Below are 72,089 nucleotides of genomic sequence, written 5' to 3' on the forward strand. Positions count from 1 at the left end.
AATTGGATGGCTCTAGGTACCGTTGTTTTATAACAATGTGGGAAACATGCACACATTTATGCAGATTGTTTATTATTTAACTTCAAATAATTATTTATGTTTATTATTTATGTTTATTATGTTTATTATTTAATTTCAAATAAATGCAGGATACTTGGTGGCAACAAAGGGATTCGCAGTTTATAGTGATTCGACGCAAAATCGCAAAAGGAAAACAATAGTCATTCAGGGACCAAGCCCCTTTTGGACTAGAAATGAAACAGACCTCCCGTTCTACTGGACCGAAGGACGAAGTTCAACTTACGTTTTACATGTCTGGAAAGCGCGACTTAGGATAAATATTAGATTTATATATAGAATCATTATAACGTAGGTATTTTGGCACAAAATAGGTGCTTTTCTGAAATGGCATGCCAATTGATTTCCATATTTCGATTCTATTACTCATGTTATGGCAAACTGCCAAATTTTGTAAAAATCGCACGAGTACGAGTAGTGTGGGACATTACTTCCATTGGATAAAGGTTTGGAGGACATTTAATGTTTAAAGTGTTATTGAGATTTAAATTTTGTGTAAATATTTTTGCCTGGTGTACTGCTAATTTTAGTATAGAGAATTTTAATCCTATTTGGGGGAGAAGATTCTTGGCATTATTAATCATAATTTCAATAGTAATTGGCAGTTGTTAATTAAACTGCGGAAATTTGCCGGAACAGTATTCAGAGAAAGTGATATAGAGAAATCCGAATTTGTATTTAAAAAAATGAATAATAGTAATATCTACTGGCATTTAAAAGGGCACTTTCATAAATCATTCTATTTAGCATTTTATTTTAAATTAATTCCTGAATAAATCGCGACTCGGTTTTATATCCAACTTACCTTATTTTTTTTTTGAAAAAAAAAAGTCTATATTAAGACTTTTGAATTTTATTACAATTTCAAATTCACTGAGTTGTCTTAACGGACATTACAAATTAAAGTTTTGAAACATACCGCGGCCACATTCTGCAGCCAACAACATTCTAAGCAAAACCAAACTACAGAGACAAACAACGATCTAACTTTTCTCAAAAACCACCGCTTTGGCTCTAAAAAGCAACGCAGTTTTATTTAGAAAGGGTTGGACTGTATATGCCCCGCAAATAAAATACTTGTTTTCAAACTTTTATACAATAAATCGGGATAAAAAACTAGTGGTCAACAATTTCTTAAAGCTGACCAATTATCCATTAGACCAAGTTATGTTTCTTTTTAAAATCTATTTTTCCTTCGCGGATCAAAGCTTGTGTTCAAAGTAAGCTTACTTGTCTTTTGTTAAATATTAGTAATTAAAATTCGTATGCTGCAAATTATGTATGTAAATATAAATATATATATAAATTTCTAAATTGGAGGAAAAGAAGAAAAAACAACAATGCAAGATAACGAACTGTTAAATTTTAGAACGAAGTGAAATGTAAATGAAATGTTAGAATACTTTGAAATTTTTTATAATATATTTTAAACTGAAATGAGAAATAATTACTTGTATTTTAATGCTAATAACTATTTATATTCAAAATCGTAAAAACAACCTTGTATTTAGCGTAAGAATATTGAAACACTCGATCGATTTCGAGGGCAGCTAAAGGTCCCTCCTCATCAGCAGAAAGAAATACCTAGAAAAAAGAAAATAAAGGGGAAGGAGTCTCAGAAACACGTGGTCCTTATCAGCACTGCACGTGGTTATAACTGGATTTTTAATCAGAGTTGCACTAGCTGCCTACTTTTACTGAGCCAGGCTATCTGATCAAGCATAAAGGACAAGAAAAATTAGCGAAGTTAAAATAGGGAGCGAGGGGCAAATTCACCTTCACGCTCAAAATCTGAACTTCAAATAATGGAAAGCAACCACTGAACGGAATTTTACACCCTCTGGTAGTACCAAAAGCAAGGAGGTAACGCCATCTATCGGCAAAAATAACTGAATTAAGATAGTAGAATTTTAAAGGCATTAGGAAGGACTGGATTGGACTTCAAATCATTAACTAAACTTGCTAAATCTTTGTGAATGTGAAAATCCAACTCACCTATGGAAGAAGCCTTTTGGATAATTTTTGCACACCCAAAGTCCAAATTATGGTTAAATGTCCAACTATGATACGCTATTGAAGACTTGTTAATTTCGCCTTTTCTGACATAAGATTCATGTTCCTTAATACGAAACTTTAGCCTCTAAACTAATAAATGAAGGCCCATACTGTTCGATCCCTAAAGATCCTTCAACTTCGGACCTCACGAAAGTTAAAAGTGCTATTAAATCTTCCCACATTCTGCCATCTCAGTTGAAGAAATCACTTATTCCACTATTACTAATTGCGCTAGGCTTTATGCTCTTCCAAAAGTCCACAAAACGGGTATTCCTTTTCGACCAATTGTTTCCAACATAGGTACTGCTTCATATCCTTTGGCCAAATATTTAGTTTTCAGATTACTTGCTAACAATATTCACACTAATTCAGAAGTCAAACAACAAAAATCAGCGTTATATTTACAAAATTTTCACAGGACTAGTTTCGATGGTTTTACCGAACCACCAACTTCAGCTGCAAAACCGCAAATTAACAAGATAGGAAATAATGATTAGATAAGATAAGAAAGCCTGGACAAGAATAAGCAAGTGGTGCCATCTGTTGGTGAAACCAGAACTAAAACATAATTTCTTTAAAGGCCGAAGGCAAATTTGGATTGGAATTAGGATCGTTAACTAGAACAGAAAGATTTTTATGAATGTGAAATGCCTCTAGAAAATCCACTTCTCCAATGCAAGATGTTTTTTGAATAATTTTGGCAGCAGAAAAACTGAAAGTGTGGTTTTCGGACCAACAATATTGAGCAACAGAAGACTTCTGTGTTTCCTTTTTTCTAACATATGCCTCATGTTCCTTGACGCGAAATTTTAAGGCTCTTTTAGTTTGGCCAATGTAAATTAGACCACATTGGCAAGGAATCCTATAAATACCCCAGGAATTCATATCCGGAATGGGGCCCTTGAGTATGGAACTCGGAACTTTTGGTTCGGAACTCGGAATTTTTGGAAAACTCGGAAGATGGTGGTTCGGTAAAACCATCGAAACTAGTCCTGTGAAAATTTTGTAACTATAACGCTGATTTTTGTTGTTTGACTTCTGAATTAGTATTTATTCGGCGTGTTATTGTGTCTTAATTATAGAAGCCCCAAACAGGCTTATTTTTTGCTTTCTTTTTTGCACGTGGTGTGGCCGCCATTTTGTGATTGCATGAGTTTCGGTAAGTACTTTTTTGCAATTTTCAAGTTATGTTTATATTTTGTATATTTGGATATTGTGCTTTGCTTGTCTGACTTCATGCATTTTGCTTACAAACGTTTTGTTTTCTATTAATTTCAGTGAGGAATTTTTCTGCTGTTTTGTGTGTGCTTTATTATTGTTTAGTTAATTTAGTTTGATTTTCTGTATTGTTTATCATGCCTTCATCCGTTAATCGTTTCACTAAATTACGCCTGAAACGGCAAAAATTCGTGAATCATCTTGGCTTTTTACTTAAATGTAAATGTAAAAAATTGATGCCCAATTTTATTCAAATCAAATCTAATCAAAAACCTTCGAGTCGCGTTTCAAGAATTCTGTTAAATTGCAAGCTTGCCTTACTTCGGTCCGTCATAAGGGATACACGTCAACAATTGTCCAAAATTGAACGTGAACTCTATAAGCTTCATCGCTAAATCATATCCAAAATTCACTGCCCTTGAACAAAAGTCTTGGTTTAGAACGGAGAATGCAGTTAACCGTCATAAAACACCCTTGCAGTTAAATTCGAAAAACTTGTTTTACAATCTTCCAGTTCAAGTAGTTCAAAAAATCTTCTCATTGTAAACATCAAGCCAATAGTTAATATTTCTAATGTTAGTCTTTCAGAAGAACAAGAGAGAATTCTAAAATATAATTTTAACTTCTCACAAACCTGTAAACCCTCGATTCCAAAGATTTTGGCTCCTATCGAAAAAGCTTTCAATTTCAGTAAAGTTTCAGATTCACAGAAAGAAATGATTAGGCATCTTATCGCTCATAATGTGAAATTCAATAATAAACCTTTGAAACCAAATCTAACTGCGAGAGAAAGAGCTACATTGCGTGAAATTCATTCTAACCCGGATATTATTATTTCAAAGGCCGACAAAGGTGGCCAGATAGTCGTCATGGATACGAACACTTACATCGATGGTGTCACTAAACTCTTAAACGAAGGACCATATAATCCGATCCCTAAAGATCCTTCACCTTCGGACTTGTCAAAAATAAAAACTGCGATCAAATCTTCGCAAATCATTTCAGGCAACTCAAAACATTCACTTATCCCATCTGTTGCGAATTGTGCCAGATTATATGATCTTCCCAAAATTCAGAAAAGTGGTATTCCTTTCCGCCCTATTGTATCAAATTTAGGTACTGCCTCGTATCCATTAGCTAAATATTTAGTTTCTAGATTTTCAACTCTATTAGACAATAACATTTACACCATAAAAAATTCAATAGAGTTTGTAAAAAAAAGTTAAAAACATTTCTCCTAGTAATTTACTCATGGTTTCTTTTGATGTAAAATCATTATTCACCATTGTCCCAGTGGAGGGTGCATTAAGATGTCTAGAAACCAGACTTTGCGAATTTCATTTCTCTTGCATCGAAATTGATGAGCTAATTTCTCTCACTTAACTCTGTTTGAAACAAACACATTTAGTTTTCCAAAATAAATATTACAAGCAAACTGAGGGATTAGCCAGTAAATATTTATAGTAAAAAATGTAATAGTAAAAAAAGTAAATATTTTTTTATTTTCACAATTATAACTTTTAACATTTTGCTGCTCTAATGCTTTTTCTTCCACTCTGCTCACACAACCTTTCTTTTGAAGGGGGGATATGTGAGATATAAGAAAATATGATAGCTGTTTCAAAAAAATAATTGGCGACCTCAAAATTAACATTCTAAATTTGGTAATCTGCCCCTAAATTCATCTCTTCTCACAGGTTCTAGAGTTTTCTATCTTACGTAACGTTTTAATGCAGATACCTCGTGTCCAATCAAATTAATTCTAAACCAAAACTCTGAACTGAAACTTTCCCACTCCCAGCCTTCTTCCTATGAAAGTACTATAAACTTTCCCTTTTTACCGCATAGCTTTCCTGCTGGCAAGACGTTTTTAAACCATGCTGCTGCTGCTTACTTACTTAACCTTTTGAAGACGGGATGGCCATTATAGTGGCCATAGAGTTCTCTCTTTGAAAAGACGGGATTGTCCAGTTTAGCGGCCATGTCTTTTTCCCCCATTTTCCAGGATGAATAGTGGAGTGAGATGCCAAATTTGACGTCCCTGGGGGTTTAAACCACTTATCTCTTTCAAAGGTCTTCCTTTTGCGACATAGATGCACCCTTCTGAGAATTCATTAAACTACACACAAGAATCTTTGTTGCAAATAGGAGGTGATTTCTTATAGGGGAGAAAGCATTCGGTTCAAGATTCCCCGTCCTTTGGTAGCTTTCACTGCTACCACAGCCCCGGCCTCAAAAGGCTATGATGACGTTATAATTCAACCATGCTGCTGCTGCTTACTTACTTAAAATGATGTTATAATTCAAACTGCAATTTATGTATTCAAATATAATTAGGAAACATCTCGTCTGAAAAAGGATGATTTGATATGCGTAGAAAAAAGTAAAGATTGTGATTTTTCAAGGTATGTTGTGCTAAATTGCATCATCATGCTTTCCACTCTGCCACCTTCAAGCCACTACGGTCTCCTCGGTCATCTACGCATTATCGTAGGCTGTTAAAGTTCCAGTGTTTTCATCTACGTATTTTGGAATCATTACATATATATATATATATATATATGTATATATCTTATATATATATATATGTATATGTGGGATGTGGTTGTACTTTAGAGCTATGGCAACAGTCTTATAGAAGCCAACGATAGTAATATTTAGTAGCTTAATTACGAAACCACACGAAAAAAAACAGACGTAACTAATAAAAAGATGATGTAAAAATAAAAAGAAATAAGAAAGGCAAGTTGGGCCATGCAATCATAAGAAACGGAAAATCTTCATAATAATCATTGTGTTCATTCCTTTTTTAAACTTCATCGTTGCTCATGTCTAGTGTCGCTCCAAGAAGTGGTCATGTGATCTTGCGTTTTCTCACTGTTGCACGCGTTACAATTCTTATAGATAAAACGATTTACCCTTCTTTTTACTTCTTTGTACGAAGTAAAAAGGAAGTATTGTGATCGCGGAAAGTTTCAGGCAGCATATTTCAACGAAAATATCAATTTCGACCGCTATGGAATGCAATTTAACAATGTTTTTGCGTGACATCTGTATGTACAATGTTACGTAATTACGAGTGTGTTTTTCTGCTTTTACGTTTAATTTTGTATATCTATGTGTTTCAGCTTATATGTGGGTTTTAGTGTTTTAATGCTATCCTTTATATTATTTTTAAGTTACTTTGTGTTATTAACAACTTCCTATGTAAAATCTACTTGACATCCGTATGACCATGTAAACTCCCGGTGCAGCCTCACGGGGCTCCAACGAGTTGCTTCTTCGAGATAGTGGAAGACGTGGGACATATGCCTGTTTACCTATGTTATACGCAAGGCGTCCCCGTCCTCCGTCACCTGTCACCTGTATGTAAGGACAGAAGAAAACACTCTTTTCCTACAAAAAAATATAAAACTGCTTTAAAATGAATTCTGAAGAGAATTTTTCGTGGTGTCTGTACGTACGTATCTCGCATAACTCAAAAACGAGTAGCCTCAGAACGTTACAATTTGTATACGGGACTGCTATAACATGTAGATGTGCACCTCGTATCTTGGTCGCAATCGACAGCACCAAATGTATATAAATATATTTATATATATATCCACTCTGTTACCGGGATCAGTGACATAAAATCCTTTACTCTTATATATTTGTAAATTGTGCATTTTTAACTCCTTGTACGAAGTAAAAAGGAAGTATTGTAATCGCGAAAAGTTTCAGGCAGCATATTTCAACGAAAATATCTCTTTTGACCGCTTTCGAATGCAATTTAAAGATGTATTTGCATGATATCTGTACGTAAGGACAGAATAAAAAACTCCTTTCCTCCAAAAAATTATAACATTGCTTTAAAATGAATTCTGAAGAGACTTTTTCGTGGCGTCTGTTCGAACGTATGTACGTACGTACGTATCTCGCATAACTCAAAGACGAGTAGCCTCAGAACGTTGAAATTTTGTATATGAGACTGCTATAACATGTAGATGTGCACCTCGTATTTTGGTTGCCATCGGCCGCACCAAACGTATATAAATATATATATATATATATATATATATCCACTCTGTTACTCGGCTCAGTGATCTCAGTTTCTTTATTCTTATATGTTTGTAAATTGTACATTTTTTGCTTTAAAAATGATTGAATTATGTTGTTCTTATATACCGGTTAAAGATTTTATGCCTTTCGTAAATCTGGAAGCAATATTTGTACAATTATCAGCAATTTAAAAGCTGTTTAATTGCCGCTAAGCCTTTTTTAATGGCGGCCGTTGATGTTTACATTTGAAACAGGAGACTAGTGGATTTGTTGCCAATCTAGAGAGACTAAAGTACGCAACAACAAAGATAACGCATTCACTTTTTACTGCGAATTAAATCATGCTTAATTCTTTCTGGAATATTTTCGATGAAATAAGTGTTTAAGATTTACTTCGTAATTTTTAATACGTATATTTTGTGTTTTTATATTTTTTGCCTTGTCGCGAAGTAAGAACTGAATTAATTGCATGAGAAATACTGAATCGTCTGTGAAAAACTGTTTCTTTTTTGTTTTGTTTGCTTAATTTCATTTATACATCGTTCTAGCTCTTTTATAGTATTTGAACAGAACATGTGGCAACAATTAGATAATTCTTCAAATGATATAAATTTTGTGCATTCTGAGATATAATATGAACGAAATATTAAAGGAACCTAGCACCAGAGTGTCTCTATGCTAAAAAAAATATAGTGAATTTCAAAGAGTGCACTTATTCTATTGTGGTTTATGCACTGTCGACGAAGTAGATTTAATTCAATCCAATATGTTTAAATGAAATTCAAGAAAAAATGCGAATAAATTAATATTTCGTACAAGAAAGTCATGTGGTGTGTGTACATATCAGATTTTTGTAATATTGTTAAATTTGCAGGACTAAGTTTCGAACGTTCATTTCTACTTCTGCAGATGAGGAGCTAGATTTCCTGTATTTAAGTATTTGCCATTTAGAGAAAAGACTGCAGGCGTAATTACCCGAAATAAATCTCAGGGGAAAATTTACTTTTGTGTGAGTGTGTGCCCTCTCAGACTTTTGTATTTCTAATCGTATTTCCACAGTGGCTCTTATCAAAGTAAACGAGATCGAAGGCTTAAAACTGTAACTCCTTAAATTGCCTTAAATAACGTTAAGTTATTTTTCTGTGCGTGTGTCCTCACAGAAGTTTCCATTTTGAATCGTACTTCCACAAATATTCTCAGCAAAAGAAACTTCTGCATGAAATACCAAAAATTGTAATTGGTTAATTACCGTACAGCTGAACGGCATTTAGGTAAGATGGCTGCAATGGTTGCGAGGTGACTTTCGAAAGAAGCAGAGGCGTTTGGAGGATAAAAATATTTTATTTTGTGCAGCAGCGGCAAAAGTTTTCTTCTAAACTGCCGAGTTTGTTGATTAAATTTAAAAAATTATACTTTCCTTTTATATTGCTGACAAAAACAAATACAAAATTGAACAAAATTCCATTAAATTTTCAAAAACCATAAATTAAATAAAAAGCGACAATAAACTTAGAACTCGGGCTTCTAGATGTACATGCTTGAGTGAAGGAGTAAGTTCCATATTTGGTGGCTCTAAAGGCCTTAATTTTTTGGAAGTTCGTGGAACATACATGCCGATTCTCTATTTTTTAACAACATAGACTAATGGTTTGTGCGGCTACCCGCCTAGAGTAGTTAATATAAAAAATAAAAAAAAAACAGTTAAATGTTCTTCGAAGGTTAACGAAATAAGCTGCAGAATACATGTCTCCTCCTTAAAGAAAAATTAATGTCTTGCTTTCCAAAGACCAAAATGTTACACTGTTTTTGCATTACAATACTTTAATGTTCTTCACATTTTTAACGGCGTCAGTTTTAAAGATATTAACCTCTGCTTTCAGGGAAATTCAAAATTGGTAAATGTTACAAGTAGCCCTGCGATAGATGTTCTGAAAATGTTTAAGTGAAGAAACATTTCTGAAGTCCAATTCTTAACGTAAATCATTACCAAAGAAACGATATGCAAGTTTCAAAGTTGGAGTGATGTCGATATTAGAGTTTAAAACAAGCAGACTGTATTTCAAAATGAATATCGCATAATAACTATTTCTAGAATTTGGTAACGAAGGTCAAATACGAACCTATTGTAAAGCCTTCTTTCCCATTTTCCATTATTAGTAATTGCAAGGGTGCTTCATCCCTAGTTTCATTCATTATAATATTGTGATGTAGTGGCCGAAATCGCTACACAAACCCAAGACTGAAATGAGCATCTAACTCAAGTTTACCAATACCTAAATTTTAATAAAATAAAAATTTTAGCAGTTGCTAATCTCGACAGTATGGGACATGGATATATTTAGTCCCGCAATTTCGGAATTCTGTTAACAGGAAAAATGCTCTATAGCCTTATATACTAGGAGAGATACTTCTAGCCCGACAACATGGCCATAGCTCCAGCAGGAAAGTTGTCTCTTTTCTCAGGCAGCCACCCTTTATATCTTTCATTGTGTTTACTTGCGAAATTTAAAATAGTATAATGCCCAAACACTACCAAAATTCATTTACAGCAGTTATTTGTTTTCAGCTCCATCTGCGTTGTATCAGCCAGTAGATAAGGAATATCAGCTTCTCCCTCAATATCTTCCATGACCTCTTCCATCATCAGATTCACAATCTCCGGGTGCTGATGATAAGGTTCAGTCAAACTGGCATGACGAATAGGATCACTATTACGCTTACTCTGAATTTTTACGGTAAAACTGGTTTCGGAAATCACACTAGTTACTTTGTCTGGCTCTATCCAGTTTACCGCCATTTTTTGTGGCTTAGACGTGGCTAAAACAAGCAAGAAATCTCCCTTCAACCTCCTCGCAACAGATCATACCAGATCAATTGTGATCATACCAGAGTTTCCTTCTACTCTGACACTCTTTCATCCTCTCTACAGCCAGCTCCTGACACTTCTTTAATCTTTTTACCAAGTCTAGAACATACTCGACCACAGTGGGGGTCTGAACTTTCTTTCTCTAGCCAGTTTTCATTCATGATCGTTTGAGGCGTTCTTAAATTTTTTCCGTGTACTAACTCGCACGGACTAAAACCTGCGCTCTCATGGCTAACAGTCCTGAGGGCAAACAAACCACATGGCAAACATTTTTCCCAGTTTTCCCGCTTTCCAAGCGCAAACTCTTCAGTACCCTTTTCAAAGTGGAATGCAATCTTTTAACAGAATTGCTTTGAGGATGATATACCGAAGAATGATACACCTTAGTTCCGAACTTCCTAAAAATCTCATATGTTAGTTCACTAGTAAACGATCTACATACACTCATGTCCATAAATTAAGGATAATTCTGTGTCACGCGGAAATCGAACTCTAAAATAAATATATCACCTGTAAAATCACTACACACATCTTCAAGAATCATATGCAAATTTCAGAAAGTCACCAGATGACACCGATGGTACAGGGGTTGGACAAAAATATGAAAACACCTTTAAAAAAACATGTTTCTTTGCTTAATATGGTGTAGGAAACCCGTTGGCATCCAAAACAGCTTGCAGTCTTCTCGGAATGGATAAATACAGTTCCTGTATGTTTGCCAAAGGAATATTATACCATTCTTCCTGCAAAACGGTTGCAAGTTCAGATAACGATGTTGGCGGTGGATAACGAGAACGCACTTTCCGTTCCAATGTAGACCACAAAGGTTCGATAATATTCAGGTCTGGTGACTGTGGTGGCCAGGGGAGATGGGACAACTCATCCTCGTGCTCAGAAAACCAGTCCTGGATAATGTGAGCTGTGTGAACAGGGGCTTTGTCGTCTTGGAAGACACCATCACCATCGGGGAACAAAGTTTGTACCATGGGATGAACTTGATCGGCCAAAATGTTCACATAAGTCTTGGCAGTCATGTGCCCTGACACAGTTATCATGGGGCTAGCAGAGAACCACGATATGGCTGCCCAAACCATAACAGAACCACCGCCATGTTTCACTCTTGGCAACAAGCAGTCTGTATTATAGGCTTGAGATGGCGTTCTCCAGACGTAAACTCGGCCAGAAGTGGGAAATAATGTGAAAGAAGACTCGTCAGACCATATTACTCGCTTCCACTGCCCTATAGTCCAGGCTTTATGACTTAAACACCACCTTTTCCTGTCACGGGCATTAGCATCACTGATGAGTGGCTTCTCAATTGCAGCACGGCCAGCAATTCACTGTTTATGAAGCTCCCTTCTAATTGTTTTGGTACTCACATGGTTCGGTAACACAACATTCATTTCAGCAGTAACTTTTGCAGCTGTGATCTTCTTATTTTTCGTCACAATGGCCCTTAATGATCGTCTGTCACAATCACTCAGGACACACTTTCGTCCGCGCTGTGATTTAGCAGATGATGTTTTTCCGCTTTTCAAATATGCGGAATAAATCTTCAATACAGTACCTTTTGAAACACTAAACACCTCGGCTACCTTGCTTACGGAAGCACCTACCATACGTGCTCCAACAATTTGCTCACGTTCGAAGTCTGTTAACTCTGACATAATGCAATGACAATCTCACATAACAGTACTCCGACAACAACTGAACTGTTTAGCACATTTACAAAGTTGTATAGGTGGCGTCAGTAGTCAAAAACGCCAGCGCCACCTACATATTTCATTAAAATCAATCTTTCTTTTCAAACATGCATTTCACAAGGTGTTTCCATATTTTTGTCCATCCACTGTACGTCACAACGACGAGAGTGTTAGAGAGTGATATATAAGGAATACATGCAAAGAAGTAAAATTGTTCGCAGGCGCTTTATAAGCATTTCAGTGCAATAACCGAATAGTTATGACACAAAGGCCTCATTTGGATGATTTTTTACGTGGTAGAATTATCAGCCGTCTGGAACGTGGGCGTACCCAACTGGAAGTATCAGACGAACTTGGAATTGCCCAGAGTATCATCTCCAGTCTTTGGCAACGATTCCAAGATGATGGTAATGTGACTAGATGTTACAGCACAGGTCGCCCTAGAGTTAAAACGCCGAATTAGGACCGGTATTTGGCAGTTACTGCCAAAAGAAACAGGCGGAGCACAGCCTCAGACCTGTCTCGTCAGCTCTCTTCAGCCACTGGTAAGACAATTTCAAGGCATACCGTGTACAGACGTTTAAGTCAGATTGGTCTATGTGCTCGTAGACCTGTCAGATGCGTTCCACTTACTGCGAATCACTTTCGCCTTCGGTTAGCCTGGAGTAAAGAGCATGCATTGTGGACACCGCAACAGTGGGCTTGTGGTGTAACAGATTTAAATAATATTAAAATCTTGTAGTTTAAATAATTTAAATAGATGAACATTAAGGTATTTGTGAATGGCAATATTTGAAACCAGACTCGAGTGCCTCGTGCGACTCTCGCACGAAGAATGTAATTTATTTTTAAATGATAGAATATGTTTTCTCTTCTTGTTTGTATGTCGCCATTTTTGAGTGTTAAATAAAAGTTATTGCTGTGTTCCATCATTGGAGTTGCTTCATTTCGCCAAAGAAGCATCACAGTCATAATTATTTGGGAGGCACCGACCTAGATCGAATAATCGTGCGTATTTTTATTTTATTAGTTCATCACTGAACATAATATTAGTGATACCAGATTATTACTTAATGTTTATATAGAATTGCTTTATGTTATTAGTTCATCACTGAACGCAATATTATTGATACCAGATTATTACTTCCTGTTAATAATAAATTGTCTTATTTTATTACCGTATTTGATATTATATTTAATATTCATTTTAGTTGTCCAGACGGTAGATATATATATATTGCTCTATGTTATTATTCTTATTTTAATCACAATTAATGTGGTACAGAGAATGAACTTCATATAAAATATTTCGTTTTTGAGGTATACGTACTTAAGAAAGTGCATTTAATTTCGTGATTCCTGACTGCATTAATTAATTAAAGTAATTAAATTGAGCTATTTTGAGGAAATATAAAGAACACAGTGTTCGTTAATTTTAAACATAAAAAATGTGCTACTTGGGAAGAGCTCGTAAGGAAGATTTGCAAAATCTCGCGGCTGAACTGAGAGTTCATGGGACTGCAGATCTGAAAATAGTCGATTTAAAACAGAAAATTGTTGAAAGTAGAGATTATGATGAAGTATTCGTCAAAGGAGTCTTAGATACAATAATAGAAGAACGGAAAGAGAGGGAGAAAAGACAAAAAGAGAGAGAGGAAAGAGAAGAACGGAAAGAGAAAGAGGAAAGGGAAAGAGAAGAACGGAAAGAGAGGGAGGAAAGGGAAAGAGAAGAACGTAAGAGACAGGAAGAAGCAGAAGAGCGGAGAAGGAACGTACAGTATGAATTAGAAAGATTAAGACTTGAAGCAGAGACAAAGTCTCAAAATACCGGACAGATCCGGCCGAAAACGGAGCTGCGTCACCTTATGCAGAAATTTGATGATAAGAAAGGAGATATCAGTATATTTGCTATTGTTTGAAAGGCAAGCAGTATGGGCTAAAATTGATAAAGAAGAATTTGTATCTCATTTACTAGGACTACTTCCTTACGAAGTAACCCAGTTAATAGCTAGAGAACCCTCCGATAAAGCTAAAGACTATGAGCACGTGAAGAATTTATTGTTAAGACGGTTTAAACTAAGCCCGGAAAAGTTTAGGCAGAAATTTCTGAAACATCAAAAGAGTACCGAATCTACATGGGTGGATTTCAATTATGAAATAGAAAATTATTGCAAAGAATGGGTGACTGGTCTAGGAGTTAAGACTTTTGATCAGTTGCTAGATTTGATGGTGCTTGACCAACTTAAACGTCGAGTTCCTCCTGAAATTCGAGATCATTTTATTGATGAATGGGTAGAGATGATTTCATCTAAAAAATTAGCTGAAAAACTTGATGCCTATGAAAACGTTTGCGGAAACTTTCAAAAAAGGCCTGTAGTGGATCGGCAGAAAGAAAGATACAATGCACTAACTCAAGGTAAATTGAGTTCAGATAATAAAAATAAAACTGAAAAAAAATTGTCATCAGGATTTAATTCGCAAAGCTGTTTTCATAGACCTAGAAGTCCACGTCCAGATTATAAATATGAAAAACGAAAAACGCCACAATGCTATCAGTGTGGGTCCTATCAACATTTAAGACCCCAATGTCCAAAACTTAAGAATAGTACTGAATCTTCTGCTAATCTTAACAGAATTAGTGCAAAACCAGAGGATAAATTTCTATTACCTTATACTAGTATGAGTTACGTAAATGGTCATAAAATTCCTATATTAGGGGATTCAGGTGCTAGTATTGATATAGTTTGTCGCAAATACATCACGCCGGAAATGCTGACAGGTGAAAATGTGTGGGTGCAACAACCATTAGATTTGAATCCAACCTGTTTACCATTGGCTGAGATCGAACTAAATTGCGATCTTGGGCGAGTAATAACTAAGGCTGCCATTATTAGAAATGAACTCGACAAAGGAAGGTATTTATTAGGCAATCGAACTTTTGCACTGTTGAATAAACAAAGAAAGGAACTTGATAGTCATCCTTATCAGGTTAATGCCGTCTCTACTAGATCTCAAAGGAAAAGAAAAATAGCTGAAGAGAAGATCTTGGAACCGATGAAGGAAGAAAATAAAGCATCCAGACATGTCTTTGAAGAAGTAAAATCACCGGAATTAAACATGGAAGATGTTCACGAAAAACTGGAAAACGATAAAGAAATTAATATTGAGAATTATTTTGCAATGCAGCGTTATCATCATCTTTCGGCTTTTGATTTAATATCAAAGCCGCTACTAATAGACGAAGAAAACAATTGTCGAAAGCAAATGACAAATGGATATTATCCGAAAGGCACAGATGAACTGAGGAAAGGCTTTGCTGTGAATTATAGCCGAGGAACTGGTCCACCATGGAAGAGATCTAGGCGCCGTCAAGAAAAAAAAAGAAGACTAATTTGAACGTTCTCCATTTTTTTTTCTTCCTATTTAAATGTGGTGTAAAAATATTTGTTTAAAACTTAAAAATTTTGGCCTGAAATTTGGAAACTTATCAGAGAAGTTACCTTTTCTCTTTAAGCAAATGAGCAAGCCGAGCTTATTAAACTGTCGAATTTTACAGAACTTTTCCCTTCGGAAAAAGTCTCTCCGTTGGGGAAGACGTTGTAACAGATTTAAATAATATTAAAATCTTGTAGTTTAAATAATTTAAATAGATGAACATTAAGGTATTTGTGAATGGCAATATTTGAAACCAGACTCGAGTGCCTCGTGCGACTCTCGCACGAAGAATGTAATTTATTTTTAAATGATAGAATATGTTTTCTCTTCTTGTTTGTATGTCGCCATTTTTGAGTGTTAAATAAAAGTTATTGCTGTGTTCCATCATTGGAGTTGCTTCATTTCGCCAAAGAAGCATCACAGTGGGATGTTTTCCGACGAGTCCAGGTTTAGCTTGCAGTCTGATTCTCGCCGGACTTTCATATAAAGAGCTCCAAGTACCCGTTACCACCAAGAAAACATCATTGAACGACACCTTTACGGTGGTGCAGGAGTGCTCGTTTGGGGTGGAATTATTCTGGGTTCCAGAACTGACCTGCATGTTCAAATTGGAACCATGACAAGCCAAATCTATCGGGACATCATTCTGGAACAACATGTACGTTTGTTTCGGGGCGCCATGGGCGCACAATTTGTGTTTATGGATGACAACGCCCATCCTCACCGTGCAAACATTGTAAGCGAATGCTTTCAATCGAAGGATAACACCCGTATGGACTGGCCAGCATTCTCACCGGACTTGAATCCAGTAGAGCACGTGTGGGATATGCGTGGCCGACGAGTTGCAGCCCGTCAACCTCCTCCTACAGGTCTACCGGAAATTCGGAGAGCATTGCTTTTTGAGTGGTGTAATATCCCCCAAGATCAGATCGATAATTTGATACTCAGCATGCCTAGGCGTTGTACGGACTGTATTGCATCGTAGGGGAGACATACAATGTATTAACAATCAAACCAACCATGTAATATTGGTTTTTGTAAATAGGTTTTTTTTGTAATTTGCTCCAGGGAGAAATGATCGCTAATTTTTTTAATGATTATCAAACATATAACATCTCTTTTAGCTTAAGACACAATAACACGCCGAATAAATACTAATTAAGAAGTCAAACAACAAAAACATCAAGATGATTTAAATAAAGTTCTTTCAACAATGAATTCTATTGATCCTGCTATTCAGTTCACTTTTGAACTTGAGACTTGCAATTCTCTTCCGTTTCTCGACATTCTGGTCACACGTAACACATGCAACTTCAGTACTACAGTTTACCGTAAACCTTCATCGGTTTGCCTTCCACCACACTTTAAATCATGTCATCCGACTAAACAAAAGTAAGCTTCATTTTATTCCTATGTTTTCCGTGCTCTTCAAGTTTGCTCCTCCAAACTAGCCCTTGATGAAGAACTAAATTATTTAAAAGCAATAGCTATTGACAGGGGCTTTTCACCCAACATTATTAATCAAGCAGTTAAAAAATTCTCATCTCAACACACTAAAAGCCACACTCTTATTTTAGGATATTATAAAAATTCTGTTGTCATTCCCTTCTTTCCATCAATTAGCTATAAAGTTGCACATATTTTGCAGAAATTTAACTTTCGGGTTTTTTATTCTCCCATCAATAAAATTCGGACTTCTATACTCAAGGACCCCATTCCGGATATGAATTCCTGGGGTATTTATAGGATTCCTTGCCAGTGTGGTTTAATTTACATTGGCCAAACTAAGAGAGCCTTAAAATTTCGCGTCAAAGAACATGAGGCATATGTTAGAAAAAAGGAAACACAGTAGTCTTCAGTTACTCAACATTGTTGGTCCGAAAATCACAATTTCAATTTTTCTGCTGCTAAAATTATTCAAAAACATCTTCCATTGGAGAACTGGATTTTCTAGAGGCATTTCACATTCATAAAAATATTTCTGTTCTAGTTAACGATTCTAATTCCAATCCAAATTTGCCTTCGGCTTTTAGAGAAATTATGTTTTAGTTCTGGTTTCGCCAACAGATGGTGCCACTTGCTTATTCTTGTCCAGGCTTTCTTATCTTATCTAATCATTATTTCCTATCTTGTTCATTTGCGGTTATGCAGCTGAAGATGGTGGTTCCGTAAAATCATCGAAACTAGTCCTGTGAAAATTTTGTAAATATAACGCTGATTTTTGTTGTTTGACTTCTAAATTAGAATCTCTTTTTGCTCTTTACCTTTTGTTTAATAAATAATCTTTACAAATAAGTAAAATTTGTTTTGCTTCTAACTCTTCCTTTGCCTGATTTTGCACTATTCTTAATTTATGGACATGAGTTTAAATCACACTGAATTTCCTTAGGGTAACTTCGTCTAGAAAAGATTCGTATTAAAACCTGAATCACACTTTTAGAACTTGAATTCTGCACAGGAAAGGCACCTTCATATTTGAAAGCAACACAAATTGATGTAATTAAGTATTTATTTTCACGTGAACTAGCTATCAGAGGTCCTACTGCGTCAATATTTAATCTGCTATACACTTCTGATATAACTGGCACAATATTCATTGGGACTTTCTTTTTATGCCTACCGTTACCTACACGCTGGCAAGTATCGCACCTCCTCACAAATTCTTCAATTTTCTGGTTACAATTAGGCCAGAAATAGTGTGTCAAAACTATCCTTGGTTTTTCACAGCTGAAGCTATCAGACATATTTCAAAATGATCGGATGCGTCGTTCTCAGGATGTCTGATTTTTAAATTCTTCAAAATTGTAAGATTATCGCTTAAACAATTTCAATAGTACTTTGTATTATCATTAAGATAACATTTTAACGCTTCTTTTGAAATAGTATAATAGATATTTATCATCCAAAATTGCAATATTATATATTGATTTTTATATAGCTGAATAGCTTGAATTTTTATCTTTCATTTTATATACGTTTTGTCATAAAATATTTTATATTATGTAAGATATCAAATTTTAATCAATATTTATTTATAAATTAATAGAAAAGTCATTGTTGTTCAAATTTCAAACTTCAGTCCGATTTCATATAGCACATGCAGAAATAATTTTTGAAGGATTTTATAATAGTTTTGTTAAAAATCTTTTTTTTTTAAATTTTTAATACTGATATTTATTTTAAAATAATAATATTGAAAAGGATTCAAACACCTCAACTTTTAACAGTTCATCTGTAATAATATATCATAATAATAAATAATCAGATGTTTTATTAACTCTAGTCTGAGTATTGTTAAGCACGAATTACTAAATTAAAAATATTAAAATAATATATTTAGCAACTGTACTTTATTATATGATTAATATAATGATTAATATTGAGTAATATAAGATATTGATATAAGAGAATATTCATTATAAGCGATAATGAGATAACATATATTGACATAGGATTGATATTGAGATTAATATAAGCGATACTGTTTTGCAAAACAACTGATCTGAGAAGTCAGTATTGTTAATATGGCTATGACAATACCTACAGATACGAACACATGCTCAATCAGAATTATTATGTTAGATCAGGATATCACAAAATATCCTGATTCTTTATTGCCGGAATCTTCAATTCCTCTGACCTTTGACTCAGTTTTGGACAAAATAAAATCATCTACCATCGATGATAGACATCCAGTTACTCAAATAAACTTGATATATGAAAACTTAATGAAACTCTTTATGTCTCAAAGATGTAAAACTAAAAGATGTAATAAAAGATGCAATACAAAACTTCTCCCGAAAGAAGTGCTCACGGTAGTTTCGGAACAAATGCAACTTCTCAAAGATATTGCAATTAATCAATGCAAAATTAGCCAAGATATTCTAAATGCATCTACATATAAAGTAAATGGTTGTAATGTAACATCACAAATGCATGGCAATTTAGGTCATAAGGCTTGCTGTCATAATGGAGTCTTCCTAGGTCACAACCAAACACATGGATTTCTGCAAAACGTTGACAACTTAAATACTCCTCCGCAATCCCATTCGCCAAGAAAACAAGACTCCCCAACAATCTTGATCTCTCCAAAAAATGAAAACTGCAATAACTTAACGGGACAACTAGACGAGATTTTTCCCTTACGCCGAATGACGCAGAAGAATCTACAATCCGTGATGTAAATCATTTCTAGAAATTTCTCTCCAAGGTTACAATATTTACCTGAATCGAAAAACATCGTTGTTATAAGAAATAAATATGTACACGGTTATTTTTAATTCATGACTTAAAAGAAAAATTTTAAAAATAAGAGAAGGAGACTTGTATGTCATTATTTAATCTCAAATTCCTTCGCACATGGAAACGTTTCTCAGAAATTGTTGAAAGTTTTCGTAGTTTGCTTGTATTTAGTTTAAATTAATTTATTTAATGACTAGTAAACAGTTTAGAATTATTTGAAAAATATCATTCTGAGGATTTAATATTTAGCCGTCGATATACTTAAATTGCAAAGTGCAATCAGCAATAATTCCTTTCAAGTACCAAACTATACATTTCTGATGCTAAATAAATATAGAGTCTGTATAATAAATATAAATGTCTGAGTTTTCTTTATTTAGAATATTTTCATTATTGTTTGGTTTTCTTTCATAAATACTGAGTCAGCTAAATTTAAAGCTTACTGGCCAAAAGGGGCGTTAGCCAACAAGGGCTATTAGTCTAGAAACGGCATTTTGCGTCGAATCACTATAAAGGGCTGTATGACTTTTCCAATTGTCATCACCAAATATTTCCCCCCTGTATTATATTTAAAGAAATTAAGTAATGAAGAATCTGCATGTACGTATGTATGTTTCTCGCTCTCGAATTGTGAAGAGGTAACGATAACAACAGCCATCTAATTTTGATTAACTTAATTCCTCCAACCGAACATAGACACTCGGAAGGCGGAACCTTGAATTTCTAATTTGATTTATTACTTATTTCATACTTTTTAAAAATTAACGAATTTTTGATTCAGAAACTCAACGATTTCAAAGCAAATAGAGCCAACACACTAATAATACGCAATAAAATATTTTTATCTTCAGCGTGCGAGTCGGTCTATCGGAAATTCTAAAAAATATGCTGTTTTTAAATATTTTTAGCCCAAAGAGGCGTCAGCTAAAATACTCTCGAAACATGCTTGTATGAGTACATGAAAAAACGTCTCTTTGGGCGTAATATAAAACCTGAAAGCTTACAGAATTTTTATTTATTATTTATTTATTTTTGTTTTTAATAAAACTTCCTATTATTCAAAAAAAAAAAAAAAAAAAAAAAAAACAAAGAAAGAGGTTTTTTTCATACTTTGCTTTTGGGAAATCTAAATCCAAGTCTCTTTCTATATGATATTTGTCCAAATAGATCTTCCCTAATAACAGGACATCTTTGCACGTTCGAATTATTTAAACGCATAAATGAAATTCCACCCCTCTAATATCTAAGCCAACTCCTTAATATCCATTTAGTAAAACAAATGTGTTGAAGTCTTTGTAAGAAACATATTTACAACTGTGTCATATAACACAGAATTTATTCTTTGTTCATTTATCAAGATTTATGCGAAATAAAATAAAATATCAAATTACTAATCTGCTGTTTATAAATTTCAAATTATGCTTTAAATACAAATTTTTGTAGAACATATATACGAAATTTAGCATTTTAAGGAAACGACTTCCGCATTTGATGCATAAGATAAATGATTACAGTTTCGTTTAATCAGATATTCTTGCAGGAAACAAAAAACTGCTTTTAAATGTCATATCAAAGTTTTGACATATCATTGCAAACAATTTTAAGATAATTATTGTTAGACAGAAATATTTTTATTCTTTTCAATCGCACCATATGTTTCAAACCAGTCTGTCTGATATGGTCTGGAACTGTTATAATTTATTTTTAATATTTTTAACCTCCGACATAGTACGGGGCTACAAAAATATATTTAAAATACAAAAATTTTAGAAAAAACTTAACGTAATAAATACATAAATATAAGCAGATAAGAAAATCTAATAATAAAAATGGTATTGTTTATCTCACATTGCATTTATTATTTTTAAACTTCACTTCTAGTACTAAAGTTATAAACTTTTTATCCAGGTGTAAAACGCAATCTACCAAAACAAATTTTAATAAAAAATTGATTTTATTCATGTAAATTTGAGTTATTTTAAATTAAATTTTTATTCAATGCAATTATGGAAAATTTGACGAAAATTGAGAGTACTTTAAAATATGAATATCATTCTTTACTTTGTATAAAAAAGCTGATCTGTATACCACATGACTTCCTTGTACGGAATATTAAATTATATGCATTTTATCTTGCATTTTATTTAAAATTTATTCGATTGAATTAAATCTAATTCATTGATTGCGCATAAATCACAATAGAATAAATGCACTCTTTAAAATTAACTATATCTGTTTACCATGGCGACACTCTGGCGCTAGATTCACGTAATAGCGTTACATTTCGTTCATAACATAACTCAGAATGCATATAAATTTATATTATTAGAAGAATTATCTAATCGTTGCCACATGTTCTATTATAGTACTATATAAATCTAAAACGATGTATAAAAGAAATTAAGGAAACAAAACAAAAAACAAGCACTTTTTCACAGACGATTAAGTATTTCTCATTCAATTAATTCAGTTTTCATTTCCCGAGAAGGCAAAAATACATAAAAACTCAAAATATCTATATTAAAAATTACAAAGTAAATCTTTTGCACTTATTCCCTCGAATAAATTTCAGAATGGATTAAGCAGGAATTAATTCGCAATAATAAAAGAAGGCGTTATCTTTGTTTATTGGGAAGCTTAGTTTCTCCAGATTTACAACAATCTGCTATTGTGCCAAGTTTGAAATGTAAACAAGCATGTCTACCATCGCAAAAATAATTAGGGTTAGCTGTACTTAAGCAACTTTTAAATTGTTGATAACTTTACAAGTATTGCATGCAGATTCACTAAAGGCATAAAAAAACTTAACCGTAAGATAAGAACTACCTAATTCAATCATTTTTAAACCGTTCATGACCAGCGTCGCGTATACGTGACGCAACGATTCCACTCCTACCAGCCCAGTGTCCCGTATACACGACGCAACGATTCTGCTATTACGAGCCTAGCGTCGCGTATACGCGACATTAAAACGGAACAATTTATTTGAATTTTTTAAAGCCAGTAAATGGAGCTAAGTGGTAATTGTTTTCACATAGGTTCATTCATACGCCATTTGACCTTCATGTACTGGCATTAGTTTCTGTTTTGTGCTTCTAGTTTTGAAAGATTTATTGAAATAAGCAAACTGAAAATCACGGCTCTTTATAAGTTCGCCTGTGAATTAAAGGGGCACAGGCATTTTTGTCTATTTCGTAGAATTTTTTTTTTCTTCTATTTAATTTGAAACTCAACATAAGCTTTTTGGTTAACTAAAAAGTAACATTACAACATTATTACAGAAGGAGAAAGATTATCAGCTTTCTCGACGCGTAATGAGTCTTGTTCACATTTCTCAGGAAATAGCCAGCGTTTTTGTTTTATTTCCTCAATTTAATAGGTCATTATATATAATGCCCTGAATGGTCATTTTATATAATGACACAGGCACACTATTTTGATATATAATGTATTTACATATAATATATAGATTGACGTGATCAGTAATGGATATCCTGCCAGCAGGGGTGTTTCCATGATCACTTTCCGGTCATCGTGGACGCTGTTTTCGATTTAGAAAAACAGGAAGTTTTCTAATAGAAACCTGATGTCACACAGGGTTTGGGGATGAAATATTTCTGAGTGTCTTTTGAAGAAGATTTGGGACATGCTGGGGTTATATTCAGTTTCATTCCGCTAGCCATGCCTAAGAGACCTTACTTAAGAACTTAAAAGTTTGTCCAAAATCACTGGACACTCCACCTTTACGTCTAACTGGAAGACAGATTTCGAAAATTTACGTTGAGGGAAAAGGTAATAAAGGCCCGGAGAAAGATGCGTTGTGTGCGGTAAAACTAAGGAAAAGGAAAGCAAACAACGTATTTTGAGTGTGAAGTGTGCAATGTAGGACTATGTGTCAATCCTTGTTTTGAATTATTTCACACACAGCAGAATTTTAAAATTGGAATTTAGTTACCTACAGGTAATTCTTGTTTATTTTTTTTTTAAATTTCTTATTTGTAATTTTTTTCATGTTTATAGTACTTATTTCTAAGTGTATAGTTATGATTTTAGAATTTTGCCTGTTTAATTTATTTCTATTAATGCGATATTCTTTATATTAATACACATTAAAAACAAGTACATTAAATACGCAAATGCAAAAATTCAAGTCCTAATAACAAAATTCCGATTTTATACGATTTGTGTTGTAAAATTAGGCTTAAATCCTGAAAATACGCGAGCCGGTGGTGGCGATCTACTTTAGCGGGTCCGGTCCCGTGACTGCGCTTCGTTCTCCCGACGCTGGTCCTTGAGTGGTTAAAGAAAAAACTGCACAACTTACAAACATATAAGAGTAAAGAAACTGAATTTACTGAGCCGGGTAACAAAATGGATATATATATATATATATATATATATACAATATATTTATATACGGTTTGTGCGGCCTATTGCAACCCAAATATGAGGTGCAGATCTCCATGTTATAGCAGTCCTATATACAAAATTTAAACGTTCTGATTATACTCGTTTTTGAGTCATGCGAGATACATACGTACGTACAGACGCCACGAAAAATTCTCTTCAGAATTCATTGTAAATCAGTTTTATAATTTTTTTGGGGAAAAGAGTCTTATTTTTTTTCCTTAGGTAGAGATGTCACGCAAAAACATCTTTAAATCGCATTGGATAGCTGTCAAAATGGATATTTTCGTTGAAATGTGATGCCGGAAACTATTCGCCATTACAATACTTCCTTTTTACTTCGTACAAGGAAGTAAAAAAAATAATATGAAACGTTCAAATGGCATTTTTATAAGTTAATACTTGTATATATTGTACTTCGGAAGAAATATAATAAATATTAATCCTTTTTTTTTTTGTAAATTTTGACGATCATTAGATGATATAAATGATTCATTAGTTCACAATTTCATATTTTTTATTTTTTAATTTCTTCATGCTATTTTACTAGATTTAAACTGAAGATTTAATATACGGAAAAGTGCTAAATATGCAATCGCTAAAGTCCCGACGAATCCGGATTGTACTGTATATAATTTCGTGTTTACTTTTTATGTTAGTACGTGTTCATCAAATCATTTTAATTTGGGGAGCTACGTATTTTGCAGCTGTCACTTATATTTCATTCTTTGCATACAAACTGTGTTGCCTGGCGACGAATCTGCTTCTCGAGGGGGAACTTTTATGATCAGTATGGATTTCATCTCACTATGAAATGAATAGAAACCAGAAAGTTTACTTGTAAAGTCTCATAATATATTATAAAAATAGCATCTGCTTGATCTGTGAAAACGCTTTCTGTTATCATTTCCTTAGCCTTGAAACGATACTTTTATTCTGTTTTGCGCTGTTAGAGACGTACGCATCAGTCATGCGATATGAGAATAATCCAGTTGAGATGATCTTCTCTGATATTTCAGTATCCCTTTCTGGAACGGCAGTTGAGTTTCGAAGAATGAAATTCAAGCACAAGGTTTTACTTCAGGTTATGTTTTCAGTGGGAAATTTTGGTCAGCTGTGTATTATACCAATAAACAAATATACACTTAATTGTATTTAGCTGCATAGTGTCTCTTTTAAGGTTTCTGTGGGTATACCATTTGGAGGTGAGCCAGGGAGTGTTGAAAGTTTCTCAAACACCGTTGTTTTGCAAAATCTGGATTTGTTCAATGCTTTCGGCAGCATGGCCGCAGACTAGACCAGAATAAAACTATGAACAAATTTTTGAAAGTTCTATATATTAGGAAATGCTCTGTTATTCCTTCTTCCAACTAATGGTCGCATTGCTGTAAGTTTTATGTTGAATTTTTGAACAGTTTCTCTTAGCTGTTTGCGAAATGTTACATTTTATCTAGGATAATTCCTAAACATTTAACTTCATCATTCCTGTTTGTATCATTATCAAATACTATTGCTCTTGATGGAATAAAGTTTGAGTGACCTTTTCTAAAAATAATTTCTTTGTATTTTTTAGTATTGACTGCGACCCTTCAGAGAGTAAACCAGTTTCCCAGAAGATTTAGGTAACGCTGTAGTTGAAGCAGTACTATTGTAATTGCAGACGCTTGGTCATAATTCACGTGCATGGACCTTATAAGGAATAGACTAACTCAGTGGGCGGTGCTCGCGTCACCGACATGTCCGCAAGAAAGAGTAGGGACGATCTGGTTTACTTTAACACTGAAACCTATGGCGTTTGTACCCCATAACTGTGTTTAATTATTAAATGTGATAAGTTGTATAGTGATGAGATTATGAAAGTCACAGTTTTTTCCAAATAGGATTTAATAAATCTCATTAAAGCATTTTTTACTCCATTTCGCGCAATTTTCACGCGTAATTCTTGTACAAACGTCTTGACTTTGTTAAAACGGTAAACACTCTAAACACAAAATTTATGAACTTAATTTTGCGTAAAAATAAAGTAAAATTAAATAATATTGATAGTATGTGATGCTTTCAAATAAATAAGGTAGAATTAAACAAAATCTGATATTTTTTTTAATTTAATGTATATTTTCAGGTAGTGATTTTCAAAACTATAATAACATTACAAAACGATTATTTATTTGAATATATCATCATTAAATTTATTTTATTTTAGGAATTTATAAAATTCGGAGCATAAAACTTTTCTGAGTGTAATGAAGGGGGAAAAAAAGATAAAATAAAATAGACGCACTCATATTTTATATTACGTCCAAAAGGAACCTTTTTCTAACGTTTAGTGTGGTATCAATATTTATTGAATATCATGTTCTTCGCCCGTAGACCACATACATTTGAAAACAGCATATCTTTAGAATTTCCGCACTGGAGATAAAAATGTTATTTTCCGTACAGTGTTACCATTGCTCGCTTTGAACTCGTTGAGTTTCTTAATAAAAAATTCATTAAAGTTTTACAGAATATGAAATAGATTAAAACAAATTCAACCGTCCAGATGCCCATGTTCGGGTGGAGGATTACATTATTCAAAATTTGATGGCTCTAGATACCGTCGTTTTTGTCACAGTGCGAGAAACATACATGCAATCATGCAGATTCTTCATTAAATTTCTTTAAATGTAATAGAGGGCAGTAATATTTGGTAACAACAATTTGCAAGGAGACACGGACATTTATAGTGAAACAGCGCAGAAATGTCGTTTCGAGCTAACAAAGTAAATTAAAAGTAAATAAAATAAAATGAACTAAAATAAACTAAAAAACATAATCATTATAAAATACAAGCAAAATTAATTATTACGGTTAAATATTAATATTAGAGTTAAGTGCATAAAAATTAAGGAGTCAAAAGTGTTTATCACTTTGATGTATCAGAGATATGATTGAAATAAAAGTCCTTTATAGAAATTGCGCTATAATACTCATCTATAATTTTTAAAAAAGCAGCACAATTTAGAATTTTAAACACAACTTGCAAAAATTCGTTTTTAAATATTTTAGTATTTTTATTTTCTATTTACACCAACAAAAAGCATAAAAATTGCAAGAGAAAATTGTTTGTTTGTAATTTTTTATTAGCTCAGATTTAAAATACTATTTTCTAAAAGAAGTAGTTACAAATTTCCTTCCAGCATAGGAAAAGCTAAAAAAATATCCAGCCCTGAAAGCATGCAGTAGCTTTATATTATTTGGAACGTAATTATGCTCGATAAATATGCAAAATGTTTTTAAATCAATTTCAGTTTCAAAAATAAAAATATGGAGAAATTCTAATTTGTGAAATGAGGGGCTACAACCAGCTTTTTTTTGATAATTATACACGCTTCAATAGGCAACCACTGTTAAATTTCTGCAAGTCGTCCCTACTCCTCCGGATGTGATCAATGTGACAGCCGGGAACGCGTAAGACGAGGGAGAAAATCCATTTGGGCTGGTCTATTTCTGATAAGGTCCATGTTCACGTGCCATCCGCGAAAAGAGCAATCGTCATCTGTGGATCATTTGATATATCATATGCATACATGTTATATAAATAAGGAGAAAGACCAGAGACCTGCGATACACTATCAGACATTTTTCTGGCAGTAGAAACCATATTCACGGATTCTACCGTTGTAACTCTACAGTGCGAACAAAACACTAATCCTGTCAGCCAGTCCAAGCAATCTTACGCGGCCAGCGAATCATTTTTCTTTCCGTTAACTTACATTATAGTTAAATTAATTTGTCTAGCAAGAATTTGAGGAAAGTTTAAGATTTTAATGGCTTTAAGCCCAATTTTACATATTTGTGATTGCCATTAAAAACAAACATGTGTAACGCGTTTGAATATTTGCAAACGGTGATATAATTATTATTTCAAAGATCTAAATGTAGACTTGGTTATTTACATGACTTGGCATTACCATCGTTACTAAAACATTTGTTTTCATAGTTGCATTTTACTTCTTTTGAAGCTTGTATAATGGTGACCGATATCTCAAGGAACTTTCGGCAATAATTCAATACATAAAGAATTAAATTTAAGAAAAAAGGTCTTGTAACAAAAAGCAAATGAATTTTTTCATAGTCTGAATCAATTTTCCGTACATACACGCAAATTATATCAGATTTTTAGATTTAATATAAAAACATTAAATCTGATAATGGGTCGAGCAGCAAATCTCATAAATACTTCCTTTCGTTTTTGAAAAAAATGCATGATATTCGCGACCTTTTAAGAAAATCTGTGGTAATCCTTCACAAACATTTGTACAAACGAATGCGCCTTATGCAGGATGGACAGTGAAGTCGTCCCGAAAATTCGTTCTTCAAATTTCAAAGATTTCTTCATGAAATACATCTGACGTGAAAAGATGTTTCAAATGTAATGGCGCCATGTATTTTCAAAATAATGATTACTGTTGGAAATTATGTTTATTATGAAAAATTAATAATAAACTTATTAATCAGTAGTTTTTTCGTATACGCTTTCTCTAATTTTTAATCTCTACGCTTTCTCTCTATGCAATTTATATTATGGTAAGGATGTTAAGGAATCTGCTATCCTGCTTCCACGAGAACTACGTTCGGCATTTCCTTACCTGCAGCGCTCCTAGAAGCACCAAAGTTCGATAGCCAGAACACAACCTGCGATTTCGCAGGTTAATCGCGGCAAATAAAGCAAGTTGGAGTTGGAGTTGGAGGATGTTAAGGAAATAAAGGATTGATTACTTGTTAAACAAAACTGCGTTGTCTGTATGAGACATTGCGGTGGTTATGTAATAAATTGTAGTTTTTATTTATCTATTTACTTACGAGCGTATTTTCGTTTCTTTCTTTCTTTTTTTTTTTTTTTTTTTTTTTTTTTGTGTGTGTGTGTTCATTGCAAAAGCTTTTAAAGAACGAACTTCTTCCTTTTGATTTACAGCGTGTGCGAGGCTGATTGAAGACTTAAGTAAAATTAGCAGAATTTTAAAGAAATTCTAAAATCTTTATATTTAGTTGCATTTTCAAGAAAATACATAAAATCACATTCTTACAGAGAAAATAATTAACAATTTGGAGATTTTTAAATTTTTGAAAACATTGACCGAGGCTTTAAAAAGTTTAATGTTTCATTCAGAAGCATATTTCTATAGCCTCACTTCCGTAAGTTTTAATAATTGGAGTATTTAAAATACTGTAAAGGCTTTTTGCTAAATTTTCAAATGTTAAAATGTATTTTAAATGTGTTACGTAGTAATCTAGTTTTGTCAGCAAATTTTCTTCTTTTTTTATCTCCACGAAAATCCATCCTACATCCTGTGTTGATTCGAGCTGGATCAAACCTCTAGCGATCAGCAATATCATCCCTCGGCTGCCAGTGAGAGCCCCACTGTAATCAAAAAAAGAATTTTTAATTGTCCATGTACTCCAATAAATCACGAAGCTGCATATCTATCCAATAAATAATAAAAAAATATCTCACCACGTGAATTCCTTGTAGGAAATATCCAATTTTACGTATTCTGTGCTGCATTTCATTTAAACGTTTTTCCTCGAATTTCACTATTACATTTTATTATACTCTCGCTTTCTGAATTATGTCTTGCGTTCACAGTCTAATTTTAAATTCAAATTTTCGATGTGTGGAAAGTTTTTCAGAAATTATAAACAACGAAAAATTTACATATTGTGTATAATTTGTTTGGTCCATATCCACAGAAATTTTCTTCTCTAGCAGGCCGTGGCGAGTAATCAAAATAAAGTATAAAAATAAATGCTAAATAATTCTGAATGAATTTTATTTAATAATAACTCTGTTTATAATTTAAATAGTAATACCTAATGACAAATATGCCACGAAAATTAATGAACATATAAACAATAAATGAGAAAAGAATTGATGGTTAAAAAGGTCTATTCTAAATTTGCATTTTTGATTGAAGGTGTCTTGAGGAATTCTTCTAAGAATTAATGAAACTATCATTTCAGATGAAAAACGAATTATTTTAAAAACCAATTACGCATTCTAAATTACATAAAGATTTTAGTTTTATTGTCGCATTTTTATAAAGGAATCTTTACTTATGTTGAAAAACATTCAAAATTCTTTTAATTAAGAAGTTTAGAATATCAATGTATTTTAGAAGCCTGGTCTGTTTAACATGAAATTAAGAGTATATTTATATCGAGTCTTTTATTTGGCGAGGCATTCGAGAAACGTTTGATTTAAGATTATGCATTATATTTATATATTCATACAAATGTGATACAGTGTTTGTGATATATTGTATATCGTTTAAAATTCACAGTTTTACTTCTTTAAAGGCTGTTAATCTCGTTTTTTATTTAAATGCTTTTGATTTAATTCGGTATTTATTTCATTTAAGAAAAGGTAATTTTAAAAGAACTCGACATATTTGTTAACTACTAAAGACAGGAAATTAGATTCTAATGAAACAGTTGAAAACTGTAACTGAATTTGATAGGCATTTACCTTGGTGTTTACGAGACACCTCTATAATCTTAATTTTTCTGCAAATCTTCGTCTCCTGAGGCATTTCTTGTTAAATTATAGAAAATATACTACTGTTTCACATATAGTTTAACTTAAATTATTTACATATATGCAAAATTCGCGAAAGTATATTTCCTCCCTCTGGCCATCATTAAGAAATGCATGCCCAGACAATGCATTCATGAATCAGATATTGTCTTTCCTATTTACAAAATGTTCGTTCACCGAGTATAAATAAGGAGATGAATCTTCAGTCATTTTGCTTAGAAGTACTAATCAACGTTTTACCAATACAATCATAAAGGGAACGGCATTGATTTCGTCCATGATCAGTCTAACGTAAAATATAATGGGATTATAATATAAGTTAATACATATTTTGATTACATAAAGTTGAGCATTTATTAAGTGTTTGTCACCCCGATATAAAAATTATTATTTCTGTGCCGTGAATTACTGAACATTTGAATTAAAATATTAAATTTTGTTGAATACCTCCACTGAAAGACGTATCTTAATCTTGAAAACGTCCGTACCATGAGTTTTTTTTTTAAAAAACAGATGTTATGTTCTAAAAGTACGTTTTAATTTGAAAGTATTTTCTTAAAAGTTCCAAGAAAGTTCTTAACGTATTGCTGTTCATAATATTTTGCAAGTCAAAAAAATTTAAATTGTCCGAAAACTCAGAAATTTGATTTTTCGTGATCCAAGAAATGCACATTACAGATCCAAGAAGGCAAATCAGCACTTAGATGAAATAAATTAGTGTTACTTGAGGGATTATTTCATTAGTACTGGGTTCGGGAAAATATAAAAGTTATCTTTCTGTTGCTTCTGCTTATTTTGCAGCTAAGTTTATGTTTAACTCATTACTAAAAATACAAATGAGTAATATAATTTGTCACAATTAAGTATACGGAACCATATTCGTTTAATTCATTTTATATACACATCCATTATTAATAGAGTTATGTAAATATTGTGTGTAAACTATTGATTTATTCCAAAACGTAAAGCTGTGTCTTTCTTCAGTAAATGAAATACTGCCAGAAAGGGAAATTATTATTTTTTTCCAAATACAATATTGCCTCCATTGGATTAAGGTTTGCAGAGTACTTGATATTGAAAGTGACTTTGAGAGATAATTTTTTGTAATTACTTATGTATGCTTCTAGCTATTAATGTAGCACTAGTCTCGAGAATTTAAATCCTACCGATGATTCCTAAAATTATCATTTATCATTTCAGAAATGATTAGCAGTTGTTAATTGATATACCGAAATTAGCCTTCAAATGAAACATAGAAAACTATATTAAAATCCCAATTTATATTCGAAAACATGAATAGTAATTCCTACTGTTATTTAACAGGGTTGGTTGATAAATCACTCTGTTTTTTAGCTTTAAAAAACTTCCTGAATGATACGTATCTCTATTTCATACCTAGCCTATTCTCGTTTTTCGTAAAAGCTTCCAGAACCCTGAAATTCGTAATTTTAAGTCAGTTCAAAAACCGTGCTCGTTTAAGCATATTATTTTTTTAAAGAAAAGTCAAGACGAAAATTTTTGAATTTGTTATGATTTTCGCCAATTTCAAATTAATTGAATTTTTGTCACTGAGGTTGGAAATCAGTGTTCCGAGAGTTATTGCGAACATATCTGACAGTGAGGAAAAATTCAGGAAAGGCTTCTCAAACTACAGAAGACAACAGATATTCATGAACAATGCGTCCCGGAGCACTGCGACATCACAGTAAATGAACAGGCGGGTAGTATCTCCAAGGATGGAATGTTCAATGCCTCAAGCCAACGCAACCTCTAATGCAGAGAACCATATGCAACAAAATGACATCGACAGTCAAGAAGACCATGGACGACTCAGGTTAGAAGATGGGAAACGATAATAAAAAGATCCATTCCCAACAATCTGCGGCACGATTCCCTTCTGACCCATCTCCATAAATCCAGTATTGTGAGCTCCCCCTCATGCCCTCTGTATAACTCAGGAGAAGGAACGTTGATCATCTCCGCACCAGCAGCTCTCTGGAGGTAAAAACCCGAGAAGATACAATAGAAGCTTTCGCACGAATGGTGTAGTGTAAAATAGCTGACCTGCAAAGACGAGTGTTGTCTGAAGAACACATTTGGCAGCTAAAAACATTCAAAAGACAACCCAGCTACAAAATAAAACAATGATCTAATACAGCGATGGTGAACCGTTTTGAGAAGTATGCCAAATTGTTTACAATTGCCTTTTGTATGGATATAAGAAAAGTGAATTGGATTATTTGCACTTTTAAATTGACTAAACTTCTCTTTAAAACCTTGCTTTACTTCCCCTATAATGATTCAACGTTTATTAATTGCATTTTCTGGAAAGTCAAGTATACTTTTAATATCTATTGTGCTTTGAAAATGGTTTACTTTCGTCCATGGCTAACGAATAAAATTTTAAATTGATGCATTTGCTATTTAAAGATTTTTTCAACTGAATTCCCCGTCTCTTAAATTTCTGTGGCTATAGTTTGGTGTGATAAACTGATTTTAGGAAATTCCAACTTTGTACTTACCTATTGCTATTACATATAAACCTGAAATTCTGGTCCCGCAAATGACAAAAACAGTTCCCTCCAAGAATGAAAGGAGCAATAATACTCCCTTGCGCCATCTAAGTGCAAAACGAGATCTGAAGTATGAATATTATAATATTCTTAGCCTACACGGAGAAAAAATGAGATCAGTATTAAAAATAAGAGAAATAAACTTAGGGATAATTATGTTTGCTAATCCTTCCAAACATTCTTTTATAAATTCGCCATCAATAAGGGGTTTTGATTTTTTCGCTATTAAATTTGCTATGACATAACTTCCTTTTGGTATATAATTGAGTAGCTGTCTTTCTAAACAAATTTTGTTCAGACGATAGCTCTTTCTTTAGCTCTGTTATTTTATCTTTACGGCAAATGCCAAGATATACATCATATTTTGCGGCACGCTTTTGCTTATAATGTCGCTTCAAATTGCAGTCTTAAAAAATTGGTACGAAGTTCCTACAAACCAAGCAAAGTGCTTTACTATGCTCCTCAATAATAAACTATTTCTCCATCCAGTTTTCATTAAAACTAGTTTTTCATCTATAGCTTTTCTGTTTTTATATTCGTCTTGTTTTTTTTAATTGCAAGGAGGCCATCACATATATATATATAAATTTTTAAACAAATATCCATAATAAATATGAATTAATAATACCTTTCAAGAATTTGATACAAGAATTAGGAACTTAAAATACAATTCAATATATTGCATACAAATATTGTAATTCGTCGAAAATGTTTATACATTTTTAAAATTTTCAAAAGTCTAACGACAGCAAAACGAAATTGACAATTAACGATGGACTACTTTTGGAAATATAAAATCGTGTGGATACTCACATAATTCAAAACGTAAATTCTTATTCATGTGTGGTAAAATATATCACATGGTACGGTTTTAGGATGTATTTAAATATTCTACAAGCTGTGAACTTTTGTGAATTGTAAAAGTATAAACTGAACTACATGCTAACTAATTTATATAGCTAATAATATTATTTGTACTTACCTATTGCTATTACATATTAACCTGAAATTCTGGTCCCGCAAATGACAAAAACAGTTCCCTCCAAGAATGAAAGGAACAATAATACTCCCTTGCGCCATCTAAGTGCAAAACGAAATCTGAAGTATGAATATTATAATTTTCTTAGCCTGCACGGAGAAAAAATGAGATCAGTATTAAAAATAAGAGAAATAAACTTACGCACGCTATTTTCACACGGCCCGTATTACGAGACGGATTTCACATACCGTGGAAATTACGGGAGCCGCACGCGGAGGGTTTTAATACATCATGATATACTAAGATGCTTTTATTTAAATTTTTATTTTAAAATAAATGTCAACGAATCGCTTATATATGAATCAAATTCTAACATTTATTTTTAAAATAAAAATACGTAAATTTAAATACTTTCATAATTTGCTTTTGGGCCGTATTTTAAAGACGTTTGGCCCGTAGGCCATACTTTAGACACCCATGGTTGAAGCTGTAATTTAACGCTGATTTTATCATGTAAACTTGAATTCAATATGCTTTTGCCTAAACGCAAAGTCTCTAAGATTATTATATATTTCACTTCGTTCTTTAATATGACAAATTAGGAGATGTCTGTGTGCCAAAGTAGATGTACATTTTTGTGAAAAATGATCTATAGGAACATATAGACGTTTGCTAGTGAGATACAGCACAAAGTCCGAGATCCAAAATCGTCGAGACTTCGGTAATTTTGGATTTGAGTAATTTCCTGATTTTGGCTCATGAATTTAAAACTCATAAGATAAGATGTAGAAATTATAAAATTAGAAACATGAAATAATGAAGCATTTATGACTTTAAAGAAATCAAAATTTACCAAAATCTTGATACTTATTCTTTTTTATTAAAAAAATTTTCATTTTCTTTCCTGTCTTATTAATCATTGTGTTAATAAAGTTTTTTCAAATATATAGACAAACATAATTTCTTCTTTAGTTCCAAAGTTACATTATTAATGTCCTGTCTTTGCCGTGTTAGAGAATTTCCACTAAACTTTCAACAGATTTTTATTTCTTTTTCAATAACCTCTGTCTCAGTTTCTTCCCTAACAGCAGCGATATTTGCTGGGTTTTAAGTTATACTGTCATCTGAATGGAAAACTTATGATGAATAAATTTGATTTATAATTACTGAATATTTCTTTATACTAATTCCATTAAATATGAAAATTTGCCTTCTATAGAGGTCAAAACCTATGCACAAAGACACTTATAGAAGGTAAGATCCAAATACACTATCGCTTCGCAGATGCTCCTACAGTTCCGGAATTTTGAAAATAATCTGGACATAAACCCAAATTCAAGCTTTAATTTTTGAGAATACAGCTGTAATGATAGAAATCTGCAATACATAATAAATATAAGAGAGCGTTTATATGATTCTCTGTAAGTGTTATTTGTATACGAGCGTTTCCCATTAGAAAATCCTCCACTAAGACATCACCCCCCTCAGACAAAGAACTCCTGCGTGCTCTTCCGAAATAAATCAAACCAACTAAGTCAATATCAGCATCATCCATATTTTAATCTTAAATCTGTATCTATGCAGAAACGGTCACCCTAAATTTACATTCAGTATTTTCTTACCATCAACCCACTAACCAAATAACGCCATATTAAAATCTCCAGTAACAAAACGCAAGCTGACTGCAAATTTATAGTAAAACAACGTCATATGCTTCGTTATATAAATTTCATTTTTTTAGTTTTATTTATTTATTTTTGTATATAGGAACCGCGCCTAAAACAATAACATAACATTCACAGAGTATTCCTAAATGTCTAACTCTCTCTAGTGCTGTAACTGGGTGTCCAGCAAAATTTATTTGTAAAACCTTGTAAAGCTTTCAAAGTGTTAACTCTGTAACGTGCTGTTTTTGTAAAGTGAATTAGTAATACAAAGAGATTTAGAGTATCTGAAATTAAATTATGGAGAATAATGTCCTGAGGCAGAATGGTAAAAATAGCTTGTATATGGTTATTTGCTGTAACAACTTGTGTTTCCCCAAATGCTAAATATGCTGGATGCGAGACAATAGCACTCAAACTGTAGGAGACTGAATTTGTCTTCGCTTACCTGTAACTGTTATCTGTATATATGAAAAGGAAAGGCTGGAAAAAACAGCTTGCTGTCACAAATTACATAAGGTACACTGCTCAAAAAAAAAAAAAAAAAAAAATGGGACAGTCCTATATCTCCCGATCTACTGGGCCGATTGACAAAATTCAAATTGCGTTCTTCATGTCTCGAAAGCGCGACTTAGGATATATATTAGATTTATATATAGCACTATTCTAACATAGGTATTTTGACACAAAATCGGACTTTTTCTGAAATAACATACCAATTTTTTTACATATTTCGATTCTACGACTCAAATTACGCCTAAATATGAAATTTTGTAAAATTTGGAGCGAAATTTACGGAGAAATTCACAAATTTCTGTTGGCACTTTTTTGTCAGTTTGCGCCAAGAATATTTCACTTCACGAACTTCTTAATATATGGCAACCTAGTTTCCTTTCCCGTGAGAGGAAAAAAAGTCACCATCGTTCCTTTTTTCCAAATAATATTCTTTATATTATATTTGTAATTATAACTTATTATTTTAAGTAATTTTTTCTTATTCGAATAGCATTTTAATTGTTAAAGTTGCACTTTTTTTTTTTTTTTCCGAATAACTGTTTTAAAAATTTCTATTTACCTATTCGAACTGCGTAAATAAAGGTGCAGCGTTTATTTTTTTTCAAATAGTTTTCTTTATATATATTTTTCGTCATAGTTATTGTTTTAGGTAATTTTTAAATTTTTATACTTTTATTTTAATTGTTTGTGTTGCATTGTCTCTTCAGATAATTGTTTTAAAATTTTCTATTTATTTCTTCGAACTGAGCATTTTAAATATATTTATTAATATCAATTTTCCAGAATTTGATTTTATTTATTTGAACTGCGTTTCTTTCGGAAGAATACTTTGTAACCCAGACTACGATGAGTTTGAAAACTGCATACTATATTAAAAGAGAAAATACAGTAAAGCACAGTTTTACACGCCTTTCAATATTCCGTTCAGAAAAGATATATATAAATAAGAGAGATGTATAACCGACATTTTAACTTAGGATGACTTGCATTCACTGCTTTAAACAGTTTTATCATTGTGCCCATTGCTTTACACAATTTTATCCTACATTTGGTTTCTTAAAATGTTATTCATATTTTAGTCAAATATTTTATTTTTGAAATCGCAAGAATCAAATATCATAACATTGAAAAGTTTTAAATTTAAAAAAATACAAATACAAAATTTTACGAAAGTAGTTCGGTCCGAGGTTCGAATCCCGCGAACGGGCTGGTTGCATGGGTGTTTTCGTGGTTTTCCCGATGTGTAACGTGTATACCAGCCAGTTTCCCTTAGAAAGTCCTCCTTGAAGGTATCCCTCCCTTTAGGCAGTTAGCCCTCGTGTGCTTTGCCATAATTAAATAATCCAATCCAATCCAATCCTTAATTAAATATAATTGATTTGTAACTTCTACTAGAACTGACGTTAAGAATTGAAGTGCAAATAAATAATATCGTGTGCAATCTTGATTAATATAAAATTAAAAATATTTGCATTCAGACAGAAAGTTTTTTGAAATATTTGCAATTACTTTATGAGAAAGATTTATTAATAACCGTAATAATTACTTATTATATTACTGATGATTAGGAATCAGTTCTTGACAATTACATTCTAAATTAGAATTTTAAGAATTATTAGAATTTTAAATTAGAATAATGAAAATACGCTACGCACAAAAATACATTTTAGGTTAAAAAATGAGTTGATTTTTTATGTTTTAAAACTTCTTGAATTCATTTAATAAACATCGTATCCTCGTTGTTAATTGAATTCAGAATGTTGGGTGTCGTTTATATAATTATTCTTACTTGTTCACGGAAATCCAGTGATTAAGTAGCTGCAGATCATTTCTACATAACCATTGAACTTCCATTAATTCAGTCTCTAGAGGGTTGTATATTTATATCATAATTTGACTTTTATAAAAATGATTATTCTAAATATTTTGTTTCTATAAAAATATACCGTGCTTTAAAAATATGGATGATAGTACCAGCCGCTCTTTCAGCCACTTCAAAAGCATCAGTTTGTTTAAAAATAAATTGTGCAGTTAATGTCATAAAATTCAAATAAACATCAAACGAAAATTCTCAGTTTTAGACAATTCGATTTAAACAAAGTAAAGTAGCAGACGATAAAACGCCGAAGGTAAAAATTTACTCTTACAAAAATTTACTCTTATTAAAAAAAAAAAAAAAAGATAGAGAGAAATTTAAAAAAAATATTTAAAAATTTATTTAAAAAAATAGCTTTTCATATAGTATTAATAAATATTTATTACGCATCATTGAGGGAAAAAATGTCATATAATTAATTCTCCGTAAATTTTTACTTGAAATTTAAGGTTAAAAATAGCTGTGGCAATACAGTGTAACAAAAATCCATAGACCACATTTGGCGTTATTATCGCTCAAAAAAAAGATGCCAAATTTCAAAACGCGAAAATATGTAAATTTGTGTATATCTTAGAAAATTTTGAATAAAAAAGTCTAATTTTTTGCAGATATGCTTAAAAAAATACCTACTTTAAGATGATGGTAAAAATTTTATAGGTTATAATTCAAAATTTTTTTCGAAAAATTTATAAAAATTATTTAAAAATAGAAATTTAGAAAATAAAACACAAAAAATGGGTAAATTTTATTTGGAATGAACCTAAATTTCGAAATGTGAGATAAAAAATCAAAAAAGTTTAATAAAAAAAGAGACATAAATAAATATTTGCCAAATTCAATTAACATTGAGGAGCTAAAATTTTGAGAGTTAATATTTCAAAAACTACTCGTACGATTTTTACAAAACTTGGTATTCTGGCATAATTTGAGTCGTAGAATCGAAATATGTAAAAAAATTGGTATGTTATTTCAGAAAAAGTCCGATTTTTTGTCAAAATACCTATGTTAGAATAGTGCTATATATAAATCTAATATATATCCTAAGTCGCGCTTTCGAGACATGAAGAACGCAATTTGAATTTCGTGAATCGTCCCAGTAGAACGGGAGATATAGCACTGTCCCAATTTTTTTTTGAGCAGTGTACATCGCGCTGTTTTGTATATGTACCACCAAAAACAGAAGAATATCTGAGCATGCGCATAGAAAGACATTTCTGTTTTTTCGTAGAAAATTTGGTTTATGAATTCATTACAGAGGTGCTCTAAAGGTAAATTCGTTCAATTCAAAATTAAATTTATTTCAGATAATAATTTAGATGCTTTTATAGTTTGCTAAAATACGAAGGAAAAAAAAAAAGATGTAAAATCTTGTTCACTAGCCATTGTCAAAACAGGAAACATCTCTACTCTCTTCCGATCGTACAGAAGTGCATGTTAAATAATTGCTGTGTTTGTAAAATGATCATCATGCTATTTAAAATGTTTTCTCTTTAGATCAATTCAATTGGATAAATAATGTATATTAAAATAATTTATAAATATTTAAGTATTTTCGAAAGAAGAGAAAAAAAGCAATTCAGTTTTCGAAAATTTTCTCATATGTTTCTGTTCTACAAATTCAGCTTGATTTATTGCATCTTTCTGTATTATAAAGTAATCCTTTTTATTGAAAATACTACAAATTAAGTGTAATTTCATTGTAGCATAAACCTACATATCTAAGAGATTATTATATGGAATTTAGGATTTAATAACTGTTCTTGTAAAGAGCGTAGAGTAAGAAATGTTAACATCTGAATATCGTTTTCTCTTCTTGAAGGAATGCTTCATAATGATTTCAATACTTTTATTGGGCAAAAAGATATTGAAAATTCTATAATTACAATTATGCAAATTTTTATAATAATATAATAATACCTTGGCATAAAATTCAAAAATCTACTACCTATGTCGGAAATTTTGGAAGGTTTCTTTTTACAAGTTACAAACTGTCTTTATAAGGGTAGGAAAACCCTTTTATAAGAACATCCTTATGAAAATTTCTGTATTTAAAACAGTGGTCGTCTTGCATAAAGAGGTTGTCACCATTATGAGCTGTTCCTTCTCATATATTAAAGAGTTTGAATTAGTATTAAGTAACCTTTGACTAAGAGACTAATACTCTAAGGCGTCTAAAATATCCTTAGAATAAAAGAATAGTGTTGAAATTAGTGTTGAAATAGAATTAGTGTTAAAAGAGGGATTACGTGGAAAATAGTTTATAGCATATTATTAATTATTTTCATTTAACAATATAACTCGCAACACATAAAAAATTTGAATGTTTAATCCCATTACCTGAACTGACAATGAGAAATGAACGTTTTTTTTTTTTGTTAATTAATTATTGACATTGTTATGAAAGGGACAAATTGTACCAGAGTATTATTTATTGGCATATGTAGCACAAAGATTACATTCAGATTGCTACATTTTTTATTAATGCTGTAAACATGCTTATACCAGTTTTTCTTTCAGTATTTGAATTTAATGTTTATTACTTTATTTAGTACTATTGAAATTAAAAGTGAAAAAAAAAACATATAGCACTTTAAGACCTTTAATATTTTGATAATGTTCAGTTTACTAATGGTTGTCTTCACTTACGCTTTGGAAGCTGAATTTGGAAAAATAAATTCAGTTTTCTGTTGCTTTCATATATTTTCGAGGACATCTAAAATTTTGAATTTTAATGTAAAATTAGATAATTAAAATAATGTGTATTATTATCATGACTTCATCAGTTTGATTTTTATAGTCATTTTCCGAATTCGATAAGAAAAATAAGATGTAAAGGTATTTTCTTTTTATAAGGAATGGGGAATGCTACTAACTCATTATAGAAACACATTTAATATGTCAACAATCAATCATTAAATTATAAATTAATGCTTTCCAAAAGTCTTTGGAGTAAGTCTAAGATCACAACGTAGATAATGTTTACTAAATGGTGTTCCGTATGATTAAAATTTATTTTTAAGCAATTAAAGATAGCCTTGCCTGGGAGTGAAGTCTGTTAGGAGACGTATCTGTCCATTTGTTGACGAATAAAAGGCTAAGAATTCTTTCAGCAAATTAAAGATGTAAATCTTGTTATGTAGATAAAAAAATTCTACATCGTTACTGATTGAAGTCCTTGAGCTTTTTAAATAACAGTAAAGATTCCTTTATTTCCAGTTGAAACCTTGCGTTGAAAAATTAAAACTAATTTTAAGTTTCGGAAGCGGATAAAAGAATTTCACATTTAGGAAGTTTGAGACAACTATTTATATGTATCACTAACACATACATTTCGATGTACGCAATTCTACGTTCACGCCACAATTTTTGCTCAGGTGAGAAAGTTTTAATATTTAAATGACATGCGGCATTTAAACTACACGCGGCAAAAGTTAGAATTTAGCTCGGTAATGGGGTGTTCGTCGCTAACTCAGTAAAATGTAGTTAATGCTAAATCCATTTGAGGGCCAAAAAATAGTTGCACTGCTAACTGGTAAGCTAACGCAAAGAGTTAAAAGTAGTGTAAACCTATAATATGTTAATCTTTCAGTTAAGCTTTGCGTTTATAATATTTCAAACTCAACTGCAAGCGAAAACAAACTCATCCTTCTCATATTACTTTTATTACGAGTCAGCGTGTTTGATTTGTGTTGTATTTTCGGTTATAAACCAGAAAAATGGCTTAATAATGTTTTATTTGATTTTTCACCAAACTTACTTACATTACATTTAGTAGTTGTTAAATTGACTAATATTTCAAAAGTTAGGATAATTCTGAGTTTTAACCCGTCATGTTGTGTGTTCACAGTTTTACAGTTTTTTTTTTTTTTTTTTTCATTGTGAAAAGGTTTACCCAACTCAGTTTGCAATTAGGCTTCCTTACATTTTCTGCTATCTGAGGTTAAAAACAGAAAGTAATTTCTGAGCTGATGATACAATATATTAGACTGAAACTTTCTTAAAAATTAGCATTTCATAGGACGAAAAAATACAAAAACTAAAAGCTAGTGGTCTTAATCTAGAGGCCGTTGGTGAAATTTTCACGACCAGCCAACACATTTTCCGTTCAGTTAATTCCCATTATTAACATATTAAGTATTATGACAATGAATTGTAGAAATTTTAAGATTTTAATGGTTTTCTGTCCTCTTTCACATTAGTTTGATTATCATTAAAAATGAACACGAGTAACGCCTCTTCAAAATATGCACCTTGTATAAGATTACAATCAGAGTTATAAATCTTATTTAAAGTTATGAAACCACCTGTTTGATTATTTATACGACCTAGCATTATAGTCGTTTCTAGAATACTTCATTTTCCCAATTATATTTTATTTTTCGTTAGCTTGTATAATGATGATTGAAGTTTCAGTGTTTTTCCAGTATTAAATCGGTACGCACATTGATTACAGACATGCTGTTTAAAAAAATGAAATTTAAAGAAAATAAGCGTTGTAAGAAAAGGCAGATCAATTTTTTTCCATAGTGTGACTCAATTTTCCATGCATGTTTGAGTCACCTAAAATATGTCTGAATTGTAGCGATTTTCACAATTATATTTTATTTTTCGTTAGCTTGTATAATGATGATTGAAGTTTCAGTGTTTTTCCAGTATTAAATCGGTGCGCACATTGATTACAGACATGCTGTTTAAAAAAATGAAATTTAAAGAAAATAAGCGTTGTAAGAAAAGGCAGATCAATTTTTTTCCATAGTGTGACTCAATTTTCCATGCATGTTTGAGTCACCTAAAATATGTCTGAATTGTAGCGATTAATATTAAAATATGAAATTTAATATATCTGCTTCTAAAAAATGTATTATATTGTCGTTCATTGCTTTTGATCAATATTAGCATTTATCTCTGATAGAATTTCATGAAAAATCTGCATAATCCTTTACTAGCTTTTAAACAAATGAATGCAGCTTATACAAGTTCGACTCTCAGATACTTCGGAAATTGTGTTCTTAAAATTATTAAATATATTTCATATTTCTTGATGAAATGCGGCAGACATGGAAACAGGTTTCCATTGGATGATGCCATCGATATTAAAAAATGTATTTACAGTTTGAGATCATAATTATTATGATAAAAATGCAGCCAATTCGTTACTCACTAGTTTTCTCATATAGCCGTGCGCTTTACGTAACTTAAAATTACAAATGTATGAGTAATATTTTTTATTTTTCGAAACTTTTTTTTATGAAGCTGCTTTGCCTATTTAAGGCAGAGCGGTGAGTATGGTATAAAAGATCTTACATCTACTGATTTGTGTTTACAAGTGTTTTTAGGTTGTTATTCTCCGCAAAATCTTTCAGGAAGTTAGTTTAGATATCCGTTTTAGAACGTGTGCGACGATGGTGCTGCTCTTGGTATAAATTCGAGGGAATTTTAAAGAAATTCTATAAGTTCTTTCCTAAGGATGCATTCTCACAATTAAGCGTAAATGGACATACTTCAAGCAAAACAAAATTAGAAATTAGCAGTTTCAAGATTCTAAAATATTAAAAAACGCATTTAGGCTTTAAAAACTATGTTTCATTCAGGACAGCTTTTCAAAATTTTCACAAGAAGGCTTTATTAATTAAAGTTTTAAATAACCGTAAATCCTTTCTACTAAACTTTCGAATGACTAAGCGTATATATCAATCATTAATAAAGTTTCCCCAGGAAAATTTCTAGATCTTTTAATTTCACTAAAATCCGCCTGATTCCTTTTTTTCCCCCGAGCTGGATCAAACTTGACGTATTCAGCAACTTTATTCCTTGCCTGATGGTGGGTTCCCCACTAGAAGCAAAACAGAGGTAATCTTCAATTTTTCACCTGATCCAATAATAGACAAAGCTGCATATTAATCTGGCAAATAATTAAAGGGGCAGAAATTCTCATAAACTGATACTCGCCTTAATTCAGAAGTGTCCAACGTTTCAGCTTGACTGCTGAAAGAATCTTTTTCTTAATTCCTCTATAAGAGATAAATTCACGGGGTTCACTGCATTATTTCAAATTTGCACAATGTGTACTATATGTAAAAATCACATATATAGAAAATTTAAGTGACTCAGTAAAGTACTTGACTTATCTGGCGAGATGTATTAAATCGGCTCTATTACCTAAGACGTATTAAACCTTCCTCTAAAAATGGGCGCTGACAAAAAATAGCTTAAAAATATATTGAAATATTTTTAAAACTTTATTAATTTATTATTCTTTTAATGTACTGATAGCAACATAGAATTATTTGGACATTTTATTTTATATTGTATACATAAAATTTAATTGAAAATTTTGTTTGTCGTTGTGAGAAATAAAATGTATGTACTTTTCTCAAATGCACTATCTTTCAAATAATGATGACGATAAATAACATATGACTATGAGGCATATTTTGTTCTCGTTAGGCATGATTTATAAAATTTCATTCAAAGGACATCATCAGTTTTCTCTGAGCTGAAAGTCACATAGCAATTCTGTGTATTCTGTTGAAAATGTGTTGGCAATATCTATATCGACTGTAAATACAGTCTCAAATGTGCATAAAATATTTTTTTCCGAAAATATTGAAATGTATTTTCATATTTTTGTGTCAAACCAAAAAGTAATTCTGCCTATTTTTTTCCCGTTTTTAGGCCTATATGCACCACACGGTTGAAATGTAAATAATTATATGTATTTATTTGGGCTTACTTTATCTCCTCATTTAGCAGGCGATTTATTTTATTCCAAATCTGAGGGCCAAACAGAACTGTGTGCGTGTTGAAGGCCAATTTTACGATCGCCAAACGTAAAATATGTCATCGGGGGGCGGATTCTTGTTACATCTCTGACGCTTCTTCGTTCGCTTCTTGGGTCGCACTGATACTTGATTTGGGCCGCGCTTTGGTCAGAGATTCATTGTTATATACCATCAATTAAGACTTTTTAAGACTTTTTTCACTTTGCGATCTCGCTCGAAATTTTCGAATGGAAGTAAAATTAAGTCCGAATGCGATCGCGAACCGTAGTTTGTATACCACTGTTTTAAATAATTTGCAATTGCAACTTCAACAAATGTGAACCCAGTCGTTAGTAAAGTAGTTTCATAATGCAGTTATGTTATTCGCATCCTGATGTAACATATAAATTATTATTCCAGAGTTACATTTAATAAAATTTTAAAATATGGGCGATAAAGTAACTTTAGTCACAGATAAAAAATTGGGAAATTAATTTAGGATACGAAGAGTCTGTTCGTATTTTCAAACAACTACGATTCTGGGATTCGGCAGTTTGCGTTCATTTCTGTTATGAATGAAAATTCATATTTGCTGTAATGAAATACTTAAACAAAAACATCATTTATATATATTCATAATCATCTGTTCTTAGAATATTTTATTTTTATCACTAGGAATACTTTTAACGCAAATTAAGAAAATGGTTAAAAGGTCATTAAAATCTGAAATTATATGGCAGAAAATATATTGTGAGAGGTTTGTGAATTTTGGTTGAATTTAAAAGTGCAGAATTAAAAGCGTGTATTTGCTACCATTCTATACCTACACTACCAAAAAACACTAATCATATAAGCCAGTGGTCTGAAACTAGAGGCCATCTTATGTGGCTCGCGAATGCATTTTCCATTCAGTTAATTAGCATTATTAGGAATTTATTTTTATGGCAAGAATTTAGAGGAAGTTTTATTATTTTATTAGTTTGAGCTCGTTTCACACTATTGTAATTATCCATTAAGATTGAACATGAGTACCACCTCTGAAAATCTATAAACTGAGATACAAGTCTTTTTCAAAGATTCGAAAGTACAGATTTGATTATTTATGTGACTTAGCCTTGCAATCATTGTTAGAATATTTACTTTCATAACTATGTTTTACTTGGAATGTATATGTACGCCAGATGTTTCTCCAAGAAAATTATTTTCTGAGCGAGAATACCATATAAATCTACCCAGTATTACTAGCAGTCATTATGACCGTTCGTGGCTCTTTTAGGTATAACTAATAATATCTCCGTTAGTTTTAAATTCATTCGATTTATATTTGGTATTATTAATTTTGGACATATTTTAGGAAAATACCAAAATTTGTGACTTCTTAAAATAAAGGGTTTTTAAGGAATCCAAAGTCAAATGACGAAAGCAGTCAAAATGTCTGCTCTGGCGCTTCTAGTGCTAAGCGCCAAGCACTCATCTGTATTATCACTCTTAACTGTAAGAGTAAACCTCTCATAACACTTTACTAACTTTTAAGCAAAAGTAAGCAGCGTAGAGCGATAGTACTGTCAAATACTTCGAAAATTTATACTTTCAAATTTTAAAATAATTTAACTTTCTATATGCAATGCATCTGTCACTGAAACAGTTTTCGATTCGATGATTTCGATTAAGATTCTACTTGTTAGAAAAAACTTTTAACTAATTTCTTATATACTAGTTTTTTCGTATATACTCTTGCGCTACATGTAGTTTAAAATCACGCAAAGATTGCTGCACAGTCGTATTATTCGAATCCTATTACAATAAAGTGCTTTGCTTATAATAGACGGAGCGGTGAATATGTAGCAAATGGTTAAGTCTCTGACCTTTTTCTCTCATTTTTGTCCGCTGCTGGAAAGGAGCAACAATCACCTCACCTGATGGGTCCTACTTGGCTGTAGGATTGAACGTTTTCAACAACTTTACAGAACTTTATAATGATGTAAATTTGGAATTGCAAATAGAGGGGAAAACTGTAAATAGACTCAGCTAGTAAGATCCTTTAGTCCTAACTTCATGTATTCTGTAAAGATATTGAAGAAGTTTAAAGATTTTTCCCCGCTTAAAAGACACTCCAAATTGATGCCCAGGTTTGTCGAAAATTATGTTCCAAAGATAGGGAAAATATTTTAAGAGGCCATTTGGGTATTTTAGAGAATTCGAAGGAAATATTATCAGCACGATTTTATCAGTTTCGGAATTTCGAGAAAAAAATTGCAGATTCTTTCAAACATTCACTTTGCTAAAATGGATTTTTGAGTGATGCGACATTTTTGAGTGGGCAAGTGTTAAAAATTTGAAATGGAATTGACAGAATGTCAAGAAATTTTTACAGCGGGGAACAAAAGTTGGTAAAGGGTTAGAAGTGATATTCTAGATTCCAAATCGTGCATCTAAATGTCCAAAAATATAATCCTTGAATAATAGAATGATCTTCCACAAAAGAGCGTTGGCCATGGAAAAAACTGCAATAGCACTGTTTATGATATATCGGTGATCATAATGCTTGGGAAGAGGTGGTTTCATTAACGAACTCTAAAATCCACTGTAAGAAACCGCCCTAGTTTATATTTGACTGGATCTTGTGTGTTGTTAAAGACAGCAAGTTAAAATAAATGCCAAAATTATATGGCTCAGCAACAGGTGTCGCAGTAAAAGGAGTTAAATTGCATGTAGGCTTTGAATGTAACACTGTAACAGGTGTTTATATTATTGAGTGAATGTATTTTGAAAAGTAAAAATTATATTAAGTGTCTTAAAGAGGACACCATTGTTTAAGTGAAAAATAAAGGCAATCGATAATACATTTTAAATTGTATTCATATACCTAATTTTCCGTACTGTAAAAAATTTAAAACCCCTAACATTAATTACTTTTATTTTATTTTTTTCACCTATAATAAAGGATTTCTGCTTAATAATAAACTGTAATATTTTTAAAATATATTTTATTCAGTTTACATTTGGTGTAAGTAAATAGCTAAGCAGAAAATATAGTTACAGAATATAATTCAATAGTTTAGAATCAAAGCAGGATTTTAAAGATAACTTTTAAAAAGAAATATTACAATAAGTTCCTCACTGGGTTAGATAACTTTTAAAAAGAAATATTACAATAAGTTCCTCACTGGGTACCTCAACATAATAAACCGTAATTTAGCTGGCACACAGATCAGAAAAAGCTCCTCCATCCTTAATCTAGGACGTTGTGCGCATTCTAAATTGATGTTATCGATAGAACATGCATTTGTTCAAGTAGAACAACCGAAAACCCAAAACGTAACGTAAAATATTTGCAACGCCAAGTAACATCCAAGTTAAAGTTTGAGGTGCTATAATATTTGAGTTTAAAGCAATCAGACTAATTTTAGAAATACATATCATATAATTCTAATATCTTTCTTTAGTATATGCGATCTGATACTTTAAGTAAAGTGACTTTCTTTTCCTGATATTATATTACAATGACACCTCATTTTAGATTGAGACAACCTATTTTTTTCAATATTTGTGTAATGTTTATATAATCACCGCTTAGTCCGTAAAATTTTAATAATTATTAATTCTCATTGTTATCGAATAAATGTTACGTGGCGAAAGCTTTCGACCGCGTCTGGCATGAGGGGCTCATTTTCAAGCTCATCCTACTTATCAACTATTTCATACAAAACCGCAAACTCTTTGTAAACTTTGGATATGAACACTCTGAGACCAAATATCTGAAAGCCGGGGTAGCTCGATCTATTCTTGGCCCAATTTTGTATCTCTTTTATGTTTATGATTTACCCAATAGTGCCGATCTGAATACGTACCTCGGATGTTATGCAAATGATACCGCCCTTGCCGTGAAGTCACATAATCAAGATCATGCACTGATAAAACTCCAAGAAAAAATTCCAGCCATAGAAGAATGGTGCGCTAAATGGAGAATTGCGATTAACGGACAAAAATCCCAATTGATAATCATCGGTAAGAAACATTCCAGAATCCCTTTGGACAGAAAAATTAATATCTTTAATGAAGAAGGGCCACTTGTTAAAAAGGCTAGTTATCTTGGTATAGTTTTGAATCACAGATTTACCTGGAAAGACCATATTCACAGTATTAAATGGAAGACCTCCTATACTATGAAAAATCTCCTCCCTCTAATAGGTAAAAACTCTAGACTTGATCTCAAAAGGAAACGACACATCTATACTGCAATTATCAGACCAATTTTCTGTTACGCATCACCTGCCTGGGCGACCTACACTCAAAGTGACATGAAAAAACTCCAAATTACGCAAAACAAACTTCTCAGAATAATTACTAATGCGCACTTTTATGTTTCAAATGAGACCTTACATAGAGACCTACGTATAGACCGAGTTGAAGAGTTCCTTCATAAAATTAATAGAAAATTCTTTGAAAAAGCAAAAAATTGTCCTCATATGAAACACTTCAAAGTATTTGATTACCAGATTTTTGCAGAAGACGCACGTATTCGACTGCTAGCGGCCTTCACCGCTCGAGATTCGAACTTCCCTACATAACTTTATCACGAGTGCAACATCGCTGTATATATGTATATAGACTTTTGCCGTATTTTATTTTATACTCTTTTCTTTTTATTTGTATGTATTTTATTATTCTAATAAATTGTATTTGTTTCAGCTTATTTGTATAATATTATGACATGTAACTATCATGAACAACAGAACAAGTCTGATTTTCACCCTGTCTTTGCCTCTCCTGGTTCTGAGCTTCGTCTGTGTGTTTAAATGGACTTGTGATGTCATGCTGTCACCCCGTCTTCGCACTACTGACGCCTCCTTTCAATTGTCATTGCTTTCTACCGTCATGCGCCCTTTGGGCCTAAGTATCATGAGCCGGAAACATTGCGTAAAAGCAGCAATATGCCGGCAATATCGATGATGATGATGATGATGATGATGAATAAATGTTCTTGCTGTAATTTCGGTAATCTCCATCACGTAAAACGCAGTCACAAACTACTGAATGCGTCAGTCTTCTAGATCAGAAAAAATTGGCCAAGCTTCAGTGTATCATTTCCTTGTTGTGTTTTATGTGTTTGCGCACCGTGTTCAATGATAGTTTCGATTGTCTGAATTCGGCAAATATATGAGCGTTATTAGCATAGGAAAATACGAGAAGTTTTCTTCAGTCGTTCCGAAGAATAAAGTAATTTTTTCACTTTCTGGAATTAAATATTGAATTTATTTTACAATCCGCGTAGAGATATTAGTGGGATAATTATTGTAATTCGATTGATCTGAAAACCAGCTGTTGGTTAACTGTGTCGAACTCATCTCTGACTTAGTCTATCCGATGTTAGTGGGATGGTATCGAATCTATTAACACACATTTCGCCGTGTTATTAAAGATGGTAAGATAACTTGGGTTTCGCAATATATACATCATGATTACGTTCCAGTTAAACACATTTCTGCTTATGCAACAATTCACCGAAACTACCAAACTACAAGGTTTGATCTTCCGCGACGTCCCTCGGTTTAGGCCAAAAGCATTCGCAATTATGGGGTACCCGCGTAAAGTCGCCAACCCGGTATAACTGCGTTAACGATTATCTAATGCATGTGAGTTTCGTATCAATAGCAGCAGGTTAAGATGAGTAGGATGATGATGCAGCAAATAATTGTCATATCATAAATTCGAGGTTGAGGAATGAAAAACTCTTCCTAACTTCAGCAATTGAAGATGGCATAAAAGCGACAAGCTACTCCTAAGTGCCACTAGTCACGTCTGAATAGGAAAATCTAGGAGCGTTCGTGGAAAAAAGGGTGTGCGATCAGCCAGTGAAAAGCAGAGTTTAAAACGTAATGTCAATAATTGAAAGAAACAAGTTTCTCACAATTAATCATACTGTTCTTACAGTAGCAATCAATGTTCGTAATGGACTCAGTGTCGGATCATAAACTATTCTCTTATCAACTGAACTTCAGCAGTTAAATAACTTCAACCATGCGCTTCAACATTGCCTTCAGCTCCAGTAAAAAAACTCATTAGTTCAATAAAACAAGAATATCAGCAATGAAATTATTTCTGCAATTAATAATAAAGAAGGAAATGACCTCACTGAAAAATTTATTGAAGAAATCCAAGATCATAGCAACATTTCATTTAAAATAAAAGACCCCCAATAAAAAAATAACAATTAATTGATGGACTAAGGAGCTGAGAACGAAGAGGAAGAAGACTAGAGCATTGTATCGTAAAATGAATAAACCTCCGTCCCAAGGAACAAGAAATAGAGTTTAAATTTTTTCCTGAGAACAAAAGGCCTTATATAAATAGAAAATACTGACAGCCAAGAATAATACTAGTTGGAAAATATACTGCACAATTAAGACACATATGGTGTTATATATAAAATCTGAACAAACAAGGTCTTCAACCCCACCCAATTTAGAGTCCCAATGACAAGACAAAACAGTTCATCACAAGATGACACCACGATAATGGAAATAATGGACAACGTTTTCATTTCGGATGATTCATCACAAGATAATCAAGACCAACAGTTTTTGATAAACGATAAAAGAATGCCTAATACTCTAAAAGGTATCCCATTCACAATAAACGAAATTACAAATACAAAAATAATTTCCCTATGCAAAGCACCAGGCCCAGATGAGATCAACAGCAAATTAATTCAAATAATTCATAAATCGAGCAGAAGTAATTTCATAAACCCATGCAATAAATGCCTAAAGCTAGGAACCTTTCCAAACTGCTTCAAAATATGAAAAGTAATCCTTTTCAGTAGGCCAAATCAAGATCCAGAAACTCATATAGGCAAATAAACCTTCTACCAACAATTGCAAATGATCTAGAAAGAGCAATAGCAAGGCTCCTTACGTCATCATCTAACAAAAAACAAGATTATAAGTGAAAACTAGTCTTGATTCTTCCCTAGCAAGACTACTACAAACGCAATTGACAACGCACTGGCTCAAATACAGAAAAACAGAGCTCAAGGTTTACACTCAACATTAATTTTCCTGGATTTGAAAAAGGGCATTCGATTCTATGTGGTGGCGCGCAGTTATGCAGACCCTCAGGGACGCGAAATGCTCGAAAAATATATTCATCATATTACAGAATTTTCTACAAAATAAGAAAAGCATAATTATTCATAATTTTAGAATAAATTAAAGGTACCAAGAAAGAGGTTCCGCTCGAGGTTCATGCCTATGTGCGGATTTATGGAACTTAACTCTAAATTCTATCACCAACTATATTTGGTCAATCCATTCGAAAGGAATAGCGTTTGCGCATGACGCTGCATTTACCATAGCAAGAACAACCAGGATTTTTTTAAAATTCTTTGAAACATCTTTGAAACTCTCCAAATCTTTGCCATAAAATATGTTTGCCAAATAGTAGTGTTTGGGGACTCTGCTGTATTGTATCATCAGCTCGGAAAAAGCGTAAACCGGAAGGGAACCTTATTTGCAAACTATGTTCGCTTGAGTAAATCTGATTACAAAGCTGAACCATCTGTGAAAACTCCGCATAACGACTAACAGTCCTCAAAGACGCGCCGTCCATGTGGGCAATGTCAAGCTACGGCAAGGCCTTCAATGCTCCTGGTTAATTTTATTATCAACTAGCCGCTACGCGACATTCTCGGTCTGGCTTTTAAATGTACCGGATAAATGACTAAAAGGAACGCGAAACATTAAATTAAAAACTTCATAGTTTTACCCTGCAGAACAACTTTATCAAAAAAAAAAAAAAAAAATCTGTAAACTTTCAGATTTTAAATTGCGTCTAAAGGGGAGTTTTCTTAACGTTTTGTGTGTTACCTTTATTTATTAAATATCATGTTCTTTGCACTCAAACCATAAAATTCAGTTCAATATCAATGTCTCAAAATTATTTTAAAATAATGAGCATATCTTTAGAATTTCAGATACACAGTTACGCGCGCTGGAGATAAACAGTTCCCCCCCCGTTGAGTGTTGTCAGTGCTTGCTTTGAAATCCTTGAGTTTTTTAATCAAAAATTCGGTTAAGTTTTACAAAATATGAAATCGATAATAAATCAAATTCCAAATTTAAAATTTGGCTCATATTCGAAGGAGGATTACGTCATTCAAAATTCGATGGTTCTATGTACCGTTGTTTTAACACAATGCGAGAACTATGCATACATTTATGCAGATTTTTCATTATTTAATTTCTTCAGATATAATGCAGCACTCTTAACATTTGTTGGCAACAGTTTGAAAAGTGAAACGGACATTTATAGTGATTCAACGTAAAATCGCAAAACGAAAACTATAGTCTTTCAGGGACAAAGCCCCTGTAAACTAATAAATCTGTATTATATATAAAAAGAAATTATAATGAAATAAGCAATATTCTTAAATACAAATATTAATTATCTTAATAAATAAATTAACAAACTTCCCGATGCAAAATCTTAAGAATTTAAATGGTATAAAAGAAGTTCCAAACTCTGTTTCATCATGCAAAACTATCCACTATCTTAAAAACAGTGAAATAAGCAATAAATAACATGAAAGAAACACAAAATCAAAAATTCTGAAAAGGAAAGTATAATGCATACATATATATATATATAAAGAAGAATGTCAGTTTGTTCTCTATAAAAACAAAGTCTTTACTATAACTATCTTTAGCAAACTTTCTATAATTCTTTTCTGGGTTCTGGAAAAGGTGGACTTCTACTTTGTCAGTTTGTTTTCTATAAAAACTCAGTCTTTACTATAACTATCTTTAGCAAACTTTCTATAATTGTTTTCTGGGTCCTGGAAAAGGTCGACTTCCACTTTTTTCCAAAAAAATATATATATATGTATCTAAAATCAGATATATTTATTAAAAACTCGGAAAAATGATAATTTTCGCCCACATTTTTCTGAATGGGAACAGTCTCGCATGCTGGAGATGAAAATCTGTTTTATTTCGAAAGTTGTTGCTGTTGCACTGCTCGCTTTCAAATCCTAGAGTCTGTGAATAAAAAATTTCTAAGTTTTACGCTGAAATAATAATAATAATAATAATAATAATAATAATAAAACATTGCCAAACATTAAATACATTATTCCCGATTCCAAAAATTCGTTAGAATCCATTTCGACTATTTCCATCTTTGTACGACTACTACAAAAACTACATTACATTTTGTTACAAGAATTATTCTTAATTATTTTTTTATGAACACGCCTATAATCAATGTGTGCATTGGTTTAATGCTGGAACTTCTGTGTGACTTCGATCATCATTATACAACTTCCAATAATAGTAAAACATAATTATGAAAGTAAATATTCTAGCAATGATTTTAATTCTAAGTCACATAAATAATCAAATCTGTACCTTCAAATCTTTGAATAAGATTTGTATGGTAATGGTAATCAAAATAGTGTGAAACTGAGCTCCAAACCAATAAAATCTTAAAATGTTTTCAAAATTTTTGCCATAAAAATAATTTTCTAATAATGCTAATTAATTGAATGAAAAACACATTCTCTAGCCACATAACTTTAACGACCTCTAATTTCAGACCACTAGCTTATAAGATTAGTATTTTTTCGTAGTGCAGGTATAGAATAATAGCAAAAACACGCTTTCAATTCTGGACTTTTTAAATTCAAACGAAATTCAAAAACCTGTAACGTAATATTTTCTGCCATATAATTTCAGATTTTTAATGGCCATTAAATCTCTTTTTTTAAATCTGCGTTAAAAGTAATCCTACTGATAACATTATAATATTCTAAGAACAGATGATTATAAATATACATAAATGACTTTCTCTTTTTAAAAATATTTCATTACAGCAAATATGAATTTTCCTTCCTACCAAAAATGAATGCAAACTGCCGAATACAAGAATCTTAGTTGTTTGAAAATACGAACGGACTCTTCGTATCCTAATTTAATTTCCCAATTTTTTATCTGTGACTAAAGTTCCTTTATCGCCCACATTTTTTAATTTTATTAAAAGTAATTATGGAATTATAATTTATATGTTACATCAGGACGCTAGTAGCATAACTGCACTATGAAACTATTTTACTGATCTCTGGGTTCACTTCTCTCGAAGTTGCAATTGCAAATTATTTAAAACAGTGGTATTGAATATATGGGGGGTCGTGACCACATTCGGAATTAATTTTATTTACATTCGAACATTTAAAGTGGTATCGCAAAGTGAATGAAAGCCTAAAAAGTTTTAAATAATGGTACATAACTAAGAGTAGAGTCTCTGATCAATGCGCGGCCGAAAGCATGTATCAGTGCGACCAAAGAAGCGAACAGAGAAGGGTTTAGAACTTTTCGCCGACGTCATTTCACCGTGGCCGTTTCGCCATCAAGACATATTTTTCTTTACATGACTGTATTTTATCTTGCCGTATTATACTCATATTAGATTTATTTAGTTTAATTGTTCTATTTACTTTTGCATACTTCACAAAGGTTGCTTTTAATATATATGGTTATTTACAAGTATGAGATTGTAAAGAAATTACACACAGTTAGTTGGAAAATTATGTCAGTATCAAAGAGAACTGGGGCTAAACTTCTGACACAACAGAAGTTATATCATCGATTTTAAAATTATGCGAATACAATATGGACATGATTCGTTAAAATTTCTTGAAATTTTAATCGGCTAGTTCAGAGAAATCACTCATACAGGTATGAAATTTAGATTTTTTATGAAATTTAATTGGAAATTGGAATTATTTTACAATCTTGTCAACACCTTACTCCCATAAAATTAATATGTCATGTGTAACGGTGTATTTGTATAAAACTGTACATGAAAACATTTTATGTATTATTTTATAATAAAAGTTTATTAAATTAAATTAAAGTATCAAACTAGATTTATTAATTTAAATCAATATAATTTGGCAAGATATAATATAGTCGTGTAAAGAAATATATCTCTTGACGGCGAAACGTCCCGACTGCGAAATGGCCCGACGGCAAAACGGCCACGACGAAATGGCATCGGCGAATAGTCCCATTCCGATCAAGAACCCGCCTCCGATGACATATTTTACCTTTGCGATCAGCATTTTAGGTTGACCTTCAACAAGAGCAAAGTTCTGTTTGAATCTCCGAGCTGCAGTGAAATAAAATATGTGCTGAATGGGGGATAAAGCTCACTGAATAAATATATGCCCAAATAAATGCATATATTTTCTCACATTTTAAACATGTGGAGGCACATAACCCTAAAAATGGAAATTTAAATCGGCAGAATTACTTTTTGGTTTGACACAAAAATATGAAAATACATTTCAATACTTTCGGAGAGAAATAATATTTTTTGCATTTTTGCGACTCTATTTACAGTCGATATAGATATTGCGAACAATTTTTTAATAGAATACACAGAATTGCTATGTGACAATCAGCTCAGAGAAAACTGATAACGACTTTCTTCTGGAATTTTATAAATCATGACTGACTAACGAGAAATAACTATGCCTCATAGTCATGTGTTATTTATCGTTATCATTACTTTGAAGCTGGAATATTTGAGAAAAAATATTTTCAACAGTAAAGCATACTAAGAGTGAAATCAGAACCAGAGCACAGGGCGAACATCTTAAGAACTCCCAAAAAATTGCAAAAACTTAAATCAAACGAGATAATCTGAAATTTAAATGGAAAATTATATTAATTTTATTTTCTGCATGGACAAACACAATTTTCAACTACATTTTATGTATACAATGTAAAATAAAATGTCAAAATAATTCTATGTTGCTATCATTACATTAAAAGAATAATAAATTAATAAAGTTTTAAAATTATTTTAATATATTTTTAAGCAATTTTTTGTTAGCACCCATCCTTAGAGTAAGGCAGTTACGTCTCGTCAGATAAGTAAATCACTGATTCACTTAAATTTTCTATATGTATGTTATTATTATTATTATTATGTATGTTATGTTATTATTTTCTATATGTATGTTATTATTCAAATTTGAAATAATTATGACAACCCCGTAAATTTATCTCTTACAGGGGAATGTAAAAAATTTCTTTCTGCAGTCAAACCAGAAAAAAATCGGAGAATTTTTAGTTAATCCTATGCTAATATGTGATTTGCTTATTCGGGAGATCATGAGTAGCTATTGACATTAGGAATTCTTTGTGTAGTCCAAAATATCTTTTCTTCCAGTGTGGTCCAGGAAAGCTGAAACGTTGGACTGCTCTGAATTAAAGCGTCAAACAGATAATCTCTATAATATAGCTGCTGAATGCTGTATTAAGGCGAGTATCAGTTTATCAGAATTTCTGCCCCTTTGATTTGCCAGATTACGAAAAGCAGCTTTGTGGTGGTGGTGGAGCAGGTGGGAAATTGAAGGTTACCTCTCTATTTTGCTCATAGTAGGAGATCCACCATCAGCCAAAGAATAAAATTGCTGAATACTGCAAGTTTGATCCAGCTCGAAACAAAAGAAGTAATCAGGCGGATCTTCGTGAAATTAAAAAATCTAGACCTTTTCTTGAGGAAACTATATTAATGATGAACATATACGCTTTATTATTTGAAAGTTTAGCAAAAGGATTTAGGGTTATTTAAAACTTTAAATGGTAAATCCTTTTTGTGAAGATTTTGAAACGTTGTGAATGAAACATAATTCAGCTTTTTAAAGCCTAAATGAGCTTTTTTAAATATTTCAAAATCTTGAACCTGCTAATTTCGTAATTTTGTTTTGCTTGAAGTATGTGCATTTATTTTAGGAAAGAACTTTTAGATTTTCTTTAAAATTCTCTCGACTTCATATCAAGCGCAGAACCATCGTCGCACGCGTTCTACTTGAGATGTCTAAAGTACATTTCTGAAAGTTTTTGCGGGAAATAACAAACTGAAATAACAACTTTTTAAGCACAAAACAAAGCAGTATGTATAAGATACTGTATTCCAAAGCCACCGCTTTGCCTCAAACAGACAAAGCAGTTTCATCGAAAAAATATATTGATATCAAGTGCAATTCAATTTTAAAGTACATAAAGCACAAAACTATACGAGAAAACTAGTGAAAAACAAACTAGGAGGTTATATTTTTTATTATAATAATTATAATCTCAAACTGTAAATACATTTTTGAACATCGATGCCATCATCGAATGGAAACCTGTTTCCATGTTAGACGCATTTCATAAAGAAATATGAAATATTTTTATTATTTTAAGAATACAATTATTAAATAAGTTTAAATAGTATTTGAGGGCCCAACTTGTATAAGCCGCATTCATTTATTTAAAAGCTAGTAAAGGGTTGTCACAGATTTTCATAAAATGTTATCAGAAATAAATGCTAATATTGATTATAAGCAATGAACGATAATATAATACAGAAACTTTCTAGAAACAGAGGCGAAGTATTTGCGAGAATTTCTGCCTGGTCAACTCTTAGTTTTAATATTTTAATACTAATCGCTACAAGTCTGACATAATTTACGTGACTCAAATAGGCATGGAAATTGAGTCACACTGTGAAAAAAAATGATCTGAATTTTCTTGCAAGGCCTTTTTCCCTCAAATTTTATTTTTTAAACAACATGTCTGTAATCAATATGCGAACCAATTTAATACTGAAAAAAATACTAAATCTTCAATCACCATTATACAAGCTAGCGAAAAATAAAATATAATTGTCAAAATAAAGTGTTCTAAAAACGACTATAATGTAAATAAAGTCATATAAATAATCAAACCTGTAGCTTCATATCTTAAATAAGATTTATAGCTCTAATTGTAATCTTATTCAAAGACTAAATCCTTGAATAAGGTGAAAATTTTCAAAGGCGTTACTCATGTTCATTTTTAATGGTAATCAATGTAATGTGAAAGAAGACTCAAAACGAAAAAAATCTTAAAATTCCTACAAATCATTGTCTTAATATTTAATGTCATAATAATGCGAATTAACTAAACGCAAAATGTATTCGGTGGTGGTGAAAATTTTCCCAATTTTTCCTACTAGCTTTTAGGCTCCGTATTTTTTCGTCCTGTGAAATAAAAAATTCTTTAGAATGTTTCAGTCTAATATGTTGTATCATCACCTCGGAAATCACATTCTATTTTTTACCTCAAAAAGCAGAAAATATAAGGGAGCCTATTTGCAAGCAACGTTCGCCTGAGTTGGGTAAACCTTTTTACAATGCAAAAAAAAAAAAAAAAAAAAAAAAAAAAACTGTAAACCTGAACGTACAACATAACGGGTTAAAATTCAAAATTATCCTAACCTTTTGAAATATTAGTCAAATTAACAACTACTGAATGTAATCACAAAAGTAAGTTAAGTGAAAATCCAAATAAAAAATGATTAAGCCATTCCTTTATTTTTAACCAAAAATGTAACACAAATCTAAAACGATGACTGGTAGTAAAAGTAATATAACAAGGATGATGTTGTTTTCGCTTGTAATTTTTAAGTTGCAAATATTTATAAACGCAAAGCTTATCTGAAAGTTTAACATATTGTAGGTTTACACATTACTCTTAACTATTGCGTAGCTTACGACTAGCAGTGCAACTTTCTTTTTTGGCCTTCAAATGGATTTAGCATGAACTACGTTTTACTGAGGTAGGGGAGAACACATCATCACCGAGCTAAATTCTAACTTTTGAGCTCTGCGGCATTTAGTTTAAATATTTAAAACTTTCCGATCTGAGCAAAAATTGCGACGTGAGAAAAGAATTGCCTGCATCAAAATGTAAGTGTCAGTTGTCGCAAACTTCCAAAATGTGAAATTCTTTTATCCGCTTCCGAAACTCATAATTAGTTCTAATATTGCAACGCAAGGTTTCAGCTGGAAATAAACGATTGTGTTTTTCTTATTTAAAAATCTCATTGTCTTAAATCAGTCACGGATATGCTTCGAAGAAATTTTTATCTACGTAACAAGATTTACACCATTAATTTGCTAAACGAATGCTTAACTTTTATTCGTCAACAAATGAACAGATCCACCTTCTAACAGACTTCACTCGCGGGCAAAATCGAAGTAAATTTTCTCCTTAGTCTTCACGTCTTTGCAAAAGCAATGGATCGCATAATATGGACAAATGTCTAAATATGTATGAAATTATGGAGTTCCTTTAACTAATCAATTTAATTTTTGTTATCCAAAATTAGAGGTTAATCAGAGTTAAGGCGAGTAGAATTTAATTTCCGTGATTCAAAGTTAAGTTAATGTTTGATCACATTTAAGGCTCAGACTGGAGCAGAAAGAGTTTGAAATAGAGTATCCGCGTAAATTTAATTAATATAACTTAAAAATATATTAAGACATGGATCATTAGACACCATGTGTAGCGGAAATTAAAAAAATAAGTACAAGTATATTTGTATAACCTTCTCACCTGATCCAAAATTGTGGCATGAACAAAGAAGGATGGAACAACTGAAAATGTAGGAGTTAGAGAAACTTACGAACAGTTTTCGCAAACTTCGTAAATGTGAAATTCTTTCATGCTCGTTCGAAACGCGAGATTCGTTTGCCTTCATTTTTGAACACAAGGTTGCAGTTCGAAATGAAGGAATATTTTTCAATATTGAAAACCTTAAAACGTTCCATTTGATCTTTATCAAGTATGGTCAAGTTGATTAACTTGGAAAACAAACTTGATTAACTTGATAAACAACTTGATTAACTTGATAAACAACTTGATTAACTTGATAAACAACTTGATTAACTTGATAAACTTAGAAAACATATTTGAATAGATTTTTAATGAAAAAAAGCTGAGGACAAACTTACAGGTTGGTTACTCACGATATGCTTCGAAGAAATTTGTAGCTGCATGACAAGAGTTACGTCTTTAATTTGCAAAACGAATGCTTAATATTTATTCCTCAAAAAGTGAACATATCTCTCCTTAGTAAGACTTCACTAGCAAGCAATCGGAATAATCGCTCTTCTTAGACACAAGTTCTTCGATAAAGTAACGGCTCGCACAATATGAAATTAAAATGCCTAAATGGGTATAATGAAGCTGCCCTTAAAGTAATCACCTTAAGAAGGTTCATTGTAAAGGAACAATATTTCTATGCATGTATTATATTTATTTTCAAGAGATTCAAATCAAAGAGTGATTCTTTGCTGGACATTACCTTTGTTTCATGTTTTGCAAAATTTCAAAGGGTGCTTACTTAAGGAACCATGCACTTTGTTTTTTAAACGTTCAAGGACTGTGGTCGAACCTATTTGTAATCTTGTGGTCTTCACCAAGAGCATTGTCGAAGGAGTACCAGAAGTGGAGAATTACACTCGCAATAAAGGAAACGTTCGACTACAGTTTTGTTAAGGACATCTTAGTTGACGCATCCAAATGTCTGACATATCCTTGCTTACTATTAGACTCTCTAGAAGACTTTCGACTCGATAGTAGTTCGCGTCCGCAAGCGGACGAGATATAAATCGTTAAACACTGGTAGTTCCGACCTGGGATAGATTCCAGGTGATCGGGCTGGCCGCGTGGACCTTTTTCCCCCATGTGTAACGTATGTACGAGGCAGTTTCACTTAGAACGTCTTATACCTATGGCATCCTTTGGCAGATAGTTTTATTGTTTTTGGACATAATCAAGTAAGCAAAATCAAACCAAACCATACAAGTGTTTCCACGGCGCAAATAGACTATACACTTAATGACCGCCTAATGCCTTCTTCAGGATTCGAGCCCGTGACAACCGCTTCCCATTTCAGTGCCAGAAAACTACTGAACAGAAAGTATTTATAACCATTTTTAGGTCAGTAGGCGAAAAAAATTTATAGATTATCCCTGGAGTTGTACTATAATAAGAATGGGACGTTAATATAATTAAGTTGTAAACATAACCATTATTTGAAATTATCCTTCAATGTTTTGGCTTGCGTTACTCTATACAGTTTGAAAGCAGCAATGTTGTCATTGAAGGATTCTTTACAATAAATTAATAAGAACATTCTTGTAAATGACTGCGTAACTAAAAATAAATTGGAGAGGTTAAATTCTATGATGCTTACTTTTCCTAAGGTCCGTAACTTCACCAAGGTAAAAATTTGCATTTGAGAGTTGATTTCTCTTATTCAGAAAGAAGCGATTATTCAAAACGTGATCTTCTAATATTACAACAACAATTTATTGAAGTGTCGCATAATAGAAATTCACAACAAAGAATTTTGAAGTATCAATTTTTATTAAAAACTGAGTGATATATTTATATTGTAATGAAATTGGATATTTACACGTGTATGAAATGAAAAATAGGCAAAATGTAATGAAAACAAGTAAGCAAATTTAGCCCCCAAAATAAACCTTTCAGTTTACTACAATAAATTTCTGCACAAAAATAAAGCGTTAATATTACAACTTATTGCAGCAAAGAAAGTCTCCAAATCTAAATCCATAAATATTTCAAAAAAGAATAAATTACATATATTTAGGAGTATTAGAAAAAAGCTCTCAAAAAAGAACCTAACACGTTTGAAATATTTCATTTGTACAGACACAAACTGTAAAACATTTTTTCTATTTACTACAGTGTCTGGCTTGATTACACTTAGTTGTGCATTTCATAAAATGTTTCCATGGCATATTTGACGGGCTGGAAGTGCAACAGCGTGAACCTGGGGTCTAGAAGGTATCATCAGAAATCGTTCCTCTGCCGTCAATGGCAAGCAATGTAGTGAGAGAAAAAAACTGCGTATACGACATTTTTGCACATTTGACTTTGGCATCAAAGAAACAAAACATTAATGAGTTCATGATTGAAAGAATGATTTTGGTAACCGCATGAAAATTAAAACATTAAATATTCATTAAAGCCCTCCAACCGTTGTTTGGCTCTAAAAATCCTAAAGCTTCCAAAAATGCCATCGAAAGATCATAATTCCAAACTGCAGGTTCTATTCCTCTAGATTTCTAGCTCGCTATTCTTCGAGCTCACTATTGTTCCTTTCTAATAAATAAACATCTTTCATGGTTTAGCCGCATTTACGATTCACATTCACGATAATGTTTAAATGTTTCGGTAAAACTGTTCTTGGATTTATGCATACACTCCGATGAGTTTAAAGATTTTAATTTTTTCGAATTAGTCTAATTTATGTTATTCAATATTGCGCATACTGTTCCGGAAACCATAATATCAAAGACTGTGGGGTAAGAAGAGCAACCTGCATTAACTGCACAGACTTTAAATATCTCCAACAGAAATAGCAGAATTTCAAGCGAACACCCAGCATATGCAGATTTCATTCACGATACATAAGATTCACGTTCACGATAATATTTAAATGCTTCGGTTAAAATGTTCTTGGATTTATGCATACAGCCCGGCCAGTTTGAGGATTTTAATTTTTTCCAATTCTTCTAAATTATGTAGCGGCTGTTTCCTATTAAAAATTGTATGAGATAAAGATATTTAGCAAAACAATGATACAGCTGTGTATTAGGAAGAATTTTCAAACATTTAATGAAACTGTAACATCTGGTTTAGTTAAATTGGCTGATTAACATTTTCTATCGTTTTCACAATTTTGGATAGATGTTTTAAAGCATGAAATAAAGACAGCTAAACATATTCGTATGCTAGAATTCTGTTTGTTGATGAACATTCCAAGCCTAATCCATATATCTGATAATTTATATTATAGTGTGAAGTAAATCATGCTGGATATTATATTAATTGGCATGATATAATCACCGTCGAAGAAAACTTGATTTTTCTGGAATGTTATTACAGGTGAGGTGGCATGGATAATACAATATAATTCTGAATCGAAATGCCTGCTTCGAAATCAAAATTATCAGATTCTCTTAAGAATCTGAACTGAAAACAATCATAAATCAAGTATCAATGTTTTCTATGAAAGCAAAGGAATCGTTTGATCACACAAAAACGATATGCTTTCAAATATGAGGGACCTAAATCTGATTACATCTAGTAACTTGGTCGAGGCAGGATTTGATAGGCTAAATGAAAATTGTAAAGTATTTATTTTAATTAAACATTTATTTCATAATAAGCTTTTTTGCTACAAGTTCTCCCTTTCCGTATTCCTGCCAGAGCGTAAATTTTAGCACGCAACTATCTCAATGAGGTAGAAGGAAATAATATTTGAAGGAAGATATTAGACTGTTTACTCAAAGCGTGTTCCGCCTGCTAAAGTTAACGTTACTAGTTTAATTTCTGCATTAGCTGTTTGCTTCAGAGTTGCTTTATTACTGCTGTTAGTGCTTGTCGTGCCGATACAGGTTTCAGCCAATTTACGTGCTAATCATCACTATGTAGCCTTCAGGCTAGTTTAAAATTTAGCTTACTGTTAATTTGCAATTTCATTATTTTGTGTTAAGCCATTGTTTTGTAAGCAGAAGAAATATCTTTTGTTCAAATGTATTAAGTTACTAAATGTTTTTTGGTACTTTTACTACTTAAATGTCTTTTGTTCAAATGTATTAAGTTAAAAGGGGCATTTACATTCTTCTTACGTTTCTAGTCTTTATATAGCGATAATTTGCTTGAAACTAACTGTAATTTTCTGTTACATTACTGAGAAGAAGTTGCATACTAAACATTAGTTTATCATAGCAAGAAATACAGGTGCAGTATATGTACCTGATTATACAATTGAGAATATTAAGATTTAACATGCAGGTAACGCAAACCTGCAAAATCTTAAAGGTAGGATTTAATGCATTGTTTAAAATAAACATAGCTAAACTATCAGCATCATTCTGCCATTTTAAAAGGGCTATATTATTTTATACAATAATATTTTCCTTCTCATTTACATTAACTGCATATCAATTTCCTATACCTAAGTGTTCTTTAATTCTGAAATGCGTTAATTTAATATTCAGTACGACATTTTGGGACTGTATATGGGTTGAAGTGTAGGACATCCAGGGAGTAGACATAATCCAATACTGTAATCGTACGATTTTCGATCAGATGAGTACATTAAAAGAATGAAGAAGTAGAGAGTGAAAGCTCAAAGTATTTTGAAGAGAGTTCCTATGATAAGCAGCAATGGAATAGCATTTCATGAACACGTCAGTGATTAGGAGCCGGTGGAAAAATTGTAGATAGAGTTGAAGTCACTGGAATAACATTATCAAATCATCCGACCTTTTACCTGAGTCGCCTCCGCCTAGGAGCTTGCAGATAGCAATATGGTTTGAGAAGCAGCCGCTTAATTTTATCAAGTGCTCAGTCATCGAAACTCACCTTCTCAATGAAATTTTAGAAGTATTTCGTACAACACTTTGCGGTGAATAACAACATAAAAAAGAATCCAGTAAAAACAACAAAATTAAATTTATTTGAATGTCACCGCTCTGTGTAAAATTCGCAGAACAGTTTGTTTTAACAACTTTTGGTCAGTGAACGAAGTTTGTCGAGCCTGGAAGTTTCAAAATAGGTAAAGCACAAATGTATATGAAAACACTAGTGAGTAACAAATTGGTTTCACTTTACTATGTATTAATTGTTATTATTTTCAAGCTTTTATTTGCTTACTTTATTCATTTTTATCAGTAATTGAAGTTTTTAATTTTTGCTTTAGTTGTTTAAAGTTGGTTGTAAGTTTAAACTGTAACTTTTTGTAAACTTTAAATTTAGGTTTGGTTACTTTAAAAGTTTACTTAAGTTGTTTAATTTTAATTTGAGTTTAAGGACTTAAGTTTACATGGTTTTTACACTTTTTGTTTTTGACCCTGAAGGTTGTTTATTTATTTTAAGGCCTTGTTGCTGCTCTTTTGGTGTGTTACTTTTTAGTTTAACTTAAGCTAACTTCATTTTTACCCCTCTTTCTATTAAAGTTTATCGAATGCATATTTTCTGACTGGTGGTAAGGTAAATTAATTGTAATTGAAACTCGATCTGGATAATGAGTGTGTATACTTAATTTCTGCGAAAAAACAATTGATATTGTGTTGACATTTTAATGAATTTAATTGCTAAGTAATACTTTAATTTTTAATGTCCTGAATTTGTTTACGGTATTGAAAACTATTGATTGGTTATGTAATTTTTCACATCCGAAGGTCGGCTGAGAATTTTGTTTCTCAGAATTCCTTATCTGGGGATTACTGCACCCCTAAATTCTTTCGCCAAGCGTTTAACACATGTTCTGATGACTGCACCATCTGGAGTTTTTACTTAAACAGGACCCTGTTTTTTGTGACATGTCTAACGGGAAAGTGTTCTACGGAGAGTTTGTTTATGAGAGTGAAAAGTCGTTGGATAGGATGCTTGCAATGTTGGAGCTGCAACTCGAGACGAGGCTAGTGTTTCTCCCTTCCTTTCCATCAGCGGAGAGGAGGTTGACCCAGCGGAGTGGCCTTGAAAGCCGTATGGTTGAACCGCGATAGTTGACGTCTTCTGGTAGTCGGGAAGTCCCTTCCCGTGAAGATTTATCTGTTTGAGTTGCTGTGCTTGGCGTTCTTCCGAATATCTTACTTCGCCAATTTGTTCAAGTTCTCGCCAGGTACTAAAGTGGCTGCTCAGTGGAGACGAGGAGGAGACGGAGAAAAAAAAATTCAGATAGACCTTTTTTTGATGGAGCTGCAGCGACGAAAAGCTACCTGATTCTATCCTCTGCATGGCGGACCCCACAGAGCTTCAGGGAAATCGGACGGACCCCATAAATTGAGTCGTGCTGAATAAGAAGTCCGGATCCTTGTTTCACGCAGAAAATGGCCTCTGGAAGGTTAGACGTTCAGAACTATCCTGATGGGATTGCTGCCTTGGACGGACCTCGTCTTTATGTTATCTTTTGTTGACTTTATTTTTTCGCTTACCCCTTTCTTTTCATTTCAACAGATATGCTGAAAGCCTTTGTAAGGAAGTCTATCACTCTCTGCCTAGAACTAACTACAATGCATTTTCAAGATTTTGTGTGAATAGTTTCATTTTACTCCAGTAAGGTTGTGGGGCCCCAATGGCAATGTTTTTAAAGGTATGTTTTTTTTTTTTTTTTTTTTTTTTTTTTCATTTTCATTTCTAGCGGTACTTCTCCAAAATATGTTAGCCAGCCACCTCTTAATAACTGTAATGAAAATTTTTTATTATCATGACGCTATCAATATCGTAACCTATTCTCTTTATCACCATGAATAAACTTTACTTTGATTTTACTTACCTTGTATTGTATTTAAATTTAGTTATTTTACACTGGACCTTAGTCATAAAATGGGTTTTAGGTGGTCACACAACGCAAACACTTTTTTGCAATTTAGAATTATTTTATTGTTTATGCTTCACTCTGATCGTTACACGAATTGTTATTTAATGTGATTGACACATTATTGGTTGAAAACATGGTTACTGATGTTGAACATATTTACACAGCTTCTAAAGACCATATTAGCTAAAACATGAAAGATTTCTATTACACAGTGATGATGTTTAGTAGTACCTATTACAATATCTTACGTTATAGTGTTCTGTACTTAATACAGAACAACTTATAACATAAATATTGTAATCTGAAAGTCTAAATATAATTTTAAAGATCCATGGCACCATCGAATCGAAAGCTGTTGTCACGTCAGATGTATTTCAAAAGAAAGCTGAAATATTTTGGAATCCGAAGAACTAAATTTCCGAAATGCCCAACCTATATAAGTTGCATTCATTTTCAAAAGTAAGTAAATTGTTATCACAGAGTTTCTTGAAAATTTATCACAGATAAATACTGATATCAATCAATAGCTTAGTTATGTATGCATATACATAAGTAATAATATGTTACTTATGTATATGCATACATAATCCTTTGCTTATGTATATGCATACCTACATTTACCATCATAACGAATTATGTGGATTAATATTAGTTATTTTACGACAGGTTATGTCGCGAGGTCATAATTAAGGAGAACTTCTGACGTACCACTGTGCATTTACACCTGCTCGCAGACTAGTCATCTGAATCAAGTAAATCATTGATTCACTTAAATTTTCTGGATATGCACTTTCTTTTTTATGAGAACACTTTGAGAAAATTTGGAATAAAGTTGTCAAACACTTACATTTCTTTTAAAAAATTTCTTTCATAAATCAAACCTCAGCCAATCCGAGAATTTTAAATAAAACGTTCACAATTTTGTGATTCGCTTAAACGGGAGCTCACGAGTTGCCACTACAGTTTGAAAATAGTCGTGTAGCCAAAAATATCTCATCTTAATTAGTATATGGCGCAGCGAAAGTAAAAGGTTGCGCTCGTTTGGATTAAAGCTTCAAAGAAAAACCAGACTGTTTGATATAACTGCTGAAACCTACATTCAAGCGAGTATCTGATTTTTTCTGTTTCTTTGATTGTTTGGCACAATTTGATTGTTTTGTTCGTGTATTATTTGAGCAAGTGGAAAATTAAATGTTACTTCTTTTTTTGTTTTGTCGTATCAGCAGCGGAGGGGTAAATTGCTGAGCACCCGTATTTTGATCCAGGTTGAAGCAGAAAAAGAATAAGGACGGATCTTCGACAATGTAAAAATTGTAGAAAATTTGCTAGAACAACTATATTGATGATTAACACGTAGGCTTAGAGCACGTTTTCATATTTGAATGTTTAGCAGCAAGCCTAAACTGTTATTGAAATTCTTTAATTAATAAAAACTTCCTGAGAGGTCTTTAGGAAAGATGTCTTGAATGAAACATTAATGAATGCGTCCCTAGATATATTTTTTTTTAATTCTGTCAAATTTTACGTCAAGTGCTCAGTCATCAAAATTCACATTCTCAATGAAATTTTCGAAATATTTCCTACAACACCTTCACACAACAGCGGATAACAGCATAAAAAATAAATCAGTAAAAATAACAAAATTAAATTTATTTGAAAACCACCGCTCTGCCTAAAATTCGCAGAACAGTTTGATTAACAACTCCAAGTTTGCATGAAAGATTTTCTTCGACCTTTTTAGTTTTAAAATACATAAAGCAGAAGAGTATGTGAAAACACTAGTGATTAACAAATTGGCTGCACTTCTAACATAAATATTGTAATTTGAAAGTCTAAATATAATTTTAAAGATCCATGGCACCATCGAATCGAAAGCTGTTGTCACGTCAGATGTATTTCAAAAGAAAGCTGAAATATTTTGGAATCCGAAGAACTAAATTTCCGAAATGCCCAACCTATATAAGTTGCATTCATTTTTCAAAAGTAAGTAAATTGTTATCACAGAATTTCTTGAAAATTTATCTCAGATAAGTACTGATATTAATCAATAGCATAGTTATGTACGCATATACATAAGTAAAAGTATATTACTTATGCATACATAATCCTTTACTTATGTATATGCATACTTACATTTACCATTATAACGAATTATGTGGATTAATATTAGTTATTTTACGACACGTTATGTCGCAAGGTCATAATTAATGAGAACTTTAGACGTACCACTGTGCATTTACACCTGCTCGCGACTAGTCATTTGAATCAAGTAAATCATTGGTTCACTTAAATTTTCTGGATATGCACTTTCTTATTTATGAGAACACTTTGAGGAAATTTGGAATAATGTTGTCAAACACTTAAATTTCTTTTAAAAAAATTTCTTTCAGGAATCAAACCTCAGCCAATCCGAGAATTTTAAAAGAATTCTCGTGATTAGCTTAATTGAGAGCTCACGAGTTGCCACTACAGTTTGAAAATAGACGTGTAGCCAAAAATATCTCATCTTAATTAGTATATGGCGCAGCGAAGGTAAACGTTTGCGCTCGTTTGGATTAAAGCTTCAAAGAAAAACCAGCTGCTTGATATAACTGCTGAAACCTACATTCAAGTGAGTATCTGAGTGTTTCTGTTTCTTTGATTGTTTGGCACAGTTTGATTGTTTTGTCCGTGTATTATTTGAGCAAGTGGAAAATTAAATGTTACTTCTTCTTTTGTTTTGTAGTATCAAGATCGGAGGGGTAAATTGCTGAACACCCGTATTTTGATCCAGGTTGAAGCAGAAAAAGAATAAGGACGGATCTTCGGCAATGTAAAACTTAAAGAAAATTTGCTAGAACAACTATATTGATTGATGATACGTAGGATTATAACCAGTTTTCATATTTGAAAGTTTAGCAGCAAATCTAAACTTTTATTGAAATACTTGAATTAATAACAACTTCCTGATATGGCTTTAGGAAAGATGTGTTGAATGAAACATTAATGAATGCATCCCTAGATAAGAATTGTTTAAAATTCTGTCAATTTTACGTCAAGTGCTCAGTCATCGAAACTCACGTTTTCAATGAGATTTCTGAAGTACTTCCAACAACACTTTGTGATGAAAAACAGAATAAAAAATAAATCAATAAAATTAACAGAGTTAAATTTATTTGAAAACCACCGCTCAGCCTAAAATTCTCAGAACAGTTTGATTTAACAACTGTGAGTTTATGCGAAACGTTTTTATCGACCTTTTCACTTTTAAAATGCATAAAGCAGAAGGGTATATGAAAACACTAGTGAGTAACAAATTGGTTGCACTTCTAACATAAATATTGTAATCTGAAAGTCTAAATATAATTTTAAAGATCCATGGCACATCGAATCGAAAGTTGTTGTCACGTCAGATGTATTTCAAAAGAAGCTGAAATATTTTGGAATCCGAAGGACTAAATTTTCGAAATGCCCAACCTATATAAATTGCATTCATTTTTCAAAAGTAAGTAAATTGTTATCACAGTGTTTCTTGAAATGTTATCACCGATAAATACTGATATTAACCAATAGCTATGAACGAGAATATGTTAAAGAACTGAAACAAAGTATTTCGGAGATTTCCTGAGATCAAATTACAATTATAACGTTTTAATATTAATCTCTACAAGTTTGACATAATTCACGTGTCTCAACTAGGAATGAAAAATTGTTTCTGAGAGTTAAAAATTGATCTGCGTTTTGTTACAAGACTTTTTCTTGAATTTAAGTTTTTAATCAACTTGTCTGTAATCAATGTTCGCACTGGTCTAATGCCGAAAAAACCCTGAAGCTTCAATCATAATTATACAAGCTGCAATAAAAGTAAAACATAATTACGGAAAATAAAATACACTAATAACGATTGGATGCCAAGTCATATCAGAGGCTATTCGCACATTTCTTAGACGACGTATATTGTATTCACAAAACTAAATTACACAAAATTCTTGTGTTTTAAATGTTCTATTTGACATCCCTTATTCTGAACTATCTTTCGGCACCGCAATTTCCAGTATAATAATGCATTTTGAAGTGGCAGAAGAGGTATTCTATCCTATCCCTCCCGAACAGTTTTCCAGAGTTCTGTTAGGGTTTTGGGACAACGTTTGGACAACAGTTTTTAAAAGTTCGAAAGCACAAAAATCCATAGGTGACACATCGGAAGATTTAGGAGGGATATTAGTGAAGGGTATGGCCTTGATACCAGTTTTTTGTTCCATTTCTTTTAGGAAATTTACAGTGGATTTTGATGTGTGACTGCTAGCTTTGTCCTGATGGAGTTTCACAGATTGATGACACTGTGGGTAAAGCGATGTTATTTCATTCAGAAACATTGGCGATAAAATATGTTCCTGATAGTATTTGTAGTTAATCTTGACATGTTTTTGCACTCTCTTTATTATTAACTTGCCATTATAAGAAAAACCAGCAACAATCATGAATCCCTTAGAAAAACTTTCTTTCGATTCTTTGAACCATGTACTTAAATTTTCTTCTCCCCTTTTATAAAACTAAATGGCTTTTTTTTGTTACAATCATTTAAATACACCCATGCTTCATCTATTGTGACAATTGTTTTCCATTTTTCTTGGGATAAGTGTTTCTCATATAGAATTCTGCAGCGTGTCCTGCGTTGAGCGATATGCTTTGGAAAAAAACGAAGCACATTGCGTTTCTTTTTTTTTTCGCTTTCTTAAGATTTAAATCAACGTTTATCATTTTGTTAACAGTAGACACCGAGCATTTTAATGATTTTGCAACTGTACATTCGACTAGGGCAATTTTCTTTCAACATTAAACAACGTACCTTTGCACTAGTCAAAGATGTCCGTTTTTTT

General features: G+C 32.2%; 1 protein-coding gene across 2 annotated transcripts; it reads right to left on the reverse strand.

Annotated features, from left to right (window-relative positions):
- Positions 1-29,091: 29,091 nt before the first annotated feature.
- On the reverse strand, positions 29,092-34,299 carry LOC146993861 (uncharacterized). Of its 2 annotated transcripts, none has more exons than XM_085826415.1 (2): positions 34,178-34,299; positions 29,092-29,449 (listed from the first exon to the last, which is right to left on the reverse strand). In XM_085826415.1, exons 1-2 carry the CDS (start codon positions 34,273-34,275, stop codon positions 29,194-29,196), a joined length of 354 nt encoding a protein of 117 aa, XP_085682541.1. In that variant the 5' UTR covers positions 34,276-34,299; the 3' UTR covers positions 29,092-29,193. The 2 variants fall into 2 exon arrangements, with proteins under 2 accessions (XP_085682541.1, XP_085682542.1); XM_085826416.1 differs by lacking the exon at positions 34,178-34,299 and adding an exon at positions 33,145-33,256.
- Positions 34,300-72,089: the final 37,790 nt, after the last annotated feature.

The sequence above is a fragment of the Stegodyphus dumicola genome, chromosome 11 (genome assembly GCF_044657685.1).
Source record: "Stegodyphus dumicola isolate Sdum_Otavi_A_Nest chromosome 11, ASM4465768v1".
NCBI lineage: Eukaryota > Metazoa > Arthropoda > Arachnida > Araneae > Eresidae > Stegodyphus > Stegodyphus dumicola.

Bases quoted from the DNA above. Each gene is read 5' to 3' on its own strand.
- LOC146993861 (XM_085826415.1), bottom strand. From the start codon at position 34,275: ATGGCGCAAGGGAGTATTATTGTTCCTTTCATTCTTGGAGGGAACTGT. The intron at 29,450-34,177 runs GTAAGTACAAAT...TTTTGATTACAG, and splicing joins TTAATATGTAATAGCAATAG to TGGGGCTCTCACTGGCAGCC.